The 71728-nt window shown below is 41.4% G+C and overlaps 2 protein-coding genes and 1 pseudogene across 8 annotated transcripts; 2 read left to right on the plus strand and 1 right to left on the minus strand.

Moving 5' to 3' along the window:
* Positions 1 to 7813: 7813 nt before the first annotated feature.
* Positions 7814 to 21751, plus strand: Mettl5 (methyltransferase 5, N6-adenosine). 2 transcript variants are annotated; one of them, XM_004651936.3, is made up of 7 exons: positions 7814 to 8139; positions 8645 to 8759; positions 10150 to 10331; positions 12906 to 12988; positions 19426 to 19477; positions 21234 to 21283; positions 21651 to 21751. In XM_004651936.3, the coding sequence occupies exons 1-7, from the start codon at positions 8031 to 8033 to the stop codon at positions 21726 to 21728; spliced, it is 669 nt and encodes a 222-aa protein (XP_004651993.2). In that variant the 5' UTR covers positions 7814 to 8030; the 3' UTR covers positions 21729 to 21751. The 2 variants fall into 2 exon arrangements, with proteins under 2 accessions (XP_004651993.2, XP_045003377.1); XM_045147442.1 differs by lacking the exon at positions 19426 to 19477.
* On the minus strand, positions 21458 to 35587 carry Ssb (small RNA binding exonuclease protection factor La). 6 transcript variants are annotated; one of them, XM_045147439.1, is made up of 13 exons: positions 35451 to 35587; positions 34915 to 35120; positions 33511 to 33585; positions 28991 to 29094; positions 28672 to 28846; positions 27302 to 27409; positions 27123 to 27223; positions 25583 to 25654; positions 24962 to 25001; positions 23647 to 23787; positions 22371 to 22557; positions 22172 to 22285; positions 21458 to 21843 (listed from the first exon to the last, which is right to left on the minus strand). In XM_045147439.1, the coding sequence occupies exons 3-13, from the start codon at positions 33574 to 33576 to the stop codon at positions 21755 to 21757; spliced, it is 1197 nt and encodes a 398-aa protein (XP_045003374.1). In that variant the 5' UTR covers positions 33577 to 33585; positions 34915 to 35120; positions 35451 to 35587; the 3' UTR covers positions 21458 to 21754. The 6 variants fall into 6 exon arrangements, with proteins under 6 accessions (XP_045003374.1, XP_045003373.1, XP_045003371.1 ...); XM_045147438.1 differs by having other exon boundaries at positions 34904 to 35120; XM_045147436.1 differs by having other exon boundaries at positions 34881 to 35120.
* Positions 35588 to 60338: 24751 nt separating this feature from the next.
* On the plus strand, positions 60339 to 61108 carry LOC101596372 (annotated as a pseudogene).
* The last annotated feature ends 10620 nt before the right edge of the window (positions 61109 to 71728 follow it).

Raw genomic sequence — 71728 nt, forward strand, 5'->3', positions numbered from 1 at the left:
AAGCTTCAGGATTTGGTGTTTACCCTGCTTTGTTTCAGGTCTTTTTTTTTTGTCCAATCTTTCCTTGGCAGACCTCCTATCCCTCCCTTTTGCAATGGAAATGTTTGTCCCATGTCATTATATATTAGAAGTATGGAAGTTTTGTTTTGATCTGATAGGGCTCACAGTTACTGAGAGACTGTCTTGAATCTCAGATAAGTTTGAGCATTTGAACAGTATTGGAACTGGGAACTTTTGAAGTTGGACTGAATACATTTTGCATCCTGAGAAAAAAATAGGGCCTACAGGGTGTCAGGGGCAGAATGTGGCGGTTTGAATGTAAATGTCCCCTGTAAGTGCAGATGTTTGAAAACTTGGTCTCCAGCTAGTGGCGCTGTTCAGGAAGGTTGTGGAACCTTTGGGAAGTGACCTTTTGCTGGAGGGACTAAGGCCTTGAAGTGTTCATAGCTCAGCCCTATGTGCTATTCTCTCTCTCTCTCTCTCTCTCTCTCTCTCTCGTGTGTGTGTGTGTGTGTGTGTGTGTGTGTGTCTGTCTGTCTGTCTGCCTCTTTCCTTCTAATTGAACTGTAATATCATGCTCACCTCCTGCTTTAACACCTCCACAGAAAAAGAACTCAAAGGAGGCAAAAAGAAAAGTTACAGCTCAAGGAAAGTGGAATAAAAGGTAAGGACAGGACGGTTTGCAAGAAGAGGCAAGGCTGGTAGACTGGGAAATGAACAAAGAACTGGGCACCACAAGCCTTTTTCCTGAGTCTGTCCTGCTCTGGGCACAGAAATGTGTCTAGGGTGACATAAACTTTTAAGTATGAAAACTATCGCTCACCTCCATAGGCCAGGACAAGAAGGAATAATTAACTTCTTTCCATTACTGTTGGTTTTGTAAAAATATTTGATTGATTTAAGAGAGGGAGAGAGGCAATGGGGATTCCAGGGCCTCAAGCCAGTGCCAAGAAACTCCAGATGCATGTGCCACCTTGTGCATCTGGCTTTATGTGGGTACTGAGGAATCAAACCTGAGTGCTTATGCTTTGCAGAAAAGCACCTTACCCACTGCGTCATATCTCCAGCCCTACTGTTGTTTTTTATTTAGTAGTCAGTTAAAGGGTGTTTTGTTTGGCCCCAAAGTCAGGATGGGCAGGGCGTGGCGATACATGCCTTTAATACCACCACTTGGGAGGCAGAGGTAGGAGGATTGCTGTGAGTTCAAGGACAGCCTGGAATAGAGAGAGACCCTACCTCAAAACAAACAAATAAAAAACCTCAGGATGGGTTTTGAGATCAGAGATAACTACTAGGTACTGGAGAGATGGCTCAGCAGTTAAAGGCACTTGTTTTTAAATCCTCTGCCAGGTTCAATTACTCAGAACCCACATTAAACCAGATGCACAAAGTGACCCATGAATCTGGAGTTTGTTTGCAGTGGCAAGAGGCCCTAGCACACCATACTCTTTGTTTCTCTCTCTCTCAAATTAACACCCACCCTCCCACCCCCACACACATATATTATTTTTTGGGGGGGAGCCAGTTTGAGGGAGGGTCTCACTCTAGTCCCGGCTGACCTGGAACTACTCTGGAGTCTCAGGGTGACTTTGAACTCATGGTGATCCTCCTACCTCTGCCTCCTGGGTACTGGAATTAAAGGGTGCCATCATGCTTGGCTATAAATTAATTTATTTTTATAAATTTATTTGGGAGAGAAAGAAAGAAAAAGAGAGAGAAATGAATGAATGTGGGTGCACATGGCCTCCTGCTACTACAAATAAACTCCAGATGCATAGGCCACTTTACGCATTTGGCTATCTGTGGGTACGGGAGAATTGAATTCAGGCTGTCAGGTTTTGCCAAGTGCCTTTAACCACCAAGTTATCTCTCTAGCCCTAAAAATATGTGGTGTTTTTTTTTTTTTTTTTTGAGAGAGAGAGAGAGAATGGGTGTGCCAGGGCCTTTAGCCAGTGTAAACAAACTCCAGATGCATGTGCCACCTGTGCATTTGGCTTACATGGGTACTGGGGAGTTGATCCTGTGTCTTTAGGCTTTGCAGGCAAGTGCCTTAACCACTAAAGCCATCTCTCCAGCCCAATATATATATATATATATATATATATTTTTTGTTTGTTTGTTTGTTTGTTTGTTTGTTTGTTTTGTTTTGCCTTCAATTTTGACCAGAATAGTCCATTAAGCTATGCTTACAGCACTGGTCTCATTCTAGCCCAGGCTGACCTGGAATTCACTACGGAGTCTCAGGGTGGCCTTGAACTCATGACGATCCTCCTACCCCTGCCTCCCGAGTGCTGGAATTAAAGGCATGCGCCACCACGCCCGGCTCTACAAAATATATATATATATTTTTTAATATTTTTTGTTCATTTATTTATTTGAAGGTGACAGAGAGAGGGAGAGAAAGAGACAAATAGAGAGGGAATGGGCACGCCAGGGCTTCCAGCCACTGCAAACGAACTCCAGATACGCACGCCCCCTTGTGCATCTGGCTAACGTGGGGAAACGAGCCTTGAACCAGGGTCCTTAGGCTTCACAGGCAAATGCTTAACCGCTAAGCCACCTCTCCAGCCCTACAAAATATATTTTTAAAAGACACAGGCTGGGCGTGAGGGTGCATACATACCTTTAATACCAGCACTTGGGAAGCATTGGTAGGAAGATCATTGTGAGTTTGAGGTCACCCTGAGACCACATAGTGAATTCCAGGTCAGCCTGAGCTAGAGCAAGACACTACTTTTTTTTTTGGGGGGGGGGGAACATACTTACTGGAATTTATTACCATGCTTTTATCTTTTAGCTGTGGGCCAGGAGAGCACAGATAACTATATTTACTACCACCAGTTTACCCTTGAACTTTTTAGCCAATTTAAAGCCCCAAGCTGCATTGTTGGCTCATTTTGACTGCTGTTTGCTAATTTATCTTATTTGTTTTTTAGATGTTTGCTGTTTTATTTAATTTTTTTTTCCAAGGTAGGGTTTCGCTCTAGCCCAGGCTGACCTGGAATACACTATGGAGTCTCAGGGTGGCCTTGAACTCACAACAATCCTCCTACTTCTGCCTCCCGAGTGCTGGAATTAAAGGTGTGTGCCACCATGCCCAGCTACAGCTAGGTATTTGAAAAATTTTTATTTTTTATTTTGGTTTTTCAAGGTAGGGTCTCACTTTAGCACAAGCCAACCTGAAATTCTCTATGTAGTTTCAGGGTGGCCTCGAATTCACAGTGATCCTCCTACCTGTACCTCCCGAGTGCTGGGATTAAAGGCATGCACCACCACGCCTGGCTAAAAAAATTTTTTAAATTTATTTATTAGTGAGTGAGAGAAAGAGACAGATAAATGGGTGTGGCAGGGCCTCTGGCCGCTGCAAATGAAATCCAGACACGTGTGCCATCTTGTGTGTCTGGCACAAGATGTGGGCACTGGGAAATAGAACCTGGGTCCTTTGGCTTTGCAGGAAAGCACCTTAACCACTAAGCAATCTCTCCAGCTGAAATCTAAGTATTTCTGTTACTGTTGATTTTATTTAATGTGGTCTGGCAGGAACATGAGTAGCATAGGCAAGAAATCTACTGAATATCCAATTTTCTGTATATACTGCAATGTTCATGCAACTGAAAATGGAGATCACATTTGAACTTTGTTGTTGTAGAGTTGAGGTCATATCTATCGATAACAAGTGGTGAAATTTGTAGATCTTGAACAAATTTATGAGTGTGTGGAGACAACTGCAGAATGCAGAAAGGCTGCATTTGTCAGCAGGCTTCGTTATGGACAAGCAGAGCAAATGTCCTTGCTTTCCTCCAGAGGAATGCAAACCACACAAACCAGCACGCTCCCTCACCCACCTTAACTCATAACCACTGATTAATAAGCGCTGGCAGGCATGCTACTTCTATAGTGAGACCTTTTCTTAGATTTTATTTGGTTTATAATTGGGTGGCCTGTGAGAATGAGAGTTGGAAGCCCTGCATGGTGGCTCATGTCTTTAATCCCTGCCAGCACTCAGGAGGCTAGTAGGGGACAATCGTCATGAGTTTGAGGCCAACTTGAGGCTAACTAGTGAGTTCCAGGTCAGCCTCTGCTAGAGCAAGACCTTACTTCAGAAAAACAAAAATGTGCTGGAGAGAGGCTGGTGAGGTGGTCTAGCACTTAAGGCACTTGCCTGCAAAGCCAAAGGGCCCAGGGTCAATTCCCCAAGACCCACCTAAGCCAGATGCACAAGGTGGTGCATGTGTCTGGAGTTTGTTTGCAGTGGCTAGAGGCCCTAGCATGCCCATTCTCTTTCTCTTTCTATCTGTCTCTCTCTCAAATAAATTAAAATTTTTTAAAGGACTGGAGATATGGCTTAGCCGTTAAGGCACTTGCCTAGGAAGCCTAAGAACCCATGTTGGATCTCTCCCCAGATCCCACATAAGATAGATGCGCATAGGTGAAGCAAGTGCAAGGTCATACAAGCCCACTTGGTGGCACAAGTGTCTGAAGTTTGATTTCAGTGGCTGAGGTCCTAGTGCCAATTTTCTCTCTAAGAAAATTAAAAAAAAAATACACAAAAATTTTTCTGATTTCCTTAAGAGACACTCCATGTTAATACCTGTTTGTAGTCTTCTATAAACTCTAGGCAAGCCTAATGGTTGTTTTAAGGAGTTTATAAACTGTTCAAATTCATTGACTCAGTTTACCCATTTAATCTTCCTGTCTAGTGAGAAATTCAGACACAGTTGACTTTAAGTGAACAGAAGAGAGGAACTATAGAGAGCCAAAGCCATATTCTGTTTGTCATTCTCTTTTTCCTTGTCAGAGCCAATTGGCCTTCTTGTTTCTGGATAAGGTCTAGAGGAGACATGGCTTAAATTTTATGTTTGGTCACCCTGAGCTACAGTGAGACCCTACCTCAGAAAACAAAAACAAACAAACAAAAAATTATGTTTGGGGTCTGAGATCAAGACGATAAGATTCAAATTCAACCCTCTTCTCTCTTTCTCTCTCTCTTTTAGTTTTTCAAGGTAGGGTCCCAGGGTGGCCTCAAACTCACAGTGATGCTCCTATCTCTGCCTCCTGAGTGTTGGATTTAAGGCTTATGCTACTACACCTGGCAGAGAGAGAGAGAGAGAGAGAGAGAGAAGAGAAGAGAAGAGAAGAGAAGAGAAGAGAAGAGAAGAGAAGAGAATCAATGGGCGCACCAGAGCCTCTAGTCACTGCAAAGGAACTCAACACATGTACCACCTGTGCATCTGGCTTTATGTGGGTTCTGTGGAATTGAACTTGGCTCATTAAGCTTTGCAGGCAAGCACCTTAACTGCTAAATCATTGCTCTAGCCCAAAACTTTATGTATTTGATATCATTTATAATAACTCTGAATTCTACTTTTTAAATTTTTTAAACTTTAACTGTTACCTTTTATTATTTTACAATATATTTCAAAACTGCCATTATAGTATTTTTTTTTTTTTGATTTTTTTTTTGAGGTAGGGTCTCACTCTAGCCCAGGCTGACCTGGAATTCACTATGTAGTCTCAGAGTGGCCTCGAACTCACAGCAATTCTCCTACCTCTCCCTCCTGAGTGCTGGGATTAAAGGTGTGCACCCCCCCCCCCCCCCCGGCCTGCCAGCCTGCCATTATAGTTGCCTTAACTGCTTTACAAGACCTGGAATAAAAGAACACTTAGAACACACAAACATCAAGCTGAAATGCCTACTTGTACTGAACCATTAATAGAAAAGGGTTAGCTTTTTACATAAGCAGATGTGAGATAATGCAAAATAGAACTAAAACTTGTTAAAACACGAAGTAAACTTTGCTTTAACATTTCTCTAAAAGAGAAGCAATGAAAATGAAAGGAAATTCTCCAGGGTCCAATTTTCACTTCACATTCTCCAAGTAGTAAAATAGGAGCTCTACGTGGTGATGATAATGAATTTCAGTTTCTTTCTATTAGGTTTTTAAAAAAGTAATTAATTAATTTCTTCTCCCTCCTCCCCGTCCAGGCAGGGTCTCACTCTAGCCCAGGCTGACCTGGAATTCACTATGTAGCCTCAGGGTGGCCTCCAGCTCTTGGCAATCCTCCTACCTCTGCCTCCCAAGTGCTAGGATTAAAGGCGTGCACCACCACACCCAGCTTAATTAATTAATTTTATTTTATTATTTTTTTAGGCTTCTTTATTTTTTGTTAACAACTTCCATGATTGTAAGCAATATCCTGTGGTAATGCAGTCCCTTCCCCCACTTTCCCCTTTGAAACTCCACTCTCCATCATATCCCTTCCCCTCTCAATCAGTCAGGGTTTTTTTGTTATTGTTTTTTGTTTTACAAGGTAGAGTCTCACTTTAGCCCAGGCTGACCTGGAATTCACTATGTAATCCCAGAGTGGCCTCCAACTCACCACAATCCTCCTACCTCTGCCTCCCGAGTGCTGGGATTAAAGGCGTGCACCACCACGCCCGACACTTTCTATTAGTTTTAAATCATGTTAACATTAAACCAGATTTCCAAAAAGAAAATCTTAGTTGCCAAATACTTCAGAACTTTTAAAAACATATATGTATATGTTTATATATATTATCATCAGTGAAATCCCTTTTATTTGGTTAGATATGAAAAACAAGGTAAGTGACCAATGCTGGATTTCTTTCTTTATAAGCAATATTTTGGATCTAAGAATAAAACTGAATATGACTGCAGCATTTTTAAAATAACCTCACAAAATAGAGTAAAAAGAAACCCCTATGGAGTAGACTTCAGCCCAGCAATTCACATTAGGTTCGACTCTACCAAAGTTGCACTATGGAATCATAGGCATTGAAATTCTGTTTTGTTTCTTCAAGTTTGACAGTTCTTTACTACAATTACTCTTTTCTAGCAGGACACAGTGTGTAATCACACAGTATGGCTGAGAGACCATTTCCATTGCTCATAGTATCATGGTGAACCAAACTCTCAAGAGTTGATCAAAACCAAAGTGAAGGCAGGTGTGGTGGGGTACACCTTTAATCCCAGCACTCTGGAGGCAGAGGTAGGAGGATCAATGTTGAGTTTGAGGCCACCCTGAGCCTACATAGTGAATTCAGATCACCCAGAACTAGAGAGACCCTACCTAGAAAAAAGAAACAAACAAAAAAAACTAAGGCCAATAAGCAAACGAAAACACTACCAAAATACCTTCATAAGGGATAAATGTGCAATAAAATGTAAATTGCAGCATATGGAATCATGTAATCTAAAAAATTTTCATGATAACTTATTGCAAATCGCATTTGACAGTTCACCACTACAATGGAAAACTGGTCCCATGTTGGTTGATATAATCCTTGAACCCCAAACTGAAGTTGAAGTCACCAATAAAATGATCTGGATAAAAAATTTACAGCTGTGCTCAGCCAGCTCTGGGTGCGAGCTGTTTTTATTATTAATTATTATTATTATTATTATTATTATTATTATTGTGTTTTAATTCTCTTTAGTGAGACAGAGTACGCCAGGGCCTCCCACACGTATGTATCATTTTGTGCATCTGAGTTTATGTGAGTACTGGGGAACTGAACCCCTGCGGGAAAACTTTGCAAAGCAAGCACCTTCAGCCGCTGAGCCACCTCCCTAGCCCCCTTCCTCAATCTGGTTCCCCATCCTGTGTCAATCGATATTCCAGGCACTGCTAGTGGCGACATGATGAGGCTGAGCTGGGGATCTCAGGAAGAGCTGGTTGGGCAAGTGGAGCGTGGATGGGTACCGAAGAAAAAAAAAAAAAAGCGTGTCCCGCGGAACCTCGGAGCTGAGTACAGGTTGCAGCTCGGCGCCTGGTGCAGAAGGCGCGCATGCACGCGGGCGTTTCCGGTGCAGCGGTGAGGGGCGCCTCCGGGGCTGTGGGGACGTAGCGCGAAGTGTAGGGGCAGCTTGGAATCCCCAGGTGGGATTCCAGCGCTCCGCCCCGGGCCTACGTGCCGTGCGTGGGAGGGAGTATATATATTGCTCGCCTTCCGTGCACCTCCCTGCGGGTCCTGTGCGGTGAAGCCCTGTGAGGCTGCAGGGGGAGAAATGAAGAAGTTAAGGCTGAAGGAATTAGAGAGTCGCCTGCAGCAAGTGGATGGATTCGAAAAGCCCAAGCTGCTTCTAGAACAGTATCCGACCAGGCCGCACATTGCAGGTAGGGCGGCTGGGCTCAGCCCTGCCCACTGCGCCAGGCAAAGAAACCGCCTCGAGGAATTCTGCCCTAAGACCAAGGGTCACGTCAGAGAGGCCTTTGACACCACGACAGACCCACTGTCCCCCCTAATGCACACATTTTGGTTTACTGTTTATGTTCTGTGTACCCAGTGACACTGTCAGGCAGCGCTTTTTCTGTTTTTTTTTTTTTCATATATTTATTTGAGAGAATGGGCGTGCCAGGCCCTGTAGCTACTGCAAATAAACTCCAGACACATGTGCCACCTTTTGCATCTGGCTTTATGTGGATCCTGGGGAATTGAATCCGGGTTGTTAGGCTCTGAAGTTACCTTCTCCATCTTCAGCACGCTCCCGTCCCCAGACTACACATATACACATGTACACACCCAGCAATAAATTATTCTCTAATCATTTGCATTGGATTTTCCTCATCAGCTTGCTTACTTATTCCCTAACGTTTTTCTTTCTGTATATATATATTTTAGCATGCATGCTCTATACAATCCATAACACATATGATGATATTGAAAACAAAGTGGTTGCTGATCTAGGATGTGGTTGCGGAGTACTTAGCATCGGAGCTGCAATGTTAGGAGCAGGGTAGGTGATCCAGTTCATACTACTTGGGTATGCAATGCCTTCAGTAAGTGTATACAGAATCAACAGGATTATATTCGGGGAACTATACTGGGGAGGATGGGGGGAGCAATAATCTGATATTAAGTATATTTTGAATAAGATCAAAAGGTTTACATAAATTAGGTGTGGAAGCACATGTTTTTAATCCCAGCACTGGAAAGGCAATAAGAGGCCACCGTGAGACTACATAGTGAAATTCCAGGTTAGCCTGGGCTAGAGTGAGACCCTACCTCGCCGGGGGTAGGGGGGTTGGTGGGAGTTGAGTGGGGTGTGGTGGGGCATGGCTTTAAAAAATTTTTTTATTTTTTTCTCATTTTTAAAAAAGTATTTACTTATTTATTTGAGAGCGACAGACATAGAGAGAAAGACAGATAGAGGGAGAGAGATGGAATGGGCGCGCCAGGGCTTCCAGCCTCTGCAAACAAACTCCAGACGCGTGCACCCCCTTGTGCATCTGGCTAACGTGGGACCTGGGGAACCGAGCCTTGAACCGGGGTCCTTAGGCTTCACAGGCAAGCGCTTAACCGCTAAGCCATCTCTCCAGCCCTTTTCTCAATTTTTATTAACATTTTCCATGGTTATAAAAAAATATCCCATGGTAATACCCTCCCTCCCTCCCCCCATTTTCCCCTTTGAAATTCCACTCTCCATCAAATCCCCTCCCTATCTCAATCATTCAGAGCATGGCTTTAATTCCAGCATTCTGGTAGCAGAGATAAGAAGATCACCCTGAGTTTAAGGCTACCCTGAGACTATATAGTGAACTCTAGGTTAGCCTAAGCTAGAGTGAGACCCTACCTCGGAAAAAAAAAAAAAAAAGTTTACACTAGAAAGAAATAGATGGGTGGGTGGTACAGGTTTTTTAAATGTCCCAGCACTAGGGAGGCCAAAATAGGAGGATCACTAGGAGTTAAAGACCAGCCTAGAGCCGAGCGTGGTAGCTCACACCTTTAGTCTCGGCACCGGGGAACCAGAGGTAGGAGGATCAGTGTGAGTTCTAGGCCACCCTGAGACTACGTAGTGAATTCCAGGTAAGCCTGGACTAGAGTGAAACCCTACCTTGGAGGGGAGTGGGGTAACCCAGCCTAGGACTACAGAGTGAGTTCCAGATCAGGCTGGCTTAGAGTGAGACCCTGTCTAGAAAAGAAATGAAAGAGAAAAAATGGTAATAGCAATAGTCTCATTTATGCAAACCCGAGTTTCCAATCCCTGCTAGGGTGGGAAATAATGCTATTGAAAAACAGCATTCACTTTGACCTTGTCAGTTAGGTTGAAAGATTCATGATAGAGTACCTATTTTTGTTTTGAACTGGGAAATATGTCGTCTCTTATGCATATTTTGTATTTATAGGTTGTGTATTGGATTTGACATAGATGAAGATGCATTGGAAATATTTAATAGAAATGTGGAAGAGTTTGAGTTAACAAATGTTGATATGGTTCAGTATGATGTGCACTCATTATCTAACAGAATGTCCAAGTCATTTGATACAGTCATCATGAATCCTCCCTTTGGAACCAAAAATAATAAAGGTTAGTAGTAAAAATGAGATATACTGGCATATTTGTAGAAAAGCAAAATTTTAAAATCATTTCAAGCTAGGTGTGGTGGCTCACGCCTTTAATTCCAGCTACAGAAAGGCTGAGATAGGAGAATCACCATGTATTAGAAGTCAGCCTGAGTCAGTATGGGCTAAAGTAAGGCCCTGCCTCAAAAAGCAAAAATAATTAAGTAAAAACAACACAAAATTATTTCAGCAGTGACTGGGTTGTGATTTTGTCATGGCTCACATATCACTTTTATAGTTACTTTCAATTTAATTTTGATTAAGGAATTGAATTTTTCAATCTTTGTTTTTACAAATTTGTAGTTACATCCAGCCACTGCAAACAAACTCCAGATGCATGCACCCCCTTGTGCATCTGGCTTACGTGGGTCCTGGGGAGTCAAACCTGGGTCCTATGGCTTTGCAGGCAAACACCTTAACTGCTAAGCCATCTCTCAAGCCCTTAACATGCTTTGTTGTCATTTATGATTTATAACCCAAATGATTTTCCCAGTCCTCATGCCTATAAAATCTTATTAAGGATTGTATTTATTTATTTTCTGAGGTAAAGTCTCACTGTAGTCCAGGTTGACCAGAAACTCACTCTGCCTAGGCTAGCTTTGAACTCATGGAGATTCTCCTACTTCAGCCTCATGAGTTCTGGAATAAAAGGTGTGTTTTGCCGGGTGTGGTGGCGCACGCCTTTAATTCCAGCACTCGGAAGGAGGCAGAGGTAGGAGGATTGCTGTGAGTTCAAGGCCACCCTGAGACTACATAGTGAATTCTAGGTTAGCCTGGGCTAGAGTGAGACCCTACCTCGAAAACAAACAAAAGGTGTGTTTTATTTTTATTTTTCATTTTTTCCAGGGTAGGGTCTTGCTATAACCAAAGCTGACCTGGAACTCACTATGTAATCTCAGGCTGTCCCTGAATTTACAGTGGTCCTATTACCTCTGCCTCCCAAGTACTGGGATTAAAGGCCACACTATTATATTTTTTAAGTATCTTTTTATTTGGGCAGGGGAGGAAGGTAGGATGGATGGGTGTGCTAGGGCTTCCTGATGCTGCAAACTTCAGATGCATTTACCACGTTGTGCATCTGGCTTAACAAGGGTGTACTGGGGAATTGAACCCAGACCTTAAGACTTTGCAAACAAGTGCCCTTAACCACTGAGCTATTGCTCCAGTCTGATTTTATTCCCTGGGGATTGAACCCAGAGCCTCACACATACTAGGTACATGTTCTCCCAGAGGCATATACCCTTTGCCCCTAAAACCTATTTGGAATTTTTTATGTGTGTTGGGGGTGGGTGTATGTGTACACTGATGCCTGTGCCCCATGTACGTAGGCCACTCTTTCACCTTTTCTTAAGACAGTCTGTCCCTGAACCTGGAGCTTGCCCTTTTTCGGTTAGACTGGCCGTCCAGTGAGCTCCATGATCCTTCTGTCTTCACCTCCTGTAGCACTGGGTTTACAAGAATGTACGGGGGTGCACGCCTTTAATCCCAGCAGTCATTCTGAGTCATAACCTAATGCCCTAAAATCCGTATTTAATGCTTTCACACACCGTAGGATTTCAAAATGTGCCCACAGTGACTATTAATTTTGTGTACTATGTGCAGGAAGAGTAGGAAGTTAGAGGAAGAAAAAAATCATGCAGTTTAAAAACTACCTCCCAGGGTTGGGGATTTGGCTTCGTGGACAGAGTAGTTACATGGCATGAGTGAGGCCTGTTTTCAGTCAGCATTACAGCATAAACCAGGTGTGGTGGTACACACCTGCAGTCCCCATACTAGCAAGGTGGAGGCAGGAGAATGGCAAGTACAAGGTCGTCCTTGGTTACAAAGTGAGTTTGAAGCCAGTTTGAGACCTTGTCTACAATCCTACCTCTCACCCCATCAAGACTAATACTGTACATGGTCTCTTTTCTCTTTGAATGTCCATTTAAAATGTTTACCTTGGTCCATTGTTTTGTTTTTGAGGTAGGGTCTCACTTTAGCCCAGACTGACCTGGAATTTACTATATAGTCTCAGGGTGGCCTTGAACTCATAGTGATCTTCCTACCTCTGCCTCCCAAATCCTTTGTCCATTTATTCTATTTTTACTATTTACTTATTTGAGAGAAAGAAAAAGAGAATGGGAGTGCATCAGGGCTTCCAGCCACTGCAAATGAATTCCACATGCATGTGCCACCTTGTGCATCTGGCTTATGTGGGTACTAGGGAATCCAACCGTGATCCTTTTGGTTTCATAGGCAAGTGCCTTAACCGCTAAGGCATCCCATCTCTCCAGCCTGCTTTGTCTTCTTTTTTTCCTAGTGGTGGGATTAAAGGTAGAGGTAGCTGGATTGCTGTGAGTTTGAGGCCACCCTGAGACTACATTGTGAATTCCAGTTCAGCCTGAGCTACAGTGAAACCCTACCTCGAAAAATCAAATAACACCAAAAAAGAAAATAACTGAAATGGTGATTTTGGAGTTTGTAATAAAATGTTTCTTAGTCCACTTGGGTAAAAACACATAATATAAATAGGTACTTTTTTTTTTTTAACTTCACACAGGGATGGATATGGTTTTTCTAAAGACAGCTTTGGATATGGCCAGAACAGCAGTATATTCTTTACACAAATCCTCAACTAGAGAAGTAAGTTGAAGTCATCTTAATACTGTCTTTTTATTTCTGTTTCTTTTCAAGGTAGGGTCTCACTCTAGGCCAGGCTGACCTGGAATTCGCTATGTAGTCTCAGGGTGGCCTTGAACTCACAGCAGTCCTCTTACCTCTGCCTCCAAAGTCCTGGGATTAAAGTGTGTATCATCATTTTTTTTAATTTGTGAGTTTCACTGGGTGTGGTGATGCACGCCTTTAATCCCAGCACTTCAGAGGCAGAGATAGGAGAATCACCGCAAATTCCAAGCCACCCTGAGAATAGTGTATTCCAAGTCAGCCTGGACTAGAGTGAGACCCTACCCTGAAGAAAAATAAAAAATTTAAAAACCTTGTGAGTTTCAAGGTTTGCTGTGAATGCTAAGTACCACAATGTCTATCTCTCCTCAGCTTTTTGATAGGTAGCACTCAGCTTTTCCTTTAATCTTTAGCATGTGATTAGCTTTTTTCTTCTTCTTTCAGGATGGGGGTCCCACTCTAGTATTATGCTGGGATTAAAGGCATACACCACACCCAGCAGATTAACTTTTTTTTTTTTTTTTTTAAGCCTGAGTGACTTACTTCTTTCACCAAAGATTTGTTCAGGCAGAACTGTTGACAAGAAAGGGACTATAATTCGAGTAGAGATGCGTGATCTACCTAGGGTTACAGTGTGTTCTCATTTGCCTGGGTAAGTCCTGGTTAATTAATGCTTTTTGTCTCAGTGCTGCTGTGTAGCCTCAAGTACTTAGACGAGTTAGGCATTAAAGCTGAAGCAAAACAGGCCTGAGTTCAGAAGCCATCTATTATATATATATGTATAATATAAAAAATATAAAATGTAGGGCTGGAGTGATGGCTTAGCAGTTAAGGCGTTTGTCTGCAGAGCTAAAGGACACAGGTTCGATTCCTCAGGATGTTAGCCAAATGCACAAGGGGGCACACACCATATGGAGTTTATTTGCAATGGCTGGAGGTCCTGGTGCGCCCATTGTCTCTCTCTCCCTCTTTCTCTGTCAAATAAATATACAATATAAATACAATATGAAAACTCAGGCTCTGAATTCAGCCCTGGTCACATTTTTTTTTTCTTTTCAAAAGTATTTTATTTAGCTGGGCGTGGTGGCACACCATTAATACCAGCACTTGGGAGACAGAGGTAGGAGGATCGTGGAGAATTTGAGTCCACCCCGAGACTACACAGTGAATTCCAGGTCAGCCTAGAGTGGGACCCTACCTCAAAAAACCAAAAAAAAAAAAAAAAAAAAGAGAGAGAGAGAGAATGGGCACACCAGGGCCTCCAGCCACTGCAAACAAACTCCAGAAACATGTGCCCTATTGTACATCTGGTTTATGCAGGTTCTGGGGAATTGTATTTAGGTCCTTTGGCTATGAATTCTATTAATAGTTTCAGTGTTTTTTTTGTTTTTTTTTTGAGGTAGGGTCTTGCTCAAGTTCAGGCTGACCTGGAATTCGCTGTCGTCTCAGGGTAGCCTCAAATTCAAGGCGATCCTCCTACCTTTGCCTCCCAAGTGCTGGGATTAAAGGCATGTGCCACCACACCTGGCAAGTCTGTTTTTCACTTAGTGCAAAAATATTTCCATTAGAGCCGGGCATGGTGGAGCATGCCTTAATCCCAGCACTCGGGAGGCATAGGTAGGAAGATCGGTGAGTTCGAGGCCATCCTGAAACTCCACAGTGAATTCCAGGTCAGCCTGGGCTAGCCCTATCTCGAAAACAAACAAACAAAATTTCCATTAGCACAGTGGCTAGTTTTAAGGGATTAATCTGAGGGCTAGTCCAGCACAGGAAGCATATGCTACACATGTATGAGGACTGTAATTTGGACCCCCAACACACATGTAATGTTAGGTAGGTGTGGTGGCCACCTGTAATTTCTACATTGTAGAGGTGGAGACAGGTTCCCTGGGGCAATCTGTTAGCTATGTAGCAGTCAGTAAGCTCTGGGTTCAAGTGAGAGATCCTGCCTCAATAGGATTGTGTAAAACACTCATCCTCTGGCTTCCATATGCATGTGCACCTACACATATACAAACACATGCATACACACCACACACATATGCAAAAATAAGAGATTAAACTGGTGGATACTATGCATACTAGTATGGAGGAATGTGCTTCTAAATATTAAGACATTGACTGTTCCATGCTGTAGACATACCTGTTATAAATTTAAGTTTTGCTTCAGTGGTACACTTTATACATTGTGTTTGAAGTTTACTGCAGGACCCCTAACTAGGCACTTTAGAAGTGCTTGGCTTGCTATTAAAAGTATTGATGTAGCAATTGCTTGATAAATATATTCACCAAATAAGGCTGGAGATGGGTGTGGTGGCACATACCTTTAATCTAAGCATTCAGGAGGCAGAGGTAGGAGGATCGCTGTGAGCTCAAAACCACCCCGAGACTACATAGCAAATTCTAGGTCAACCTGGGCTAGTGCGAGACCCTACCTTTAAAAACCAAAGAGCCAGGTGTGGCGCATGCCTTTAGTCCAAGCACTCAGGAGACAGAGGTAGAAGGATCACTGTGAGCTTGAGGCCATCTTGAGACTACATAGTGAATTCCAGGACAGTTTGGGATAGAGTGAGGCCCTACCTCAGGAAAAGAAAAAATTCCTGTGAGGGCTGAATACATGGCTCAGCAGTTAAAGGCTCTTGCTTAAAAAGCTAAAGCTTAGCCGGGTGTGGTGGTGCACGCCTTTAATCCCAGCACTCGGGAGGCAGAGGTAGGAGGATCGCCGTGAGTTCAAGGCCACCCTGAGACTACATAGTGAATTCCAGGTCAGCCTGAGCCAGAGTGAGACCCTACCTCGAAAAACCAAAAAAAAAAAGCTAAAAGCTAAAGCTTGATTCCCCATTGCTCACATAAAATCAGATGTACAAAGTGGCACAGGTATCTGGAGTTCGTTTGCAGTGGCTGGAGGCCCTGGCATGTCCATTCCCTATCTGTCTCTTGCTCTCTCATTCTGTCTCTGCTTGCAAAGTAAATTGTAAAAACATATTTATAAAAGAGTATCCTAATTATGCAGAGTTTTGAGGATCAAGAAGGGGGTCTCCCAAACTTATGAACCATAATTTTTGGGTCTTTAAATTGTCAAGAAAGGATAAATCATAAATTAGTGAGTGTAGGTTTTTTTAAAGAATTATATTTTTCTTTAATATGTTTATTAATTTTTTTTAAGAAAGAGGCCGAAAGGGAAAGAGCCATGGCCTCCAGCTACTGCAAACAAACTCCAGATGCATGCACCCCCTTGTGCATCTGGCTTACATGGATTCTGGAGAATTTGGATCCTTTAGCTTTGCAAATACCTTAACTGCTAAGCCATCTCTCCAGCCCCAATTATTGAGTTTATTTAGGGAGAAATTAAAATCTTGAGGTTTATTTAAGGGAAATTGGGGCTGGATATGCTGGCACATGCCTTTAATCCCAGCACTCAGGAAGCAGAGGTAGGAAGATTGCTGTTTGAGGCCACACTGAGACTACATAGTGAATTCCTGGTCAGCCTGAGTGAGACCCTACCTCAAAACAAACAAACAAATAAATAAATAAATAAAGGGGAAATTGAGATCTAGGAACAGGCTGGAGCAGAGTCACAACATGTGGACAGCATGATCTAGGCTCACATAAGGGAGATTTAGAAGCATATACTTGTGTGGGAGATATAGCATCTGCCTTGAGCCTTCACATGGAAGAAAGTTAAGAAATTAAGTGGCAATGGCTTAAGGATGAAGAGCAGAGGCAAAGTACCAAAGCAGAGACTGGGAAACTCAGATGAGAGATAAGTAGCAGAGAAAGTTACAGTGCTGGAGAGATGGCTCAGCCATTAAGGCATTTGCTTGCAAAACCTAATGGCCTGGGTTCAATTTCCCAGTGCTCATCTAAAGCCAGAAGCACCAAGAGGCACATGTGTATGGAGTTCGTCTGCAATGGCAAGAACCTTATTGCCCATTCTCATTCTACTTGTAAATACATTGGAAAAAAAATTTTAGTCATACCCACGTTTATCCCAAGTTTAGAAAAATCACACATGTAACCCCCAGAGTTCTAGAGGAAATACTCACATGGTAGATCTAGATACACATGGTTAACTCAGAGATTGGAGACAAATCATACATGTAATCAAAGTGAGAAGGTACCTCAAGGCATAATGCACACAGAAGGCAAACAGAAAACTACCTAGGCCAATAAACAGCACTCGGCTCTCCTACCCAGCCAGACTGGATAGATAAAAGCCAGACTTACATGTGGCCAGACAAAGATCAGCATGGACAAACCTTTATTTTCCATTAAAATGGATTTGGGGGGCTGGAGAGGTGGCTTAGCAGTTAATGCATTTGCCTGTGAAGCCAAAGGATCCAGGTTCTGTTCTCCAGGACCCATGTAAGCCAGATGTACAAGGGGCACATACATCTGGAGTTTGTTTGCAGTGGCTACAGGCATATGTCTGTGAAGTCTAAAGAAAGGTTCAATTCTCCAGAACCCATGTAAACCCATGGTGGCACGTATCTGCAGTTCGTTTGCAGTGGCTGGAGGCCTGGCATGCCCATTCTTAATGAGTAGAAGCTAAATTAAGGGCTGGAGAGATGGCTTAGTGGTTAAGGCACTTGCCTGCGAAGCGTAAGGACCCATGTTCAATCTCTCTCCAGATTCCACATAAGCCAGATGCACAAAGGTGAGGTGAGTGCAAAGTCACACATGCCCACTAGGTGGTACAAACATCTGGAGCTTGATAATAGTGGCTGAGGCCCTGGTGTGCCAATTCTCTTTAAAAAAAAATTAAATTGAAAAAATAGACTCTTGGGTTGGAGAGTGGTTAAGACACTTGCTTGCAAAGCCTAACAGCCTGGATTTGAGTCTTCAGTACATTTGCAGTGGATATAAACCCTAACATGCCCATGTTCTTTCTGACTGCAAAAAAGAATGTTTTTTTTGTTGTTGTTATTTTTTCAAGGTAAGGCCTCACTCTAGCCCAAGCTGACCTGGAATTCACTATATATTATCATCAGGTGTTGTCAAACTCACAGTGATCCACCTACCTCTACCACCCAAGTGCTAGGATTAAAGGCGTGCATCACCATGCCCAGCTCAATTTAGTTTTTTATTTTGAGGGAGTGAAAAAGAGGAAGTATGAGAAAATGGGTGCACCAGGGCTTATAGTCACTGCAAACTTCAGACATGTGTGCCACCTTGTGCATCCAGCTTACATCAGTATTGAAAAATTGAATCTAGGTTCTCAGGTTTCCAGGCTCTTCAGCCAATTTAATTTTATTATTATTTTATTTTTATGTGCCACTTTATGCATCTGGCTTACATAAGTTCTGAAGAATCAAACCTGGGTCTGTTGGCTTTGCAGGAAAATGCCTTAACCACTAAGCCATCTCTCCAGCCCATTATTTTGAGAGTGTAGTGTGTGCCAGGACCTTTTAGCTGGTGTGAACAAACTCCAGATGTGTGCTCCCCCCTGTGCACATGTGTGACAATGCATGATTGTGTCACTGTGCATTTGGCTACATGGGACCTGGAGGTTTGAACATTCATTCTTAGGCTCTGCAGGCAAGCACCTTAACTGCTAAGCCATCTCTCCAGCTCCAATTTAGTTTAGTTTTATAAACTAAAAATTCTTTGATTCTAGTATTTTAGAAATTTAGGCTGGGCATGTAGCTTAGTGGGTAGGGTGCCTACGTGGCATGTGGAAGCCTTTTGATCCTTACCACCACATACAGCAGGCTTGATGGTGCATATTTGTGACCTCAGCAGAAAGATCAGTTCAAGGTCGTCCTCAGCTACCTAGTGAGTTTGAGGCTAGCCTGACATACATAAGACGTTATATGAAAGAAGTAATATGTTGTGTAGCAGCAGTGTTCAAAACACTCCAGTAGGGCTGGAGAGAGAGTTCAAGGTTTGAGGTGCACCTCAGTTTACAAGTCATCTAACAGATAAGGATGTTGAAGTACAGAATGAATAAATTGCCCCGAGTTATACAGGTAGTAAACCTGGAACTTACAGGGTTCCTCCTACCTCAGCCTGTCAAGTGCTGGGCTAAAGGGGTGCATCACCATGCCCAGTCTTTTAATTTTCTGGACAGATGGCTCAGCAGTTAAGGAGCTTGCCTACAAATCCTAATGACCCTGGTCAGTTCCCTAGTACCCACATAAAGCCAGATACACAACATGGTGCCTGCATCAGGAGTTCACTTTCAGGGGCTGAGAACCCTGGCTGGCCCATTTTCTGTCTTCTCTTTCTGTTTGCAAATAAATACTCTACCTATCTCTCTCAAATAAATAACTTAAAAATTTGAGCCAGGCAGAGGTAGGTGGATTGATGTCAGTTCAAGCTCAGTCTGGGCTACAATGAAACTCTACCTTGAAAAAAAGTCATTTGAATATTAATTCATATGAAAATCTCTTGTTTAGCATATTCAAAAGAAAGCCATGGAATGGAAAATAAAGATAGAAATTATTGCAGGTAAGAATCAACCTTAATTATCTATAAGGGCAACAGGCTTTACCCTGAGAAAAGTTCTATACAATAGCTAAAAAATACTATGTAGATTGTTTTTTACTGTGGCAGTATGTGCCTGGTCAACATTTATCAAGATTTGTTCATTCATGTCCCAATTTATGCACATTATTGAAAAATTTAATAGCCACCAGTTAAGCTGGGTGTGGTGGTGCAAGCCTTTAATCCCAGCACTTAGGAAGCAGAGGTGGGAGGAGTGCTGTGAGTTCAAGGCCATCCTGAGACCACATAGTAAATTCCAGGTCAGCCTGGACTAGAGAGAGACCCTACCTTGAAAAAAAAAAAAAAAAAAAAAAGATTACATATCATCAGTAAGCATGGGCTTAGAGTTGTAAGAGCATGGGAAATGTCACAAGTCTGTATCTATTAGAGTCAAACATTGACTTAAAAGAAAAAAAATTACTTGAAAGAGAATGAGCATGCCAGGGCCTCCAGCTGCTGCAAACAAACTCCAGGTGTATGCACCCCCTTGTGGCTTATGTGGGTCCTGGGGGGGGATTGAACCTAGGTCCTTTGGCTTTGCAGGCAAGGGACTTAACCCACTAAGCCACCTCTCCAGTCCCCCCCCCCCTTTTTTGGTGAGAATATAAACACCCACACTGTACTCGTGTATAATTTTTTTTTTTTTTTTTTACTAAATTGGGTAATTTCACAAACATTACAACAGGAAAAACATAACTAGAAGCTAGACATAACCCAAATGATTTTGAAAAGCCTGAAATAAACAGCACAATGAGGGCTGGGGATATGGTCAAGTGCTTGCCTAGCATATACAAGGCTCTGGACACAAGGCTCGGGGTTCAATCAATCTCCAGTGCCATTAAGGGCAAGAGGGGAAGAAAAACAGTGCAATGAGGGGAAGTTTTATCTTTTTTTTTTTTTACATAAACTTACCAGGAATTGGCTCTGTGGTATTAAAACATTTACCTAGATATACTTACTGTTTATAAAGATCTGTTGGCTTTCCCATATTCAGTAGTCGTCCCCTATGCAGTTTAAGGTATAACAGAATGCAGTCTATCAAGCACTTTAGAAAAGTCCCAGTAGTATACCAAGCCAGAACCTTGGCACTCCACATCTGGGCTTCAGACCATGAGCTTTTAGTATCCTTAGAAACTTGTTAGAAAAACATAAATATAGGTTCCACTCAGACCTACTGAATTAGAAACATTTCAACAAGATCGCCAGATGATCGGATTGTACATTAGAATTTGAGAGCTGTGACCTATAGGGTTAGAATTTATGTTACAAGATATGAAAGATCAGTAGCTGATAGCAATCCTTCCAAAACTGATCAGTAGTTAAGAGTATTTACATTATTATTTACAAAAAAGAAATACAAAAAAGGGCTTTCATTTTAAGAGCTTACTGGAAAAATAATTAGGGACTTATTATTAAATAGGAATGGTAATTAGGGATTATGTCAGGTATAAATTACTGGGAAATTAAAAATAGAAAGGTCCTATCATTCTCATAAAATCCCTTTTTACTCACTTGCCATCTTTCTAAAAATTCCCTATAACCTCAAATTTTGGTATAAATGGTCAAAAAGAAATGTCATCCCCAATTTGTCAAGTCAGCACTTGGAAATTAAAGTGACAGATGTAAAATGTTAAGCATACTAGCATTTAACACTTTCTTAGATTAAAGGGTGATAAGTATCTCCAGATAACTTTATCTTGACATGGCTTTTGTTTTACAGAGCTTCGTTATGACCTGCCAGCATCATATAACTTTCATAAAAAGAAATCAGTAAGTCTCTGACTTTGTCCTGTGAACAGTTCAGTATTAGAAAGCTTTGCAACACATTTTCATTTCCACTCTTTGCAAGTTGTCTGGGTAAAAGAAAACCAACCTAAGAGATCCATACTTTATCTAGTTTTTGTGGGGGTGGAGGTGGGGGCAAAAAGGAGAAAATAAATTGTCTTTGCTATTTTTATACAGTATATATTTTATAAGTTTGTACTAATACATTCTCATATTACAAAGGCAATTAAGAGGAATAGTCTTCCTTTTCATATTCGAATCATCTGAACACAAACAGAACTATACATTTAAAAAAATTTTCAGTTGAATAACAACAAAAAGACAAGTAAAACAATTTTTTTCTTTTATACAGGTGGACATTGATGTGGACCTAATTCGGTTTTCTTTTCAAAAGCCTCCAAAGACAAAAAGCAGCTTAAAATCTAACTAAGATGAATAAAAAAATTATTTACTGAACTACTTGTCTCTAGAACCATTTTCTGTTTTCTGGTACTTTGATGCCGGCTCTCCTCTGTCTCTGTCATCTCTTCCTCTCTTCATTGGTCCTATACAACAATGAATCTGTGTTAAATTCAACATGTAATACTGAGCATGATTACTACTAATAATAAAAAAAAAAGACCCATAAAAATAAATTAGCAATAAACTTCCTTTACCAAGAAGAAAAGGAATTAACATAAACCTCCTGATCTCCAGTTTTCTTTCAAATATCCTTTCTCCCACATGTAAAGTAGCATAATTGAGGTAAAACCACAGTAGGTCCAAAAATGTCATTCATATGGAATTTGAAAAACATTTCCTATTCTCTCTAGCAAATAGTTTCTTCTAACAGATTTCTCATGAAATCACCAAAGGACTTGGAGAAAAACTTACCACGGTCAGAATCACTATCAAATCTTGTTCTCCTGCCCTGAAAGTGTACTTTTCCCTTAGCAGACCCAGGATGGGCACCTCTATTTCCCTTTCCTTTTCCTTTAAATCTGCGACCTATAGAGACAATTTGAGAACTTAATTTTTACATAAAAAATGAGGTAAAATAACCGAAGTATCAAGAAAAATAATAATAATTGACCTTTTGCCTTCCATTTGCTTAGGGATTCTTGTTGATCCTCTATGATTTTTTTTAATGCATCTCTCTCCACATGTCCTTCTAGTACTTTCCAACTCACTTTTTTGTTCCTTAATTGTAGGCTACCATTATTTGCCTTTTTGGCTTTCTCCAGTGCATCCTTGGCTTTTTCTTTAAAAAGAATTATTCCCTACACATGGAGCAAAGAAAACAAAAGTCAATCTTTTTTTTTGGGGGGGGGGTTCGAGGGTGGAGATAGGGTTTCACTGTAGCTCAGGCTGACCTGGAATTCACTATATAGTCTCAGGGTGGTCTCAAACGTAAGATTCTCCTACCTCTGCCTTCCTGAGTGCTGGGATTAAAGGTGTGTGCCACCAAGCCCCGCAAAAGTCACAAACTTACTTTGCGTTTGAACAGTTTCTTTACTCCAAATAACTTTGTCCCACATAGCAAATCTGTTATTAAAACATTAGCTGGGCTGGAGATGGCTCAGTGGTTAAGGCACTTGCCTCCAAAGCCCTAAGGAATGGGGTTCAGTTCCCTAGTACCCACACAAAAGCCAGCACAAGGTGGCACATGCATCTGGAGTTCATTTGCAGTGCCTGGAAGCCTTTGCACACCCATTCTCTATCAGCCTCTTTCTCATAAATAAATGACCAATTATTTTGATCAATAACTAAAAAATACTTCCAAGTAATTTTATCTTCTTAAGTAACTTTCTATAGACTTACTCCAGATGCAAGTGCCAACTTGTACATCTGGCCTACGTGGGTACTGGGGAATTGAACCTGGGTCCTTAGGCTTCATAGGCAAGTGCCTTAATTGCTAACCCATCTTTTCAGCCCCTATAGACTTTTTTTTTTGTTTTTGTTTTTCAAGGTAGGGTCTTGCTCTAGCCTAGTCTGACCTTGAACTCAGGGATCCTTCTACCTCTGCCTCCCAAGGGCTGGGATTAAAGATGTGTACCACCATGCTTGGCTTAGACTTTAGTTGTTTTTTGCAAAGTAGGGGCTCATTCTAGCCAAAGCTGGCTTTGAACTCAGTCCTCCTACCTCTGGCTCACAAGTGCTGGAATTAAGGTTTATGCTACCATGCTCAACTCTTTTTTTTTTTTGAGGTAGGGTCTTGCTCTAAGCCTAGGCTCACCTGGAATTCATTATGTAGTCTGGCCTCAATCTTAGTGATCCTCCTATCTCTGCTGGGATTGAAGGCATGTGCCACCATGCCCAACTCAACACTTTTAAACCAATTGCTAAGAAGAATATCAATAGTTCCAAACCTCTTTTGCTCCTCTAACAAAGTCAATCCATTTTATTTCACCATGATTTGAGAAAAGGATGTGTAAATCTTCTCTACAGGTCTGATCATCTAGATCGCCTGAAAACTTCAGTAAGCATCCAATCTTTCCTTCTAGAGATCTCTATGAAAATATACAAGACAATCAAAATGTTTAACAGCAACCACATATCAAAAATGGCTAATACCACTCTATACCTAAATAATGAAAAAGAAACAATTTCAATGTAAATTTTTTTGGTTTTCTAGGTAGGGTTCACTATAGTCCAGGCCAACCTGGAATTCACTATGTAGTCTCAGGCTGGCCTCAAGCTCATGGCAATCCTACCACCTCTGCCTCCACATCTGACTTGATTTGTTAATTATTTTACTTATTAGAGAGAAGACAGAAAGAGATAATAGGCATGACAGGGCTTGTAGACACTGGAAACAAACTCCAGGTACATGTGCCTGGAGTTCCTCTGCAATGATAGGAGGTCCTGGTCACCAGTTCTCTCTCTCCGTGTCTTGCTCTTAAAAAGTGTGTCCTTTCAAGGCTCAGGGTCTATTGCAGAAGAGGTGGCAGAAAGAATATAAGAGCCAAAGGAAGTGTAGGACTCCTTACAACGTGCTCCCCCCAGACACAAAATGGCCTGGATAGCCATGACCTTACAGTGCCTGACACTACCAACACAAGACCATCATAATAGGAGGAAAAGATCATGACATCAAAATTAAAGTGACTAATTGAGAAGGGGAGGGGATATGATGGAGAATGGAGTTTCAAAGGGGAAAATGGGGGGAGAGGGGGCATTACCATGGGATATTATTTACAATCATGGAGGTTGTTAATAAACTGAAAAGAAAAAAGAAGTGTGTGTGAGAGGGGGAGCTGGAGAGATGGTTTAGTAGTTAAAAGACATTTACTTGCAAAGTCTGGCAGTCTGGGGTTCAATTCCCTAGTACCCACAAAAAGCCAGAGTAGTGCATGTGTCTATGTGTCTGGCATTTGTTTGTAGTGAAAGGAGGCCCTGGCATGCCCATTCTCTCTCTCTCATTAAAAAGAAAAAAAAAGGGGGGGGGAGTGCAAGGGGGGGAGGGTATTACCATGGGATATTTTTATAATCATGGAAAATATTAATAAAAATTGTGAAAAGATAAAAAATAAATTAAAAAAAGTCCTCAGACATGGCTAGGCTATAGCTTAGTACTGTATTTAATATGGCCAACATGGACACACACACACACACACACACTCTCTCTCTCATACTGTTATTCTAATTTAAATTATTCCATGTATTAGATATCAAAATACTTACCATTTCAGCATGCCCTAACTTATGTCTTCCTTCTTGATCTCTAAAAATAAATGAAACTATGTGTTTATACTTAACTACATAAAAATTAAATTCTAATAACTTTGATCATGACCCCTAAACCACTTAATAATCAAAACCCATCCTGGATTTTGTGATCATCCAATGCCAGACTACCAAGCAATATGGCTTCCAGATTATCAAGGCAACCCAACATTTCACTACCAACTAAGACCCATTTCTGGGGAAAAGGGAGACATTTTCTTCAGTGGTGTAGCCACTGGCAAGGTGATGCTCTGGTGAATAATTTCCCATCATGCTAATACAAACAGAGTTAAAGTCAGCAAGTCACACAACACAACAAAAGATGCTATAAGAGAGGAAGCACCAGCCGGGAAGAAGAGGATCAGCAGGAGTGGGATGGACACAAGGGAAGGTAACGAACGAGGGTGTGTGAATGATAAAAATACATTATATCAATGTGTAAAATTGACTAAAACATTAATAACAGACCTGTTATTACTCATTTCAAAGTTATCATTAGCTCTTCTCAGAGCCACTAATTCTAACCTTGTCAAAGCTTTAAGAAATTCCAATATGTCACAATGAATTCAACAGACTTACTGCCTGGCTCTTAATTTAGCATCCACTTTATTTTGCTTTCTTTCTTCATTTTTTTTGGCAAAGTAATCGTCTCTAAAGAACAAGACACAAAGGCATCATGAGGACAGAAATAAGACTAGTAATTGTTTTGCAAACAACTGCCGTTAACTGGTGAGTCATCTTTCCAGCTACCTGAAAATAATTTGAATGATTCAAAACATAGCACTATTTCTCGCATCGTATGTGCATGTGTTTTGAGACTGGGCCTCACTGTTTAGTATAGACTGATCTCGAATTCACAATCCTCCTGCCCAAGCCTCTCAAGTGCTGGGAATGCAGGTGTGTGTCACCACATATAGTTGTTCCATGTTTCCTGTCAACACAATTACCTAAAAACTCAACTACATCAAGGAGTTACATTTTTCAAAAATTTTCTAGGAAAATGTACATGCCATAAAACTCATCTATTTAAGCTGGTTTTGGTGGTGTACACCTTTAATCCCAGCATTTAGGAGGCAGAGGTAGGATCACCATGAGTTCAAGGCCACCCTGAGACTACACAGTGAAATCCAGGATTCCAGGTCAGCCTGAGCTAGAGTGAGACCCTACCTCGAATAACAAAAACAACAAAAAAAAAAACCCACACCTATTTAAAATATACCTATAGTGTTTTAGTATATTCAGAGTTGTGACCAACTGCTACTGCTTATTATTAAACACTTTAAAAATACTAAAAAGAAACTAGTAGTCTTATGGTCTTCATTTCACATTCATGAACTAAAAAAAAAGTCAGGTCATATGAACAGTTTCATAGTTTTTTTTTTAATTTAATTTATTAGTTTTCTTTTCAGCAATGTTTCATAGTTTTTTATGGCACTAATTTCACAAAAAAAAAAAAAAAAAAAAAAACCTCACAAAAAACACTGATAGCCTTCAGACCCCAAAATAATAGCAATTATAAAACTCATGTTACAAAGTAGTTTTGAAGCCAGGAATGATGGTGCACCCCAGCATTCAGGAGACTGAAGGAAAAGGATCAAAGGTTAGTATGGGCTACATAAACTCTTGCCCCCCAAAATATTTTTTTCTGAAGATTTAACACAGTCCAATTCAACATAATTCACACCCAGAGACAATCAGATTTCAGTACTTAGCAGTTAGAGACTATATTGTGAAAGTAGGATACCATGGCCCTATGATTAATTTCATTATTAGGAAAATACTTCAGTTTGAACTGGTAGTCTCAAACTTGACTTATACAAAGCAAAAACAATAGTGACTTTTTTCAACCACACAAAAAGCCCACATTTCAGTATTCTAATACAAATTTTAGATGAGAAGTACTAAAACATCTTTCTCATTAGTTGCTAATAGTGAAAAAGTACTAATACTTTCATATTCTCAAAAGACTAGTACAGTTCCCACCAAACACTATCTCAAAATGAAATTACAATATTAAATTTTATTATAATAAAAACTAGCCTTACAGGGGATGCTATTCCATATGCCTTATGTCAATTCAATGTAATTAAGTGGCCAGAGAAACAATAAAAAAACTTACTTAAAAAGTATTAGTAGGTCTGTGCCTTTGTATTTCTGGCCACGGGTTTCTACAAACTTCTTGGCTGAGTGAATGCTATCAAACACAGCAAATATTGATCCCTATTAAAAAAAAAAAAGGGAAAAATTTAGAAGTTATATTTTTAGTACTATAAAGACTGTATCATCATATAATCATACCTTAAATGTTTTGTGCAATGTTCTTCTCATCTGAATATTTAATATTTGCCCTTTATCTTCCAGCCATTCTTTTATGTCATCAAGGGTTGCATCAGTAGGAAAGCCTTTCTGTGGAAAAGTGGAAAGACATGTAGAAATCACTCAAGTAAAAAACTTAAAATTCTTATTCAGTCTGCCTTGAAAATGAAGCCAGGACTTACTTAACTCTTTCCCTCCCTCTTGGTTGGTTAAGTCTTATTCTCCAGTACAATAAAGTGACTCACCTAAAATTTGCTCCAAAATAATCCCAAATAAATCATTTATGTTAAATTTTGAAATAAAAACATTTAGCCAGGTGTGGTGGTACATGCCTTTAATCCCAGCACTTGGGAGACAGAGGTAGGAGGATCACCAAGAGCTTGAGGCTACCTTGAGACTACATGGTAAATTCCAGGTCAGCCTGAGCTAGAGTAAGACCCTTCCTTGGAAAAAAAACTAAATAAATAAAAATTGTGGGATTTTTTTTTTTTTTTTTTGAGAATCACTGTGAATTCAAGGCCACCCTGAGACTACACATTGAATTACAGGTCAGCCAGAGCTAGAGTGATTCCCTACCTTGCAAAACCAACCAACCACCAACAACAAAAAACCCAAAACAAACAACAACAACAACAAAAATAAAAAACCTTTGAGGAGTGGTCATGGTACAGGAAGCCCACTATTCAATCTACTTCTATATGTTTGAAACTTTCTATAATAAAAATGTACTTATAGATTAACATGCCAAAGAAAATTACCATACAGTTAAACTGGTGATAAGAACAGCTACTATGCATTGTTGGAGGTTTAAAATATACCAAAGATTTTGTCAAATGATATGTGGGGTTTCTTCCTTAGGTCTCCTAGCCATTGAATCAGGTAGAAAATGTATACATTTATGGGGCTGGGGAGATGGTTCAGAAGTTAAAGGCATCTGTTAGCAAGCCTGCCCACCTGCCTGTTTAACTTCCCAGACCCATGCAGAGCTGGAGTAAAGTAGCACAGTCCCAATGTGCCTAGGCAAATGTGAGGAAGAGCCAAGAGAATCTGGAAGTTCTCGGCTCATGGGCCACAAAAACAGCAAGAGACCTTGTCTCAAGCAAGGTGGAAGGAGGATGAACACCCCAAAGTTGTCCTCAGCCCTCCCCACATGCATCAACATTGTGCGTGTCCATGTATACATACTTCATACACATACATAGTAAGAAAGAAAATACACACATTTATGAAGATAAAGCTTAGAAGGTATGAACACTGAAACAGTAAAGTGCTTTATTCCTGTTTCTATCCATTCCATAGATTTTCTTTCTAAATAAATGTTAAGATATGACATGCATGGAAGATCCACTTACAATATAAACAGATCTGTTTTTTACATCATTTTTATACTCATCAGTCACTTCAGGGAGGGGTTTGCTTGGAGACCGTCTGATTTTAGTTTTATCTGCACTGATTTCCATGAGTTTTGCCTTAGATTTGCTCAGTGCTTCCACTATTACTTTAAAATCTGTTGTTAGACGATTTAACCTAAAGAATAAATGCACATAAACACTGTAAGCAAAATTTACTAGTACCTATTAGCAAAAAACTAGGTTTGAGGGCTGGAAGTAACACATATACAAATTCCTGGGTTTGACTGCTAAACAAAAGAAAACAAAGGAGGTTTTTTACCTGTTGAATTTTATCATTATTTCCAAAGGTACCCAGCCTTCATCCAATTTAATTTGTTCCTTTAAAAATTTGTCCCGTGGCAAATTGAAGTCTCCAAAATAATACTGTGAAATAATTATAATATGTTTCAGATTTCAAAGCACTGTATAATATTGAGTTCAATTCTGGATTCTGTCTCAGGGTGGCCCTGAACTCATGGCAATCCTCCTACCTCTGACCCCTGAGTGCTGGGATTAAAGGCGTGCACTACTATGCCTGAATAATTCTGGATTCTTTTTAACTACCATTACATAATCAAGGTCTATTCCTTTTTGGTTTTTGAGGTAGTCTCACTCTAGCCCAAACTGGCCCAGAATTCACTATGTAGTCTCAGACTGGCCTTGAACTCACAGCAATTCTCCACCCTGAGTGCTGGGATTAAAGGCACATGCCCAGCGGTCTCTTGAAAAATGCCTATCATAGGGTTAGAGAGATGGCTTAGCAGTTAAGGTGTTTGCCTGCAAAACCTAAGGACCCAGGTTCAATTCCCCAGGACCCACAGAAGCCAGATGCACGTGGTGGTGCATGCGTATGGAGTCCATTTGCAGTGGCTAGAAGCTCTGATACACCTATTCTCTCTATCTGCCTTTCTATTTCTCTCTCTCAAATAAATAAATAAGCTGGGCATGGTGGCACATGCCTTTAATACCAGCACTCAGGAGGCAGAGGTAGGAGGATCACTATGAGTTTGAGGCCACCCTGAGACTACACAGCGAATCCAGGGCGGCTTATCTTAATTTACAAGAGGCAAGAAACATTTTTCCTAAATATAGTGTATAACACAAATAAGTGAATGTCTAAAACCAATGTGAAAGGAAAAGGCAAACCCATCCTTTAAAATTAAAGGAGAAGCCAGGTGTGGGGGCTCACACTTGTCATCTCAGGTTTGAGAGTCTGAAACAGGAAGTCTGCCCTAAATTTGTGGCCAGCCTGGGGTACAAAGCAAAATCCAATCCAGCTGAGCTAAACTAGGACCCTGTCTTGGAAAAAAAAAAAATCAAAACAAAACAATAAAAAGATATTTAAAAAGCTGTATGAAAGCTAGAAAGATCACTTAGTAGTTTAGGCACTTGCTCACAAAGCCTAAGGACGTAGGTTCATAGTCCCCAGGACCCACGTAAACCAGATGCACAAGGTGGCACATGCTTCAGGGCTTTGTTTGCAGCAGCTGGAGGCCCTGGCACGCCCATTCTCTCCCCCTCCCCCTCAAATAATTAAATAAAAAATTATTTTAAACAAAAAGCTATATGAAATTACTAGGTGTACTGGCACATGCCTTTAATCGCAGTACTCAGGGAACTGAGATAGGAGGATCATTGTGAGTTCAAGGCTACCCTGAGAGTCTACATAGTGAATTCCATGTCAGCCTAGGCTAGTGTAAGACCTTACTTTAAAAACCAAAAGAAAAGTTATATAAAATTCTACAGTAAAGAACAAGAACAGGAACAAGTAATGTATCTTGGTGGTAGAGCACTTGCCTAGCATGCATGCAGATTCCATCTTACTGCAAAATGAAAGAGAGAGTGGGTGAACAAGCATATCCAGGGCTGAGGGGATGGCTCAGTGGTTAAAGATGCATGCTTGCAGTCTGACAGCCCAGGTTCAATTCTCTAGTGCCCATGTAAAGCCAGATGCAGAAAGTGGCACATGCATTTGGAATTCATGTGCAGTGACAAGAGGGCCTGGTGTGCCCATATTTATTGGCATCTCTCCTTGCAAAAAATAAACATTTTAGGGCTGGAGAGATGGCTTAGCAGTTAAGCACTTGCCTGTGAAGCCTAAGGACCCCGGTTCGAGGCTCGATTCCCCAGGACCCACGTTAGCCAGATGCACAAGGGGTGCACGTGTCTGGAGTTCGTCTGCAGTGACTGGAGGCCCTGACGTGCCCATTCACTCTGTCTCTATCTGCCTCTTTATCTCTCTGTCACTTTCGAATAAATAAAAATAAGTAAAAAAAAAAAAAAAAACAAAAAAAAAACCTTTTAAAAGAAACACCTAAGGCTAGAGAGTGGCTCCACAGTTAAGGCATTTGCCTGCAGATCCTAACAAACCAAGTTTGATTTCCCAGTACCCACATAAAGTCAGATGCACAAAGTGGTGCATGCATATGGAGTCCTTTTGAGGAGCTGGAGGCCCTGGCAACCTATTTTTGCTATCTCTTTGTCTCTCTCTGCTTAGAAATAAATAATTTAAAAAATAAGTAAAAGAAGACCTAGCCCTGACCTGAGCACAGGGAAATGATCCTGCAGGCGGATATAAACTGGCAGTAAGTAATAAATACAGTCTAATTTTTAAATTTTCATAGCTTAAGCCAACCTAGCTGCTTTTAGGAATTTATCTTAAAAACACCACAAGACCCATTACTAAGATTTACATAAGGAATATTCACCATAGAATTCTTGTCATTAAAAAGACCCCGTGGGGCTGGAGAGAGGGCTTAGTGATTAAGACATTTGCCTGCAAAGCCAAAAGGCTCCAGTTTGATTCTCCAGGACCCATATAAGCCAGATGCTCAAGGAGGCACATATGTCTGGAGTTTGTTTGCAGTAGCTAAAGGCCCTGGTTGTGCCCATTTCTCTCGTTAAAAAACCATTGCATTAGGGGCCTGGGAGATGGCTCAGTGATTAAAGGCACTTATTTGTAAGATATTAGGCAATGAGACTGTGAAGTGGCACAGCACCTCAAGGTTGTCCTCTGATCTCCACACATGGCCTGAGGCACACATGTCCCCCACATGCAAATAAATGTATTTATTCATTTAGTTGCAAGGAGAGAGAGAATGGGTGCACCAGGGCCTCCTGCCACTGCAAACAAACTCAAGTTGCCTATGTTTGTACAACTGGCTTTATGTGGGTACTGAAGAATTGCACCTAGGCCATCAGGCTTTGCAAGCAAACACCTTTAACCACTGAGCAATCTCTCCAGCCCTCATATGCAAAAAGAGTAATTAATTTAAAAAATTATTGTGCGCATGGAGAAGAAATCTGAAAGGGATAGGATTTAAGAGGTAGCAGGATGTGGGAGGGACATTATCAACCTTTTCTATAAGTATCTTTGCACTGCTGTAATCATTAAATACAGAACAAAGAATACATCATTTTTCTTTACAATTATAAATATCAAAAAAATGTTAAAACAATACTAGCATCGTGGAACATGCCTCTCTAACCCAGCACTCAGGAGGCTGAGGTAGGTAGGAATAATGTTTGAGTTTGAGGCCAGTCTGGGGCTACAGAGTAAGTTCTAGAAAAAAAAGAACAAAAACTTAGCACAGGGTCTATGGATATAGCTCGTTGGTGAAGTACCTGCCTAGCATGCGTAAGGTACTGGATTTGATCCCAGTATTGGGGAAAAAGGAAAACAAAATTTTAGAGGGTAGAGGGGTATAACTCTTAAAAGAAAATAGTTCTGTAGGAGCTGCAGAAACAAAAAATAAAAAGGACATAATTGTTTCTCAGCATGAACATAATTTAGAAATAATTTCCCATGTAGCCAGTTCCTGATAATCAATGTATATTATACATAATGCCTAAATTTGACACACTAAAGGGACTTTGAAAATACATATTCTGTTAAAGTTATGATTAAAAAACCCTAATTGGACAGGATAAGTCTCTAGGACCTTCAAGAATTTTTAAAGTATTGAGAAGAAAATTGCTTTACGGAGGTTTTTTGAGGTAGGGACTGACTTTAGCCTAGGCTGACTTGGAACTAACTCTGTAGCTCTAGGCTGGCTTTGAACCCACAGCAATTCTCCTACCTCAGCCTCCCCACTGGGATTAAGACATGTGCCACCATGTCTGGCTAAAATGTGTAGCTTAGGCAGGCCTCAAACTCCTGACCTTCCTGCTTCTGCCTCTTCAGCAATTTCCTACCAATGTGTTCCACCACAACTGGTGCTTTATGCTATCTTATTATGCACCAGGCATTCTAAGTGTTTTCTATTTTGCATCTTATTAATTAAGAAATTATTAAGTGCTGGGGATTGTGGTCCACACTTTTATGACAACACTCACAAGACTGAAACAGGAGGATCTGATATTGAAGCCTGTTTGGGCTACATAAGTGAGACCCAGTGCTCAAAAATAAATAAATAAATAACTGGGTCTGGTGGCACCTACCTTTAATCCAAGGACTCAGGAAGCTGAGGTAGGAGGATTGCTGAGTTCAAGGCCACCCTGAGACTACATAGTGAATTCCAGGTCAGCCTAAGCTAGAGCAAAACCCTACCTCAAAAAAAGTTAATCAACACTAGTTTATAATATTACCTCTGAAATGTTTGTATTTCTCAAGTTTATAAACCTGACTCCAATATAAAAGTGTATTCTATTACATGCTAATCTAATTCTAGAGACAAATATAAGCCTAATGTTTGCATAGGTCCAAATAATGACATTAAATGCTTTCTGGTGGTTTGTCTTAAGACTCCAATTTTCCTTTTAAAGCGGCTTGCTTTTGCAGTTGAATAGTAAGAGTCATACCTCAATTTGATGACAGATTTTGGCCTCCAGAGCAGCCATTTTTTCATTACCTCCATTTTCAGCCATTGTGGCTATCTGTAAAATTTCCCAAATTGTCAGAAAGAGGTTCATTTTTAAAATAAAACTCAATACTACAAAGAGAATGATGTAAAATTAATATACCATTCTTAAAAGTCAAGAATTTTTAATTGTACAGGTTGTTTTTCTGAATTCTCATAGATCTCAACAAAGCAACAGCTTGGGTTAAGTGACAGACAACTGAAGCACTACCAACAATCTGTAAGCCTATTCAGCCAGGTATCTGCTTCCTTTTCTAGTACAGAGCACCTATTTATCTTCATTTAAGTTAGGAAAGTACGCTTGGAGAGGTGGAGGAAAACTGCCTTCCACCCCTTCCCAACCATTTCCAGCTCCAAACAGATAAACAGTATAGTCTGTCATATAGTCCTATTGTTCAGTGCTATTTGCTTGGTGTGGGTTGCATTCCTTTTAAAATTAGTCACAGCTGACTTCCTAAAAACTTGCTGGCAAAGGTAAAAAAAATTCAAACAGTAAATTTGTAGGGGTTACATATACACTCAGGAATATATGAAAATGGGAATTTGAGAGCATGGATGTACCAAAAACATTTTAGGGCTGAGCAGTTAAGGTACTTGCCTGCAAAGCCAAAGAACCCGGGTTCGATTCCCCAGGATCCAAGTAAACCAGATGCACAAGGCGGCGCATTTGTCTGGAGTTCGTTTGCAATGGCTGAAGGCCCTGGTGCGCCCATGTTTTCTCTCCCTCCCTCCCTCTTTCTCTCTCTCACAAATAAAAATAAAATAAAATATTTTTAAAAAGCACTTTAAATTAGGCAGGGGGTGGGTTGTCAAGCGTAGAGCGTGTCCATTCACTAAGTACCTTATTCGTTATAGCTAGTTTTATATTTCACAGCTTGAAACAACAGGGGAGGTGGTTATGATGATGGTTTGCTAGAAATCACAAACCCAATCTTCTGGCTTCAAATGACCTGTTTTCAGTGTTCTACTGAACGACCCAGTCGTTCATATTGTACAAAAGTAATAAGAACTCACCACGAGTATCTACACTATTTAAATCTAGTGATGACTTAACTGTTGGTACACGTCTGGGAGGGACTGTTCAAGACCCTGAAATTACTGGTGTATAACCTGGAGACTTACTGGAAGCTCTTGTAATGTGGATCTACATAGAACACAGTCCCTTATTAAATTTACTCAGTATTAGGCACTGGACTGTCCACCATCATTTACAACCACAAGTTACTACTACAGTGATTAAAAAAAAAAATAAAGCAAGCAAGCAATGACAAGGAGAAAGCTATTTAGTCCCTGCAAGACTATTTGGCCTACCCAATTATGGATCTTCGTTTTACCAGATACTTCCCGAGAATTTCACACAGAAGCAGCTTTGAAGGGAGGACTCTAAAAACCCAAGAGAGTGACGCTGGGAGGCGAGTACGACAGCGGCCCCAACTTCTCTGGCCTCCAGTCAGTTCCCCCACCGGCTCCACGGCACCCTTGGCGTCTACCCCGCACCGACCATCCCAGAAACTTAAAAGAAATGGTCCGAAACGTCTGCTTTCGGCGAGCCTGTAGAGGGTGGAGGCAATAAACCGAAAGAACGCAGTGGGGATGCGGGCAACCTCTGCCCAAAGCCGCCGCGTCCCCCGACAGCGGCCGGCCCGACCCCCGGCCACGTGCGAAGCCCCGGGCGCCCGCATTCCAGGCCGGGGCCCGCTCGGCAGCCTCGGCTCGGCGCCGCCCGGAGCCCCTCGGCCCGCACGCAGCCCAGCACGTCGCCTCGGGCTGCGGCCCACGCGGCGCTCCGCTCCGCCGGAACGGGAGGGAGGCCAGGGGCAGGAGCGGAGCGCGCCCCGCGCCCTCTGGGGCTCTCGTGTCCCCCACCCCCCAGGGGCTCACCTTGAAGGTCCAGCTCCCGCAGATGCGCCACGGGCTCCGCGACAACGACGGAAGCGCCTCTACTTCCGAGCGCCGCGGGCCAGCCTAACGCGCTCAAAGATGGGGGGCCGTCCCGGCAGCCCTTGCGGCTCGAGTGGGCGTGGCCCCGGCGAGCTGATGCCGACGTAGGCGCTCTGCGCACGCGCCCTGGCCTCGGGCTCCCACGGCCTGCAGTGTCCTACCCTCTCCCTGGGGAGGTCGGGTTAAATTGTTCCGGGGGACGTTGGCTGCTAGTCCGAGTTTGGATAAGATTGTAGTTTTTAAGTATTTTTGGACTGTGTAATGGTTTCACTCAAGTGTCCCCCATAACCTTAGGTGTTCTGAATGCTAGGTTCCCCAGCTGATGGAGATTTGGGAATTAACGCCTGGAGGCAGTGTATTGTTGGGGGCGGGCTATGGGCATTATAGCCAGTGTCCCCTTGCCGGTGTTTGGCACCCTCTCCTCTTGCTGTGGTCCACCCTCTGCTCATGCCATCGTTTTCCCCAGCCATGATGGAGCTTCCCCTGGAGTCTGTAACCCAAAATAGACCTCTTTTTCTCCATAAACTGCTCGTGGGTGATTTCTACCAGCAAGGCGAACCTGACTGCCACAGGTAGTATTTGAGTATTTGTGTCCCATCCTTTCCTTTCCATCATAGGAAGTGTTTTGACTTTTTTAAAAAAATATTTTAAGCCGGGCGTGGTGGTCCACGCCTTTAATCCGAGCATTTGGGAGGCAGAGGTAGGAGTATCGCTGTGAGTTCGAGGCCACCCTGAGACTACATGGTGACTTCCAATCAGCCTGGGCTACAGCGAGACCTTACCTAGAACACCCAACAACTATATACATATATTTAAAAAATATATTTCATTTATTTGCACGTGTAGGTAGATGCACACCAAACTCTCTTGCTGTTGCCATTGAAGTAGAACTCTAGAAGCTTGTTCCACATCGTAAAATGGCCTTACATGGGTGTTGGGAAATTGATCCCTGGCCAGAAGGCTTTGCCAGAAAGTACTACTATCCACTGAGCCATCTTTCCAGCCTCTGACTAACTTCAAATATTTTAATGTATTAAAATTACGCGGTCTTTTTTCCTTTTCCTTTTCCTTTTTCTTTTTTTTTAATTTTTTTAATTAGTTATTTATTTGAGAGCGACAGACACAGAGAGAAAGACAGATAGAGGGAGAGAGAGAGAGAATGGGCGCGCCAGGGCTTCCAGCCTCTGCAAACGAACTCCAGACGCGTGTGCCCCCTTGTGCATCTGGCTAACGTGGGACCTGGAGAACCGAGCCTCGAACCGGGGTTCTTAGGCTTCACAGGCAAGCGCTTAACCGCTAAGCCATCTCTCCAGCCCTTTTTTTGCTTTTTTGAGGTAGGGGCTCCATCTAATTCAGGCTGACATGAAATTAGTCTCAGTGTGGCCTCGAACTCATTTTGATCCTCCTACCTCTGTCTCCCAAATGTTGGGATTAAAGGTTCAGCTACATGTAGTTCTTAAAACCACACACAAGGGAGGGAGGGAATTACCATGGGATATTTTTTTATAATCATGGAAAATGCTAATAAAAATTTAAACACACACACACACACACACACACAAGTGAATTTGTGATATGTAACAGGCTGGCCAAAACTCCTGCCTCAGCCTCCCAAGTGCTGTGGGCTTAACAGATATCACCTGGCTTTTTGCTAGTTTCAAACTAGATCCTATTACCTCAGACTTTGCAGAGCTGGGAATACAAGTGGGCAAGGGAGCAAGAGAAGTTTTTTTTTTTTTCTCAATTTTTATTAACATTTTCCATGATTATAAAAAATATCCCATGGTAATACCCTCCCTCCCCGCCTTTCCCCTTTGAAATTCCATTTTCCATCATATCTTCTCCCCATCTCAATCATTCTACTTCCATTTATACAATACCAACCTATTAAGTACTCTCCTCCTTTCCTTTCTCTTCCTTTTTTTTTTTTAAAAATTATTTATTTATTTATTTGAGAGCGACAGACACAGAGAGAAAGACAGGTAGAGGGAGAGAGAGAGAATGGGCGCGCCAGGGCTTCCAGCCTCTGCAAACGAACTCCAGACGCGTGCGCCCCCTGGTGCATCTGGCTAACGTGGGACCTGGGGAACCGAGCCTTGAACCAGGGTCCTTAGGCTTCATAGGCAAGCGCTTAACCGCTAAGCCATCTCTCCAGCCCTCTTCCTTTTTAACTTACTGGCCTCTGCTACTGAGTTTTTTCCTAAGAGAAGTTTTTGAAAATTAAAATTTCAGTGGGGGTAGGGGGAAGATGGTAGTGGCATGCACCTTTAGTCCCAGCACTTAGGAGACTGAGGTGGGAGGATCACTGTGAGTTCAAGGCCAGCCTGAGACTACAGAGTGAATTCCAGGTCAGCTTGAGTTAGAGCAAAATCCTGTCTTACCTCCCCTCAAAAACCCTAATAATAATCATAAATAAAATAAAATAAAAGTTTCAGGCTGGGAATATGGCTCAGCAGTTAGAGGCATTTGCTTGCAAAGCCTGATGGCCAGGGTTTGATTCCCTAGTGCCCAAGTAGAGGCAGATGCACACAGTGGCACATGTGTCTGCAGTTTGTATGTAGTGGCAAGAGACTCTGGCAGACCATCCCCTCTCTCTATCTCTTCTTCTCTCTCAAATAAATAAATAAATATTAAAAATAAGAAAAAGGTTTCATGGAGTCCTAGAGTTAGCAATACAATAGAACATTATTTATTTATTTGAGAGAGACAGAGGACAAACTCACCAGAAATGTGCATTTTTGTTCATGTGGCTATGTGTGGCCACTGGGGAATTGAACCCAGGTCATCAGACTTTGCAAAAAAAGTACCCTTGACTGCTGAGTCATCTCTCCCTCCCAGTGCTACCGAATATTCTAAGAGGGAAGACACTGGAATTAGATGTATACATTTATTTGTTCTTTGCAAACTGGGTGACCTTGACAAATTATTCAATTCCTTGTTCTTGCATGATAAGACAAGGTCAACTAGTACAGAGACCATATTTTCTTTTTCTTTTGTGTTTTCAAGGTAGAGCTCGCTCTAGCTCAGTCTGACCTGGAATTCACTCTGTAGTCTCAGGCTGGCCTTGAACTCACAGCCATCCCCCTACCTCTGCCTTGCCAGTGGTGGGACTAAAGATGTGAGCCACCATGCCTGGCCTGAAACCTAATATTTTCTTTGGTAGATTGCACAACAATCTTTAAAAAATTTATTTGCAAGCAGAGACAGAGAGAGTGAGCGCACCAGAGCCTCCAGCCACTGCAAACAAAATCTAGACACATGTGCCACTTTGTGCATCTGGCCCTATGTGAGTACTGGGGAATTGAACCTGGTAATTAGGGTCTGCAGCAAATGCCTTAACCGCTGAGCCATCTCTCCAGGCCCCCTTTTTTGTTGCAAAACAATTTTAATGATTTAAAGCCATCTTCCCCTTGTGATAAGACAATCAATCTTATTTTCCCTGCAGTTTTCTTGGAAATTTAAAATTATACTAGTAAATAACATGTCAAATTAGCTCAGAGTCCTGGCATTCCTCAAACATATCAAAAGTTTCTTCTTTTTCTTTATTCATTTTTCTGAAGGTAGGGTCCCCCTCTAGCTCAGGCTGACTTGGAACTCACAGGTTTCCTGAATGCTGGAATTAAAAGGGTATGTGGGGGCTGGAGAGATGGCTTGGTGATTAAGGCACTTGCCTGCAAACCCTAAGGCCCCAGGTTCAATAAGCCAGATGCATAGGTTGGCACATGTGTCTGGAGTTCACTTGCAGTGGTTGGAGGTCCTGTTGCACCCGTTCCCTCTACCTGACCCCTCTCCCTAACAAATATAAACATATATGTGTGTGTGTGTGTTTATTTCTTTAAACGGTCATGTGTCACCATGCCTGGCTATTTATTTATTTATTTATGATCTTTCAAGATGGGGTCTCACTCTGGCCCAGGCTGACCTACAACTCACTCCATAGTCCCAGGCTGGCCTTGAACTCACATTGATTCTCTTGAGTGCTGAAAATAAAGGTGTGCGCCTACACACCCAGCCCCAGCCACTTATTTTTTTTTTAATGCAGCTATGGGTTGAATACTGACATTAACTATGGCCAAAGAGAAAAAATTAATAGTATTATGTTCAGTTTTTTTTTTTTAATATCAACAGCTTCCTTACAGATATCATGGGAGAGGAATCATGATAATTTCTCCCCTCCCCCATGTCCCCTTCACAAATCTACACTCCATCATATCCTCTCCCTCTCTCCATTAGTCTCTCTCTTATATTGATGTCATCATCTTTCCTCCTATTATGAGGGTCTTGTGAAGGTAATCCCAGCCACTGCACGATCAAGGATATCAAGGCCAATTTCTGTCTGGACAATTCCATTGTAAGCAGTCCTACCCTTCCTCGGGATCTTACATTATTTATTTATTTTGGTTTTTTGAGGTAGTGTCTCACTCCAGCCCGCTGACATGGAATTCACTATGTAATCTCAGGCTGGCCTGGAACTCACAGCGATCCTCCTACTTCCATGTGCCCCACAGCCAGCTTGTGCTCTTACATTCTTTCCACCACCTTTTCCGCAATGGACCCTAAGCCCTGGAAGGTGTGATACAGATGTGTCAGTGCTGAACACACCTCTGTCACTTCTTCTCAGCACTATGGTGCATTTTGGGTCATCCCAGTGGTCACTGCCATCTGAAAAGAGAAGCTTCTGTAACCAAAAGTGAGAGTAAACCGGGCATGGTAGGGCACGCCTTTAATCCCAGCATTCGGGAGGCAGAGGTAGGAGGATCACCTTAAAAAGCAAAAGAAAAAAAAAAAAGCAAGAGTAGCATTAATAAATGGGTATAAATGTTAAATAAAGTCCTTACAGGGCATTTTGGTGGGCATAATATATGCATTTAGCCAGACAAGAACAGGCATTACACTTCTAAGGCTCATGACCTCCTCCACCATGGGCTTTTGATTGAGTTTTAAGTATCAGGTATGTATGTCCTCCCATATAGCAGGTCTCCAGTCCAATTAGAGAGCAGTTGATTTCCCCTATAACAGACATACCACTATTGCACCCATTCATTCATTTGGCCTGGCTGGCCAAACTTGAGGACTCTAGTGTCTACTGTTTTCACTGATGATGACTTCTGGCTTGGGCATCTGTATTTGTTATAAGTCTATTGAAGTGGTTTATCTCATCTTGATTTAATTTTGGTAGGTCATATTAATCAAGAAAATCATCCATGTCTTTCAGATTTTGAAACTTAGAGGACAATTCCATTTTTTACATATTCCATTTTTTCTTTTGTTGTTTGTTTTTCAAGTTTTCATAGTTTCACTAGTAGGGTTTCACTCTAGCACAGGCTGCCCTGGAATTCACTATGTAGTTTCAGAATGGCCCTGAACTCATGGCAATCTTCTTACCTCTGCCTCCTAAGTGCTGGGATTAAAAGTGTGTGCCATTGCCGGGCGTGGTGGCGCACACCTTTAATCCCAGCACTCGGGAGGCAGAGGTAGGAGGATCACCAAGAGTTCGAGGCCACCCTGAGACTACATAGTAAATTCCAGGTCAGCCTGAGCCAGAGTGAGACCCTACCTCGAAAAAAAAAAAAAAAAAAAGGGTGTGCCATCATCCCTGGCAAATATATATTATTAATGTCCTTATGATTTTCTGAAATTCTTTGATATTTATTGTAGGTGCCTTTTAATCTCTAATTTTCTTAATTTGTGACTCCTCTCGTTTCTCTTTTTTTCTTTCTTGCTTGCTTTCTTTTTTGTTTTTGTTTTTCGAGGTAGGGTCTCACTCTAGTTCAGGCTGGAATTCACTATGTAGTTTCAGGGTGGCCTCGAATTCATGGGGATTCTCCCACCTCTGCCTCCCCAAGTATAAGGCATGCACCACTATTCTTGATTCTCTTTTCTCTTTCTTTTGTTCAGATTTGCCAAAGGTTTGTTAATCTTGTTTATCCTTTCAAAGAACCAACTCTTTGTTTCATTGATACTTTGTATTTTTATTGTTGTTTCTATTTCATTAATTTCTGCCCTAATCTTTTTTTTTTATTATCAACTTCCATGATTGTAAACAATATCCCATGGTAATGCCCTCCCTCCCCCCACCTTCCCCTTTGAAACTCCATCATATCCCTTCCCCCTCTCAATCAGTCTCTCTTTTATTTTGATGTCATGATCTTTTCCTCCTATTATGATGGTCTTGTGTAGGTAGTGTCAGGCACTATGAGGCCATGGATATCCAGGCCATTTTGTGTCTGGGGGAGCACGTTGTAAGGAGTGCTACCCTTCTTTTGGCTCTTACATTCTTTCCGCCAGCTCTTCCGCAATATACCCTAATCTTTATTATTTCTTCTCATCTACTGATTTTGGTTTGCCTTGTTTCTCTTTCTCTAAAGTGAAGTATTAACTTGTTTACTTGTGACCTTTCTAATTTCTTCAATGACCCATTCATCATTTAGTAGTGTACTGTTTAGTCTCTGTGATTTTGTATATGCTCTGTAGTTTTTCTTATTGCTGCTTTGTTGTTTAGTCCCACTGTGTTCAGATAGAGTACAAGGAATTATTTTAATTTTCCTGTGTTAGTTGAGATTTGCATTGTGTCCTAATATTTTAGAGAATGTTCCATGTGCTGCTAAGAAAAATGTGTTCCACAGCATTTGGATGAAATGTTCTCTAGATATCTGTTAGGTCCATTTGTTCTACAACATCATTTAATCCAAATGTCTCGCTGTTTATTTTCTTCTGGGATGACCTGTCTATTGATGAGAGTGGGGTATTGAAGTCATCCACCACAACTGTGGTGACCTTAAGTCTAATAGTGTTTAATGAAATTGGGAGCACTCATGTTAGGTGCATATATGTTAGAATTGTAATGTGTTCCTGTTGAATTTTTCATTTAATCAATATAAGGTGACATTCTTTAAAATATTTGTTGTTATTATTATTATTATTATTAACAAGATGTTTCATATGTATACATCATGTGTTGGTACGCACTTTTCCTCGTCCCTGCCCCCATTCCATTGGAGATGCTCCTCAGTGGGGTTGCATATATTTCCCATGGTTGGACCGTATTAGATCTGCCACCTGATCTTCTAGTTTAGAAATTCTGTTCTATCTTTCACCCATTCTATTTGTGAGACTGTTTTTCATTTCTTGTATTTCTGAATGTTTTTTCTTCAGTATTTCTATTTCCTTACTCATGTCTTGTATTGACCTCCCTATTTCATTAAGTTCATTTCCTGTGCCTTCTTTGATTCCTTTGAACATAATTATAATCACTCTTTTGAAATCTTTCTCAGATATTTCATCTAAATCAGTCTCAGTGGAGGTCATTTCTGATGGACTTATAATTTCTGTTTGGATTTATAAATTTGGTGGAACTATATTGTCTAGATTTTTATGTTTGTATTTTAATGTAGAGATTCTTGCATCTTGGGTTAATTTGATGCTTGGATTTTCTAATTATGTGCAGTATTCTTAAATATTATATATCTTCAGGTTAGGAGCTTAAGTTGTCAGGTTGGCTCTTAAATGACTCTCAGAGTAACAGCAAAAATGAACCTAGGTGTTGGGTTTGCCTGGTATGTGAGTATTTTAATAGGTTGGGTGGAGCAAAATACAGGCATATTCTAAAATTCAACTGAACAATGTAAACATTCAAACAAAACTAGCTGGTATATTTATGTAAAAATGGGTATTAAAACAACCAGATCATCTAGCAAAGTCAAACTCCCTTAGAATGTGAGTTGCCCAACACCCTTAATCCTGTCACCTTGGAGGCTGGGATTTCTGGTCTGTAAAGGGTTCCAGGTCAATCTGTGGCTGAGTGTGACCCTGTCCCATGAATGACAGAAGAAGAGACAGAAGCACTACAAATCAGGAAGCAACAAAGAACAACCCCAAAATATAGCTGATTTAAGAATGGCAAATCTGACCATCCATCAGATTTAACACATAACTTGCTCTGATATGGAAAGTGTGATTAGCACTTACAATGCAGAACTATGTACCAGGCATTTTTTGGCAGGTACTAACCTGGGGTAAGGAGGCCCTGTTACCTTTAGGGATGGCTTTGGTCTCATCTATGTGGCATGTCCACTTGGGTCCCTCTTTACTGCGCTGTGGGCTCACGTAGGCTGGATGGGTACATGGGCCACTGCTCCAGTCGCCTGTGCTGTGTTCTGTGTAGCTGCGCTCCCTTCCCCTGGTCTGCTGGTTGCAGGCACTAGTAGGGGAAGGGAAGGCTGTGGAGGGTGCCTGAAATTGTGCTGGAGCTGCATGGCTGGTCTCTGAGATCCTCTTTCTCATGAACTGCTTGGCTGGTACCTGCTGTCTTCTTCTTGCGGTTTCTTGAGTTTGCCAGGAGGAGGCTGGTGTGAGTGGCACATCCTTCACCTGCTTTCTCCTGTGGCGCAGGAGCCTCACGGCCACACGGGCCCACACCACCACTGCTGCGGTGGCTTCTGCCTGCTTCTGTGGTTTCTAGAAGTTCCTGGTCACTCCTACTTCTCTGCTGTGGTTGATAATTTTTTTTAATTAATTAATTTATTTATTTATTTGAGAGAGACAGACACAGAGAGAAAGACAGATAGAGGGAGAGAGAGAGAATGGGCACACCACAGCCTCCAGCCACTGCAAACGAACTCCAGACGCGTGCGCCCCCTTGTGCATCTGGCTAACGTGGGACCTGGGGAACCGAGCCTCGAACCGGCGTCCTTAGGCTTCACAGGCAAGCGCTTAACCGCTAAGCCATCTCTCCAGCCCTGATAATTTTTTTTTAAACCTTCACTTTTTGGTAATACAGTGTATTTTATTGCTTTTCTACTTATTTTCCCCTCAGCTGCTTTGTTGTGGCTCCTATGCCACCATGTTACCCAGAAGTCTACCAGGTGGTTTCAAATTCATATTAATTGGGAGCTGGGTGTGGTGGCACGTGTCTGTAATTCCAGCACTTGGGTAGCTGAGGTCGAGGATCACCATGAATTTGAAGTCAGCTTGGGCTACAGAGTAAGTTCCAGGTTAACTTGGGCTGGAGTGCCTCAAAAAAACAAGAAAAAATTTTTTTTTCGGATTAATTGGGTTCTCTTTTATTCTCTCAATAAATATTTTTCAAGTTCCTACTTTGTGCCAGGTACAGTTAAATTCTCAATTCTCCATTTAATCCAGTCAGTGAGAACACAAGCATTTAACAGAATCATCTGAATGCCAGGGTGCTGACATTCATCCATTGAGCAGACGTGGTTACTGATGTCCTGGGATGGGGCTTGACACTAAGACTAGGAAAAGACCCACCCTGCCTAGAGACAGAGCCACCTAGAGAAATGCCATCTTTATGCCCCACAGAGTGAAGGTAAAATAGTAGGTACCAACTGTTATCAGAAACCAAATCCCCATTAGTGTCCTGTTGGAACCTGGTCCTGTGGTCTCCCTTTTCTGTCGTCATCTCCAGAGGTCAAGTGCTATGTAGCTATTACCCTTTGGGGAAAATGGATTCTTGTGCTGCTGGAAAGTTTCATGGTTAAGTTCAAACACAGACTGGACGCTCCCTGGCGCTCCTAGCCATTTCACTTGAGCATAGGTCAGCATATTAAAACACCCTCATTCTCAGCAAACCTCTAGTAGTACCATCATTTTTGAGAACACACTGAATGTTTAAAATATGCATAGTTATAAACAAAAAAAAATTAAAAAAAAGATGGGCTGGAGAGATGGCTTAGTGGTTAAGTGCTTTCCTGTGAAGCCTAAGGACCCAGGTTCAAGGCTTGATTCCCCAGGACCCACGTTAGCCAGATGCACAAGGGGGCGCACACGTCTGGAGTTCGTCTGCAGTGGCTGGAGGCCCTGGCGCACCCATTCTCTCTCTATCTGCCTCTTTCTCTCTGTCTGTTGTTCTCAAATAAATAAAAAATAAATAAAATTTAAAAATATGCATAGTTGCCGGGAATAGTGGATCACATCTTTGATCCCAGCATTTGGGAGCAGAAGTAGAAAGATCACTATGAGTCTGAGGCTAGCCTGAGACTTCAGAGTGAGTTACAGGCCAGCCTAGGCTAGAATGAGATCCTACCACAAAATTTAAAAAAAAAAAATGTATTAATTGAATTGAGAGAGATAAATGAGAAGAAAGAATAGGCATGCCAGGACCTCCTGCCACTCCAAATGGACTCCAGATGCATAATCCACTTTGTGCATCTGGCTTTACATGGGTACTGGGGAATTGAACTCTGGCCATCAGGCTTTGAAAACAAGCACCTTTATCTACTGAGGCATCTCTCCAGCTAAGATTGTCAGAACTTTTTTTTGTTGTTGTTTTGTTTTTCGAGGTAGGGTCTCACTCTGGTCCAGGCTGACCTGGAATTAACTCTATCATCTCAGGGTGGCCTTGAACTCATGGCAATCCTCCTACCTCTGCCTCCCGAGTGCTGGGATTAAAGGCATGCGCCACCACGCCCGGCTTATAAGATTGTCAGAACTTTAAAAAAATTATTTTTAATTTTTATTTATTTGACAGAGAGAGAAAGAGAATGGGCATGTCTGGGACTTTAGTCCTGCAGATGAACTCCAGATGCATGTGCCATTTTGGGCATCTAGCTTACATGGGTCTTGGGAAATTGAACCTGGGTCTTTTGGCTTTGCAGGCAAGTGCCTTAACCACTAAGCCATTTCTCTAGCCCTAATCGTGAGAAATTTAATGTAACAGTACTTGTTTTATCTATGTTCCATGTCCATACAAACTTGAGATAATGCTGATGCTGGTCATTTTGAGTTGCTAGAGTTTGAGTGACCCTGGGGCTCTGATGGTACTAGGCAAGAGTTCTACCACCAAATTATACCCACAGTTCTAAATGAGCTTTTTTTCCAAATTAATGTTGGGTCATGATTTTCAGAGACATTTATCATACCAATAACTGGAGGCTAACTCCACAATGCACGACCCATTTTCAATAATAAGGAGGGTCTAATGGGAGGGGGTAGATCACAGATGAGCCTAAATAATGGTACCAAACTGCCTGTATTTACTGAAAAGAAAACTAATAAATTAAATTAAAAAAAAAAAAGTGGTCACAGATTTGTACAGTAAAATGTCATATTTACATACCATCTCAAAGTTGACAATTTTCTTTTTTTAAAAAAAACATTTTATTGGGGGTGGAGGGATGGCTTAGTGGTTAAGTTGTTTGCCTGCAAAGCCAAAGGACCCAGGTTTGATTCCCCAGGACCCACGTTAGCCAGATGCACAAGGGGGTGCATGCTTCTGGAGTTTGTTTTCAGGGGCTGTAAGCCCTGGTATGCCCATTCTCTGTCTGTCTGTCTGTCTCTCTCTCTGTCTCTCTCTGTGTCTCTTTCTCTCTCTCCCTCTTTCACTGTCAAATAAATAAAAATAAAATATTTTAAAAATATATTTTGGGGCTGGAGAGATGGCTTAGCAGTTAAGCGCTTGCCTGTGAAGCCTAAGGACCCCGGTTCGAGGCTCAATTCCCCAGGACCCACGTTAGCCAGATGCACAAGGGGGCGCAAGTGTCTGGAGTTCGTTTGCACTGGCTGGAGGCCCTGGCGCACCCATTCTCTCTCTCTCTGCCTCTTTCTCTCTCTGTCTGTCGCTCTCAAATAAATAAATAAAAATAAACAAAAAATATTTAAATATATATATATATATATATATTTATTTATTTATTTAAGTTTACTAGGGGGAGATAGAGGCAGAGAGAGAGAGAGAGAGAAAGAGAAGGAGGGAGAGAGAGGGAATGAATGGGCACACCAGGACCTCTAGCCACTACAAACAAACTCCAGACGCATGCACCCCCTTGTGCATCTGCCTTACATGGGTAATTGAATCTGGGTCCTTAGACTTTGCAGGCATATGGTTTAGTTGCTAAGTCATCTCTCCAGTCCCTAAACAGATAATTTTCTAATCAACCAATAAAACCTAATTTTAAAAAAGTTTTTAAAGCAGAGTGTGGTGGCTCCTGCCTTTAATCCTAGGACTCAGAAAACTGAAGTAGGAGGATCATGTGAGTTCAGGTCAGCCTGGGTTAGAGTCAGACTCCCCCATCACCGAAAAAATAAATAAATAAAACTTTTAAAAAGGGCTTCAGTGGAAGGGGGGATAAAAGAAGGTAATGGGAGGGGATTATGATCAAAATATACTATATACATGTATGAAACTTGTCAATAAAACATTAAAAAATCTTTCTGCAAGAATTCTAGAGGAAAGACTCTCGTATCCTTATTTTTGCAGTCAGGTTCGCATTGCTGGCAGAAATCACCTGACAAAGAACAGCTTTTGGGGGAAAAAAAAAAAGGTTTATTTTGGTTTATAGACTCAAGGGGAAGCTCCATGATGGGAGGGGGAAATGATGGCATGAGCAGAGAGTGGGCATCACCCCCTGGCCAATATCAGGTGGACAACAGCAACAGAAGAGTGTGCCAAACACTGGCAAAGGGACACTGGCTATAATACCCATAAGCCCACCCCAACAATACACTGTCTCCAGGAGGTGTTAATTCCCAATCTCCATAAACTGGGAGCCTAGCATTCAGAATGCATAAGTTTATGGGGGACACCTGAATCAAACCACCACATTCTGCCCCTGACTTCCATAAACTGATAACCATCCATGATGTAAAATGCAATGCATTCAGTCCAACTTTAAAAGTCTCCACATTTTTTTTTTATTATCAATCCTAAAGATATCCAAACATCCCCATAATCCAAGGTCTTTTAACTGAGCCATTATACCAAAAAAATCCACTCAAAACCCATAATGGCGCAGAATAAACATTCACACTACAAAAGATGCCATTGGGCATACCAAAGAAATATTCAACCAATACAGGATTTAAAACAACCAGGGCAAACATCAAACTCTGTAGCTCCAAGTCCAACAGCTCTAGTCAATGACAAATCTCCAAATCTGACAATTCTAACCAGCAACAAGTCTCTGGAGTTCCAATTCCGTTCCTCCAGCTAGGCTACTCACAGTCCTGGAAAACTTCATCAGGGCCGGCAGCCCTCCTTAGCAGCCATCTTATGGTCCTGGCATCTTCACTGGGTCTCCACTACAATCCGTGGTTCATCCTCATGGCTCCATTGGGTTTCCATGCAGGCAACCAGCAAACCTGCTTCACATTGCCCGTGGCCATTTCCAAAATACATGTTGTAAACTCAATGACCCTCTCTTTTCTGCATTTCTTCTTCTCCGCAATACCAGGTATGGTAACAATTTGTTAATCTAGGGGGGAATAAAGCAGACTTTGAAGAATAGGATACTCCTTGAGCATTTAGTCCCCTTCAAAAACTGCATTCTTTCTGTTGTCTCAATGCAGTTCAGCTGGCAAATCTCAATGGTTGTAATCTCTCATACAGTTGCAACTGAACAGGCAGCAGTTTTGGCCCAATGATTTCATTTTCCTGTGCCATATCCCTCTGTTCACAACAGTCCATTTCTATACAATGTAACCCTGCACAAATTCTCAGGACACGGGTATAACAGCAAGCCTCTCACACAAACTGCTCCTAGCCCAGTCCAGTCAAAGCTCTTTCGCACCCTCATAAGCCAAACCTCGCAGTCCTTAGTTCTTACTGCATTCAGCTCTGACCACAATTGTTCATCAAGTACTTACAGGACTGCAAGGTGTCTCTTAGGCCAAGGTTTTAAATCCTTCCACATTCCTCTTGAAAATCAGCTCCAAAATGCCAAAGCCACACAGTCATGTGTCTAGCAGCAAATTATACCGCTCCTCAGTACCAACATTACTGTTGCAGTCAGGCTCACATTGCTGGCAGAACTGACCAAGAACAGCTTTTGGGGAAAAAAGGGTTTATTTTGACTTACAGACTCGAGGGGAAGTTCCATGATGGCAGGAAAACAATGACATGAGCAGAGGGTGGACATCACCTCCTGGCCAATATCAAGTGGACAACAGGAACAGGAGAGTGTGCCAAACACTGGCAAGGGGACCTGGTTATAACACCCATAACCAGCCCCCAACAATGCACTGCCTCCATGAGGCATTAAGTCCCAAATTTCCATCAGCTGGGAACCTAGCATTGAGAACACTTAAGTTTTGGGGGGGCACTTCAATCAAACCACCACACTTATATTCTCAACTTGTTGCATGAAGAATAATCAAAGTCTATGCATCTTATAGTGCTAGAAATGGTCAATAATGAGATGTTTCTGGCTGCTAGATAACTAAAGATGGGATTAGCAGGCTAGAGTTATATCTTAATGATAGTGATAGGTTCCATCCACCCAAAACAGCAAGGGAGGGGAAATTTTTCCCCCTAGATTTTGTGGTTTGTGATATTTATCTTTCTTATAATTTACTTATTTATATACTTGAAACAGGTATTCATTTTTTATTGACAACTTCCATATTTGTAAACAATATCCCATGGTAATTCCTTCCCTCATCCCACTTTCCCCTTTGAAACTCCACTCTCCATCATATCCCCTCCCCCTCTCAATCAGTTTCTTTTTTATTTTGTTGTCATGATCTTTTCCTCCTATTATGATGGTCTTGTGTAGGTAGTGTCAGGCACGGTGAGGTCATGGATATCCAGGCCATTTTGTGTCTGAAGGAGCAAGTTGTAAGGAGTCCTACCCTTCCTTTGGATCTTACATTCTTTCTGCCACCTCTTCTGCATTAGACCCTGAGCCTTGGGAGGTGTGATATATATATATATTTATATATATATTCCACTGTCACTTCTTCTCTGCACCATAGTGTCTTCTGAGTCATCCCAAGGTCACTGCCATCTGAAAAGAGAAGCTTCTCTAATCAAAAGTGAAAGTAGCATTAATATATGGATATGAACATTAAGAGAAATGCTTACTGGGCAGTTTGGTGAACATAGAATATACATTTAGCCAGACAGCAGCAGATGTTACACCCCTAGGGCTCATGACTACCCCTGTTGTAGGTTTTTAGTTTCAGGGATGTATTTCCTCCCACAGAGCGGGCCTCCAGTCAAGTTAGAGGGTGGTTGGTTTCCCCCATAACAGATGTGCTACTATTGCACTTGTTGGCTCCTTTGACCTGGCTGGCCAAACATAAGGCTAGCAGTGTCCACTATTGAATATCTTCACTGGTGATTTCTCTCTCTACCATTGAACTGCATGTAGTGTGGCTTTTCCCAGCTTTCTGTCAGCTGGTCTACATGGAGTAGGTTTTCAGCTCAGTTCCAGCAGGATTTCTCAGTGACTTTGCAGCCCAAGTATGTGGAATCTTGAGCAATAGGGTCTTACCATCTATTCCTGGTGGGAAACCTAGGCCCTCGGCAATGGCCTGTGTGGTGGTTTGATTCAGGTGGCCCCATAAACTTAGGTGTTCTGAATGCTAGGTTCCCAACTGATGGATATTTGGGAATTAACGCCTCCTGGAGGGAGTGTATTGTTGGAGGCAGGCTTATGGGTGTTATAGCCAGTTTCCCTCCTGTTGCTATGGTCCACCTTATGTTTGCCAGGGGTTGATGTCCACTCTCTGCTCATGCCATCATTTTCCTCTGCCATTGTGGAGCTTCCCCTTGAACCTGTAAGCCAAAATAAATCTCTTTTTCCCAGAAGATGCTCTTGGTTGGGTGATTTCTACCATCAATGTGAACCAGACTGCAACAGCCTATAATGTTTTGGGGGCATCAGGGACCTTCTTGGCCAACAACTCACTGAAAGGTATCCCATCCCTGGCTCTGAAAATTTTCTAGTAATAATCTACAGCTCCTGATTGTTTCATTGTCCAAAAATATAGGTTTCCATATGATTTACTTCTATCCTCTTAGATCTTGATTAGCCCTCCCTCCACCTTTCCTTCCCCTGACCTCATTTAGGCCTTTTTGTTCCCATTAATCTGTTCTGCTACTTACATATATACAATACCATCCTATTAATTCTCCTTCCCTCTCTTTCTATTCCCTTTATAACTCCTTTCTAGGTTACTGGCCACTGCTACTGAGTTTTATTCCTACTCACATAGAAGTCCAATCATTTGTAGCTAGGATCTACATATGAGAGAGAACATGTGACATTTGGCTTTCTGGGCCTGGGTTACCTCCCTAAGTATAATCCTTTCCAGCTCCATTCATTTTCCTGAAAATTTCATAACTTCATTTTTCTTTACCGCTGAGTAAAACTCCATTGTATAAATGTGCCACATCTTCATTATCCACTCATCAGGTGAGAGACATCTAGGCTTGTTCCATTTCCTAGCTATTGTGAATAGGGCGGCAACAAACATGGTTGAGCAAGTGTCTCCAAGGTAGTGAGATAAGTCCTTAGAATATATGTCTAGGAGTGTTATAGCCAGGTCATATGGTAAATCTATTTTTAGCTGTCTCAGGAACCTCAACACTGATTTCCAGGATGGGGGCTGGACCAGATTACATTCCCACCAATAGTATAGAAGCGTTCCTCTTTTTCTGCATCCTCACCAGCATTTATGTTCATTTGTTTTCATGATGGTAGCCAATCTGTCAGGAGTGAGATGGAATCTCAACGTAGTTTTAATCTGCATTTCCCTGATGACTAGCAATGTAGAACATTTTTTTAGATGTTTATATGCCATCTGTATTTCTTCTTTTAAGAACTCTCTATTTAGGGCTGGAGAGATGGCTTAGCCACTAAGCACTTGCCTATGAAGCCTAAAGCCCCTGTTTTGAGGCTTGATTCCCCAGGACCCATATTAGCCAGATGCACAAAGAGGCGCACACGTCTGGAGTTTCTTTGCAGGGGCTGGAAGCCCTGACGCACCCATTCTCTCTCTCTCTCTCTACCTCTCTCTCTCTCTCTGTTGCTCTCAAATAAATAAATAAATAAATAAATAAATAAATAAATAAAATAAACAACAACAAAAGAACTCTCTATTTAGTTCCATAGCCCTTTTTAAATTTTTATTTATTTATTTATTTGAAAGTGGCAGAGAAAGAGAAAGATACATAGAGAGAGAGAGAGAGAATGGGTGTGCCAGGGCCTCCAGCCACTGCAAATGAACTCCAGATGCATGCACCCCCTTGTGCATCTGGCTAACGTGGGTCCTGGGGAATCAAGCCTTGAACAGGGGTCCTTAGGCTTCACAGTGAAGAGCTTAACCACTAAGCCATCTCTCCAGCTCCATAGCCTATTTTTTTTTAATTTTTTTTTGTCCATTTTTTATTTATTTATTTGAGAGTGACAGAGAGAGAGAGAGAGAGAGAGAGAGAGAGAGAGATTGAGAACGGGTGTGCCAGGGCCTCCAGCCACTGCAAACAAACTCCAGATGTGTGCGTCCCTTGTGCATCTGGCTAACGTGGGTCCTGGGGAACCGAGCCTCGAACCAGGGTCCTTCGGCTTCACAGGCAAGCGCTTAACCGCTAAGCCATCTCTCTGGCCCCATAGCCCATTTTTTAATTGGGTTGTTTGATTTCTTATTAGTTAACTTTTTGAGTTTTTTATTTTTTTTATTTATTTATTTTTTTTTTATATTTTTTGTTCATTTTTTATTTATTTGAGAGTGACAGACACAGAGAGAAAGACAGATAGAGGGAGAGAGAGAATGGGCACGCCAGGGCTTCCAGCCACTGTAAACGAACTCCAGACGCGTGTGCCCCTTTGTGCATCTGGCTAACATGGGACCTGGGGAACCGAGCCTTGAACCGGGGTCCTTAGGCTTCACAGGCAAGCGCTTAACCGCTAAGCCATCTCTCCAGCCCTGAGTTTTTTATTTTAAATATCCTAGATATTAATCATCTATCAGATGTATAGCAGGCAAATATTTTCTCCCATTCTGTAGGTTGCCTCTGTGATCTATTCAGTGTCCTTTGCTGTACAAAAGCTTTGTAATTTCATGAAGTCACAGTGGTTGATCTGTGGGTTTTTTTTTATTTTTAAAAATATTTTATTTATTTATTTACTTACTTATTGAGAGAGAGAGGAAGAGGCAGGAGAAAGAGAGAATGGGCATGCCAGGACCTCCAGCCAGCGCAAGCCAACTCCAGATGCAAGCACCCCCTTGTGCATCTGGCTTATGTGGGTCCTAGGGAATCGAACCAGAGTCCTTAGGCTTCATAGGCATATGCCTTAACCGCTAAGCCATTTTCCCAGTCTGATCTGTGGTTTTATTTCCTGAGCAATTGGGGTTATATTCAGAAAGTCTTTGCCAATACCAATATGCTTTATTTGTTTATCTTATTTCCCCCACCTTTTCCTCTAGCAGAGAAAGAGGTATTCATTTTGACACCTGTTTTTGTATTCATAATTCCGGATTTTTCTTTTTCCCTGAAAGAGCCCCCAACTCAAATTGCAGCTGTGACATGGCAAAATTCAGCAAGGCAAAGAATTTGGAAAGTGACTCACCCTCCCTAGGGTGGAATGTTAGTATATCTATGGTATGCAAATAAGTTCAAGAACCTCATTAAGAAAGGGTGGTAAGGAGGCTGGAGAGATGGCTTATTTGTTAAGGTGCTTGCTTGCAAAGCCCAAGGAGCTAGATTCGGCTCCCCAGAATCCACATAAGCCAGATGCATAAGGTTACACATGCACAGAAGGTTGTGCATGCGCATGAGACGGCATATGCATCTGGAGTTCTATTGCAGTGGCTAGAGACCTTGGTGCCAGTTCTCTCTCTCATTAAATAAATAAATAAATAAATAAATAAATAAATAAATAAATAAATAAATAAATAAATAAAATGGTTCCTTCCTTCTCCCTTGCGAGTCCGCCTGCCCACCTCTCCCCCACCTCCCCTCGCCGGCCCCCTCCCCACAAGACGAATAAAATGTGTCAGTAAGCCTGGGCTAGCTAGAGCGGGACTCTACTTCAATAAACAAACAAACATGGTTAAATGTGCTTCATGACAAAGCCTGGATGGCCTGGGTCCAACTCCCTAGTACCCACATAAAGCCAGATGCACAAAGGGAGCACTGCTGTGCCCATTCATTCTCTTTTGACAAACAAAGAAACAAACAACAACAACAAATATATATATAAAGACCAGTAAGATAGGAGAACCAGAAGAAATAGACGGACTGTTTTCAGTGTGGAAATGTTGGCCCACACTTTGGCAGCAAAGAATTGGAAAATTCTTTTAGAATCAGATTTACTTGAAGCTCCCCAGGACGCAGAGGTCAAGACAAGCGTGCGGGAGCCGTTCTAACCCACAGACTGGAATCATCCTTTGAGGACAGCGCCTCCTACTGGGAGAATGGCTCTCATACACACGCTGCAGAACTTTAGTCATTCAAACACAGAAATGAAGCAGTAAATTAATTCGAAAGAGGTAAAAGTAATTTTGAAAGCATAAGAGGTCCCCATGGGAAAGATATCTGATGGAGTATTGTAAAGATATCACTAGTAAGCCATTTATAAACTTCAGTGTGGTGGCTCTCTCCTTTAGTACAGTACTGGGGAGGCTAAAGTAGGAGGATTACTAATGAGATGGACAGGTCAACTGGATTACAGTTAAATTCAAAGTCCCTACGCTAGAGTGAGATCCTGCTTCAAAAACAAAACTCATTTGTAGACCTTATAAGTAATTCTCAAAAGGAAGAACTGAGGGGCATATATATATATGTTTTTTATTTTTCGAGGTAAGGTTTCACTCTAGCTCAGGCTGACCTGGAATTCACTATGTAGTGTCAGGGTGGCCCTGAATTTATGGCAATCCTCCTACCTCTGCCTCCCAAGTGCTGGGATTAAAGGGCCCTTCTGGCTAACGTGGGACCTGGGGAACCGAGCCTCGAACCGGGGTCCTTAGGCTTCACAGGCAAGCACTTAACCGCTAAGCCATCTCTCCAGCCCTCCACCCTGTTTTATTATGAAGACTTTCAAACGTACTTTAAAAATATAACACAGTAGTAAAGTAGTAAAAGGCCCTGAATATCTATAACCCAATTTTCACATTCTTCAGCAAATGAGTTCATGTCAACTACATGGTACTCACTTTCTCAGAGCTCTCAAAAGACTGCTCTAAAGCAAATGATAGGTATCTTGGTTTTATGCATAAAATTTATGACTATATCTTTAAGCATAAGGGTTCCTTTATTAAACCATATTTGCCAAACTCTAAAGCCTTAACAACAATTAGGCTGAGTCCCATGAGGTTCCCAAAACAATGCAGGCATTGCCAAAACACTTGATTACCCGCCAGAGCTAAAAGGTAACACCGTGTTGCTGAAGACATCACTGGCTGTGGTCACCAGACAATCAGAACACCATGCTGGAACCAAAAGGGAAACTAGTTCCCTCCTGGCTAGCCCTCATAGTGCTGGACAGCCCTATGGGAGCCACTGGAGGACAACAGTCACCAACAACATGAATAAGCAGGGGACCCTGCACACTATGGAATCAACCAGCCTGTCAAGAAGCACACGCTTGTGCAATAGCGCACGCAGCCTCTCTGGGTAACTGACTGTTCTCTGATTAGACATGAGGCCCACACAGTGGGACAAAATTCATATCTGGTACTGGAAACTAAGTCAGAATCCCATGGTCTGGAAAATCAGACTTCAGAAAGAAGCCTCCACTGATCTATGCAGAAGAAGAGTGGGCTTGTACACCAAAACCAAAAGTAAATTTACATACTCTCTTGAATTCAAGCTGCTCTCACTTTTTTTTTTTTTTTTGAGAATCTGCTTTATTTTACAGATAGCAGAGAAATCAGAGAACTAAAATCCATGGATAGGACAAGAAGATAGCTGACTGCCTACCTCAAGACTTGTTACCTCTACCACATCTGCCAGTGCCCTGGAGAGATTGTGAGGAAATGGTGGCATGAATACTGTTCTTACTTCTAGCCTGATGTTGCAGTCCGGTTCACATTGCTGGTAGAAATCATGCAACCAAGAGTAGCTTCTGGGAAAAAGAGGTTTATTTTGGCTTACTGGCTCAAGGGGAAGCTCCACGATGGCAGGGAAAAACGATGGCATGAGCAGAGGGTGGACATCACCCCCTGGCAAACATAAGATGGACCACAGCAACAGAAGGGTGTGCCGAACACTGGCATGGGGAAACTGGCTATAAAGCCCATAAGCCTGCCCCCAACAATACACTCCCTCCAGGAGGCATTAATTCCCAAATCTCCATCAGCTAGGAACCTAGCATTCAGAACACCTAAGTTTATGGGGGACACCTGAATCAAACCACCACACCTGACAACCAGTTACAAGGAAATGGTGACAGGTACATTGATCAATCAAAACCTATTAAAGGGGCTGGATAGCTGGATCAGCAGTTAAAGCACTTGCCTGCAAAGCCCAAGGACCAGAGTTCAGTTCCCCAATACCTACATAATGTCCGGCATACAAGGTGGCACTTGCATCTGGAGATTGTTTGAAGTGGCTAGAGGCTCTCTGTCACATAAATAATAATTTTTTTTTTTCTGAGGTAGGGTCTCACTCTAGCTCAGGGTGACCTGGAATTCACTGGGTAGTCTCAGGGTGGCCTCAAAGTCATGGTGATCCTCCTACCTCTGCCTCCCGAGCACTGGGATTAAAAGCGTGCACCACCATCCCGGCCAGATAAAATATTTTTTTAAAAGCTATCAAAGCAGAAATCCAGAGGCTAAAGGAGAACTGAACACTAGATCAGACTGCCAACAGGCCTGCCATGGCTCAGGGAACTTTGTAGAAGAGGGGCTGAAAGACTGTAAGAGCCACAGAGTTGGTGGAAATACCCTGCATCATGCTCTCTCCACAGCCTACAGGGATCAATTGCCCCCCAGTGAATGCCATAACCCCACTGAGGAGGGCCCTCAGAGTAATGGGAGCTGGGGCAAGGGGATAAAAGAGTATAACCTGCACAAAACGAAATAAATTAAATTAAAAAAAATTAGGGGCTAGAGAGATGGCTTAGCGGTTAAGCGCTTGCCTGTGAAGCCTAAGGACCCCGGTTCGAGGCTCGGTTCCCCAGGTCCCACGTTAGCCAGATGCACAAGGGGGCGCACGCATCTGGAGTTCGTTTGCAGAGGCTGGAAGCCCTGGCGCGCCCACTCTCTCTCTCTCCCTCTATCTGTCTTTCTCTCTGTGTCTGTCGCTCTCAAATAAATAAATAAATAAATAAATAAATAAATAAATAAATAAATAAATAAATAAATAAATAAAAATTAGGCTGGGCATTGTGACACACGCGTGTAATCTTAGCACTTGAGAGGCTGAGGAAGAAGGAAAGCAAGTTTAAGGTCAGCCTGGGTTACATAAAATTTAACAGAAATTATCTTATTTTATTATCTATTTAACTAATTATTATTATTTTTTTTTTTGAGGTAGGGTCTGACTCTAGCCCAGGCTGACCTGGAATTCATTATGTAGTTTCAGCCTTGAGTTTATGGTAATCCTCCTACCTTTGCCTCCAAAGTTCTGGGATTAATGTCATCATCAAATATCCAGCCATGCCGGGCATGGTGGTGCACGCCTTTAATCCCAGCACTCGGGAGGTAGAGGTAGGAGGATCACTGTGAGTTCGAGGCCACCCTGAGACTCCATAGTGAATTCCAGGTCAGCCTGGGCTAGAGTGAGACTCTACCTTGAAAAACAAAAAAACCAACAAAGAATCCAGCCAGTTTTCACATTTCCCTTTTCTTATAAATATCTTTTCAGTTGCTTTATTTAGATAAACTTTCATTTCCCACTGACACCAACCTCCTCCCAAAGTCAAGAAACCTGAAGGGGAAGAGAGCAGGAGCCAATTGAGCAGCTGCCGAAGAGAACACAGACAGGACCAGCTGAGCAGCTCCGGTACAACTAGAGGCGTTCCGCACAGCCTCCCATCCCCCACCCACCAGTGCTGAGAACCTCTGGAGAACCAGAGAACTCATTCACCCCCCCACCCAATGACATCCAGCACAGCCACTCAGAACACCAGGTCCAGTGATCCAAGCAGCCTAACTGAGTCCACAGTGCAACAGAGGAAGATTGAGGTGGGCATTTAGCATTTCAGACCAGAAAGCTCAGCCTCCTAGTTGACAGGAGTGAGGGTGTGGGAGCAACACACACCCTTAGGGACTTTTGCTTTATTAGATTATCTGTTTGTTTTAATCCCCACTCTTGCATAAATCCTCTGTGCTGGTTTTGATTGAATTGTATACTGCTCAGTTGAATTTTAAAATTTGCCCATAACTTGCTCCACCCAGCCCACTAGAATACTTGCATAGCAAACTCAACACCTAGGGTCACTTCTGCTATTTCTCTTGGAGTATAAGAGCTACACTTGGCAACTCAAACTGCTACCCTGAAGATATATAAAGTCAGATTTGCACAGCTAAGAACACTGCAGATAATTAGAAAACCCAAGCATCAAATTAATTCAAGATGCAAAAATCTCTACATTATAATACAAGAAACACAGTTCCACCAAAATTATAAATCCATCAAAAATGACCTCCAATGAGACTGTTTTAGATAAAATGCCTGACAAAGATTTAAAAAAAAAAAAGATTATATCTATGCTGAAAAAAACCAAAACAAAACAAAACAAAAAAACCAAAGAGGAAACCAAAGGAATCAAAGAAGAAAACAAACTCTTGAAGGAATCCCAAGAGAACAGAGGAAATCAACTTTATGAAATGAGTAGGACAATATAAAACATGAATAAGGAAATAGAAATAATGAAAAAATACCAATCAGAAATACTAGAAATGAAAAAACAGAGCAAGTCAAATAGAAAACTCTGTAGAAAGTCTCACCAGTAGAATGAGTCAAGGAGAGGACAGAATATCTAAACTAGAAGATCAGCTGGCAGATCTAATCCAGTCCAACAAAGAGAAAGACAAACGAATAGGAAGGCATGAATGGGAATTTCAAGACCTTTGGGGCACTATGAAGAGATCAAACATAAGAATTCTTGGCATAGTAGAAGGAGAAGAAATTCACTCCAAAGGCATAGTTAGTATTTTCAACAAAATCATAGAAGAAAATTTCCCCCAAATTGGGAAAGTGATTCCAATGCCGATTCAGGAAGCCTTTAGAATTCCAAACAGAAAAAATCAGGAGAAAACCTCTCACTGCCATATTGTAATTAAACTACAAAGCACACAAACCAAAGAAAATATATTGAAAGCAGTTAGAGAGAGAAAGCAAGTCACATATAAAGACAAGCCCACCAGGATCACAGCAGATTTCTCAATACAAATTTTAAAGCCAGGAGAGCTTGGAATAATGTATTCCAAGTTATGAAAATAACAACTGTCAACGGAGATTACTTTATCGAGCAAAGCTATCCATCCAAATACATGGAGAGAAGAGGACATTCCACAACAAACCTAGGCTAAAGGAATATATGAACACTAAACCAGCTCTACAGAAAATACTTTAAAGAATCCTCCATATTGAAAAGAAAGAAAAGCACACACATAAGGAAACAGGAAAAAATAACCCAATTTCAAATAATAGTTAACACAAAAGTAAGGGGAAAACCACAAAACAAGAAAAATGGAAAGAATAAATACACACCTTTCAATAATAACTCTTAATATCAGTGACCTCAATGCCCCAACCAAAAGACACAGGTTTTCAGACTGGGTTGAAAAGCAGGATCCTTCTATTTGTTGCCTCCAAGAAACTCACCTTTCCATAAAAGATGGACACTGTCTTAGGTGAAAGGATGGAAAACCGTATTTCAAGCAAGTAGGCCTAGAAAACAGGGGTTGCTATCCTAGTATCAGACAGGGTAGTCTTCAAACCAACATTAGTGAGGAAAGATAAAGAAGGTCACTTTATATTGACTGAAGGAACACTCCAACAGGAGGACATTAAAATCCTAAATGTATATGCACGTAACATGGACTCCCAATTTCATCAAACAAACACTATTAGATTTAAGGTCACAAATAACACCAAATACAACTGTAGTGGGTGACTTCAATACTGGGCCAGTGCAGCCCAAGATGGCCCACTTCAAGGGTCAGGTGTCAGATGAGGGGAAAGTCTGCGTAGCTGATAATTCCATCACCCCCCCGCCGGGGAATTTACTCAAGTTTTCAATGATGTCCGGCTATTAATGATAATCTTCTCAGGGAAGGGGCAGCACATAAGTTTGCCCAGTATAACATGGATCAGTTCACACCTGTGAAGATAGAAGGATATGAAGATCAGGTTTTAATTGCAGAACATGATGACCTGGATAATAGGAGATTATTAGACCCAAGAACCAAAAATTTCTTTTAAGTTTGATCACTTATGGAAAGAAGCAAGTGACCTCTAGTCAGAAGATGTAGACGAGGTATTGAAATCTTGGAGAGAATCCCGTGACATGCGTTAAGAGCCTATGTGAAAGATCATTACTGCAACGGGTTCTGCATTGTTTATGCTAAAACTGTAGATGGGCAGCAGACCATTACTGCAGCTCTTGAAAGCCACCAGTTTTAGTCCAAGAATTTCTGGTTCATTATTATGAAGATGGCAATGTTCCGTTGGTTAGTCATAAAGATGTACGAGATTCAGTAACTGTCTCTAATGGACTCCAAACTGCCAAGGAGTTTATTAAAGTCATAGAGAGTGCAGAAAATGAATACCAGCCAGCCATTAGTGAAAACTATCAAATGATGTCAGACATCACATTAAGGCCTTGTGCCAGCAGCTTCTAGCTAACTGCACCCAAATCGACTGGAACAAGATACTCAGCTACAAGATTGGGAAAAAAGTGCAGAAAGCTTAAAGGCTGACTGTAGGAGTCTTCAGTGTGTGAAAGGTTTCAACATAGCGTGCTCATACAATAAATAAGTGATTTATAAATATTTTGCTAATTAACTAAGTTAACAGATTTTCTAGCCTCATGGAATACTGTTGAACCTATAGCATTGTCTTGATATTTGTTGTGGTCTCTGCCTTGTAATTTTCTGTTATCATTATATCTACTTGTAAATCTTTTCATTGTTAACTCTGCTACATTTAATATTGGAGAGATTCATCCTGTTAGAAAATTTTCCTAGCCATGAAGTCCTGTTACCAATTTATACAGATAATCTGCTCGGTACTTTTTTTAACCCTTGTGATTCAAAGTACTTCCGGTACTTCAGTGGGTTGTTTTTTTTTTTTTAACTGATCCACTGACTGCTAAAAAAGCTATGCTACAAAGTGTAGCTAGCTGAATGGAAGACACATTCATTCTTCATCCTCTGACTGCTTTGATCAAATATACTATATATGTTGTAGCCTCTCATAACCATAGTTTCCAAAAATCTGGACTGTGGCTTTTCAGGTCCATTTTAAGAGACACAGGAAGTTTCCTGGAAACTGTAATAGTCAGGTGCTCTGGAGGAACTTGTTTTTCTGTATTTTATTTTTTTTAAGTTTTTATTTATTTTAGAGAGAGAGAGAATGGGCACACCAGGGCCTTCAGCCACTGCAAAGGAACTCCAGATGCATGCATCACCTTGTGCACCTGGCTTACGTGGGACCTGGGGAATTGAACCTGGGTCCTTTGGCTTTGCAGGCAAACACCTTAACTGTTAAGCCATCCCTCCAGCCCTGGAGGAAGTTGCTTTAAAATCCAAAGACTTGAGTCACATTCCGTGCACATGAACACACTTGCTTTATCTCCTTCCCTCGTTACCTCCGTCCCGTCCAGTACCACTGTGTTCTAGCTATGCACATCTGCATTTTAGAAGAGCTTTTCCCATTTGTGTTTCTGCCTAATATTCAAGAACTGCTGACATACTGTTGATAGAATATGAAAGTTGAAAAAATTCAGGTTTTGAAGGAATAATAGGTTTCTTGTGCTTTAATGCTTTCTTGCAGGACTGTTCTTCAGGCAGATGAATCAAACAACTATGTTCATCACAAAAACTGAAAATGAACCAAAGTGAAAAGGAAAACTTCCAGGAAGTATCCAGGACTGTAGCCTGTCATTGAAGAGAATAAGTAGGATGTAAAACTCATTCCAAATTACTCTTCCTCTGACAGTCCTGCCTGCATGAACTCAGATGTAACTATGATATAGCAATCATTCCTAGGTAAATTGGCAGGTGTGCGTGTGATCTCCAAATGCCCAGGTAACACAGATATGGTATGAGAGCTGGTAATGGTAGATTTGTTCACATTGTCTACACTTCTATGATCAGGCCTCAGAGGAAGGGTAGTTTTTTTAAAAAACAAGTAGAGTCTTTCTCCTTGTTTCCAAATATATGTCAAAACAGAAGGGTGTTTTCCTTCAGCTTTGTTTTTGCTCAGTAATCCAGGCAAGCAAGAGTTTTTGTTTATAGATATATATATATATATATGGTCATTCATACTGTCTATCCATACCATACTATCTTCTATGTCAGGTAGTCCATAGAAATATTCCTATTTTTTTCTTAAAAAAATAATAAGCCATGCATGGTGGCACATGCCTTTAATCCCAGCACTTGGGAGGCAGTAGGAGGATCGCCATGAGTTCAAGGCCACCCTGAGACTGCCTAGTGAGTTACAGGCTAGAGTGAGACCCTACCTCAAAAAAACAACATAAATAAATAAAAAATGAACAAAGAAGCATATGGATTAAATGAGGTCACAGAACAAATGTACCTAACAGATATCTACAGAACATTTCACCCAAATGATGCAGAATACACGTTCTTTTCAGCAGCACATGGAACATTCTCTAAAATAGACCATATATTAGGACACGAACCAAGACTTAACCAATATAGGAAAATTGAAATAATTCCTTGCACTCTATCTGATCACAATGGCATTAAACTACAAATCAACAGCAAGAAAAGCTATAGAGCATACACAAAATCATAGAAACTAAACAATACACTACTAAGTGATGAATGGAGAGAAAGAAAAAATCAAGAAGGAAATAAAAAAATTCATAGAATCAAATGATAATGAGAACACAACATACTAAAACATTTGAGATGCAATGAAGGCAGTCCTAAGAGGGAAATTTATAGCTTTAAGTGCCTATATTAAAAAATTAGAAAGGGCCAGGCATGGTGGTGCATGCCTTTAATCCCAGCACTTGGGAGGCAGAGGTAGGTGGATCGCCATGAGATCAAGGCCACCCTGAGACTACATAGTGAATTCCAGTTCAGCCTTGGCTAGAGTGAGACCCTACCTTGGAAAACCAAAAAATAAAAAATAAAATAAAATTAGAAAGGTTGCAAATAAACAATTTAATGCTTCACCTTAAGGCCTTGGCAAGAGAAGAACAAGGCAAACCAAAGATCAGTAAACAAGAATAAATAATGAAAATTAGGGCAGTCAGGCATTGTGGCACACACCTTTAATTCCAGCACTCTAGAGGCAGACATGGGAGAATCAGCTTGTGTTTAAGGTCACCCTGAGACCACATACTGAAGTTCAGGTCAGCCTGGGCTAGAGCAAGACCCTACCTAGAAAAAAAAAAGAAAAAGATTATGGTGGAAATTAATGAAATAGAAACAAACAAACAGTCAATGAAACAAAGAGTTGGTTCTTTGAAAGGATAAACATGATTGATAAACCCTTACCAAATCTGACTAAAAGGAAAAGAAGAGACACAAATTAATAAAATTAGAGATGAAAAAGTCACCATTACAACAGATACCAGAGAAATTTAAAAAATCATAAGGAAATACTATAAGAATATATACTCTACTAAATATGAAAGAAATGGATGATTTCCTTGATTTATATGACCTACCTAAATTAAATCAAAATGAGGTTAACCACTCAAATAGACCTACAAGAAGTATGGAGATCCAAGCAGTTATAAAAAAATTTCCGAACTAGAAAAAGTCCAGGCCCAGATGGATTCACTGGTGAATTTTACCAGACCTTCATGGAAGAACTAGTACCACTGCTTCTCAAACTTTTCCATGAAATAGAAAAGGAAGGAATTCAATCAAACTCCTTCTATGAAGCCAGCATCATCCTGATACCAAAACCAGACAAAGATAGAACAAAAAAGGAAAATTACAGACCAATCTCCCTGATGAACATAAATGCAAAAATTCTCAAAAAATATTCACAAACAGAATACAAGAATATATGAGAAAGATCATTCATCCCATCCAAGTAGGCTTTAACCCAGAGATGCAGGGATGGTTCAACATATGCAAATCAATAAAGGTAATACACTATATAAATGGACTGAAGGACAAAAATCACATGATCATCTGAATAGATGCAGAAAAAGCATTCAAAAAAATCCTACATTTCTTTATGGTAAAACTCCTATAGAAACTGGGAATAGAAGGAACATATCTCAACACAATGAAGGCTATTTATGACAAACCTATGGCCAACATAATACTAAATGGGGAAAATCTTGAAGCTTTTACATTAAAACCAGGAACAAGACAAGGGTGTCCACTAGTCCCAACTTTTATTGAAGATAGTACTGGAAGTCTTAGGTATAGCAATAAGGCAAGAGACACACATAAAAGGGATACAAATTTGAAAGGAAGAGATCAAATTATCATTATTTGCAGATGATATGATTCTATACATAAAGGACCCTAAAGACTCTACCAGAAAACTGTTAGAACTGATAAACACTTTTAGCAATGTACCAGAATACAAAATAAATATACAGAAATGAGTAGGCTTCCTGTTTTTTTTTTTTTTTTTTTTTGGTTTTTTGAGGTAGGGTCTCACTGTAGCTCAGGCTGACCTGGAATTCAGGTGGCCTCGAACTCACGGTGATCCTCCTACCTCTGCCTCCCAAGTTCTGGGATTAAAGGCGTGCACCACCATGCCCGGCCCAGTTTCCTATGTTGTAACAATAAACATGGGGAGTATGAAATCAGGGAATCACTCCCATTCACAATTACCTCAAAATAAATAAACAAAAAAACTACCTTGAACTAAACCCAACCAAAGAAGTGAAGGATCTCTACAATGAAAACTTTTCAAACACTCAAGACAGAAGTTGCAGAAGAAACTAGGAAATGGAACAACATCTCATGTTCTTGGATTGGAAGAATCAATATTGTGAAAATGTCAATCTTACCAAAAGCAATCTACACATTCAATGCAATCCCCATCAAAATTCTAATGGCATTCCTCACAGAAATAGAGAAAACAATCCTAAAATTTATTTGGAAGCACAAAAAACCCTTGAATATCCAAAACACTTTTGAGCAACAAAAATAAGGGTGGCAATATCATTATATCTGATTTTAACCTCTATTACAGAGCCAAAATGACAAAACCAGCATGGTACTGGCACAAAAATGGACATGTAGATCAATGGACCAGAACAGAGGACCCAGATGTAAGTCTGGGCAGCTATAGCCAGCTGATCTTTGACAAAAATGCCAAAAATATTCATTGGAGAAAAGACAGCCTCTTTAAGAAATGGTGTTGGGAAAACTGGATATCTATATGCAGAAGAATGAAAATAGATCCTTATCTCCCCTGTGCACAAGAATCAAGTTCAAATGGATCAAAGGCCTTAATATCAGACCTGAAATTCTAAAACAGCTAGAGGAAAAAGTAGGAGGAAACTTTCAACATCTTGGCATAGGCAACAACCATAAAACCCCACTTGCTCAGGAAATAAGACCACTAATCAAGTACTAGGACCTCATGAAATTACAAAGGTTTTGTACAGCAAAGGCCACTGAGAATAAAGAAGCAACCTACAGAATGAGAGAAAAATCTTTGCCAGCTATACATCTGACGGAGACTTACTATCCAGGATATACAGAGAACTTAAAAAAAAAACCCTAAATAATAAGAAGTCAAACAGCCCAATTAAAAAATGGGCTATGGGGGCTGGCGGGATGGCTTTATGGTTAAGGAATTTGCCTGCAAAGCCAAAGGACTCAGGTTCAATTTCCCCAGGACCCACATTAGCCAGATGCACCAGGGGGCACACATGTCTGGAGTTCATTTGCAGTGGCTGGAGACTCTGCATTCTCTCCTACGCTCTTTTTCTGTCAAATAAATGAATAAATAAAAATAATTTTCTTTTAAAATGTGCTATAGAATTATTTACTTCTATATTTAGGGACTTCTCAAAAAGGAAGAAATACAGATGGCATATAGACATCTAAAAAATGTTCTAAGGAAGAGAAAGGAAGGGAGGAGGATACTTAATAGGTTGATATTGTATATATGTAAGTACAATGATTGTAATGGGGAGGTAATATGATGGAGAATGGAATTTCAAAGGGGAAAGTGTGGGGTGGGAGGGAATTACCATGGGATTTTTTTTATAATCATGGAAAATGCTAATAAAAATTTTTTAAAAATTAAAAAATAAAATAAAATAAAAAATGTTCTACATCCTTAGCCATCAGGGAAATGCAAATTAAAACTGCTTTGAGATTCCATCTCACTCTTGTCTGAATGGCTACCATCAAGAAAACAAATGACAATAAATGCTGGTGAGGATGCAGAAAAAGAGGAAGCCTTCTGCACTGTTAGTGGGAATGTAAATTGGTACAACCATTGTGGAAATCAGTGTGGAGGTTCCTGAGACAGCTAAAAATAGATTTACCATATGACCCAGTTACACCACTCCTGGGCGTATGTCCTAAGGACTCTTCTTACTACCTTAGAGATACTTGCACATCCATGTTTATTGCCACTATTCACAATAGCTAGGAAATGAAACCAGCCCAGATGTCCCTCAACTGATAACTGGATAATGAAGATGTAGTATATTGATACAGCAGAGTTCTATTCAGCAGTAAAGAAAAATGAAATTATGGAATTTGCAGGGAAATGGATGGACCTGGAAAGGCTTATTCTTAATGAAGTAACTCAGGCTCAGAAAGCCAAGAGCTGCATGTGCTCTTTCAAATGTGGATCCTAGCTAATGTTTTTACTTGTATGTGAGTTAGAATAAAACTTGGTAGCAGAGGCCAGTAAGCTAGAAAAGTGCTATAGGGGAGGAAGGAGAGGGGCAGACTTAGGGGATGGTATTGTATATTGAACTTGTTTTGCTAGAAGTGTTATTCATGTAATAAATGTCAATGTGGGAGAGAAAAAAAATATCAAAAGAAATAAGATAGCCATGGTGGGAGCTGGAAGCTGTGAGATTCGCATGAGTAGTGATTCTTACACTTCTTGCAAATGTCAGATAAGTAGTACTTACTCAGGGTGTGTGCCCTACCTGCCATGACCACATCCTTATAAAGACCCTGTGAAGTGGGCTCAGATCAAGCTGACAGGCCAGGGCTGCTGCCCACAATTTCCTTATGCATGATGACCTGGACAGCTGACCCTGGACTCTTGACCCACACTCAGACTTCCTACAACCCATTCTCGCTCCCAGTAGGACCTGTGGCAGAAGGGATACCTAGTCACCCAAGCCTTTTTCCTAGTCCTGTGTGGTCTCTTTGGAGATGTGGGGGCAGATGGGGAGTTTGGAGATCAGCCCATATTGAAAAGACAGGGAAAAGTCCCATAGTGGCAGGGTCCTAAGGTTGGCCTCACAGGAGGGAATCTTTCCCTATTGTAGAGAAGACAACACTGGGCACAGAGACACAAGAGGACAGTTGCAATGAAAGGTGAGGACACTCACAGAGTTGGTCTTAATTTTTTTCTGTCACCTTTACTTAAATTGATATGCAAACACATGTAATTGGTATTCATGGAAATGCTGTTGCTTTAAATGGAAAGCTATGTATAAAATATAGAGCCTGTTCAAATGTGGAAAGTGAGGTGTGTTTTGAAGCTACAAGCTTCTTGTGCTTGTCTAAATTGTCATCTAGTGGCCAGTATCAGAATTGCATGTGTTGTGTCATAACAGATCCTGCCCCTAAGGCAACAAATTGGGTTTGTTCCTGTGTTGACAGATAATATAGTGATGCTTAGCACCACTTAGGGCATTTTAAAGCTATTTCCTTGTGAAAAATAAATGGAATGCTTTAAAAAAAAAAAGGCTCAAGGGGCTGGAGAGATGGCTGCAAAACCTAGCAACCAGAATTCAATTTCTCAATACCCACATAAAGCCAGATGCACAAAGTGGTGCATGCATCTAGAGTCCATTTGCAGTGTCTGGAGGTCCTGGGGTGCCATTCTCTCTCTCTTCTACCTCTCTCTGTTTGCAAAGAAAAGAAAGGAATAAAATAATTTTTTTTAAAAGGGCTGAAGAGATGGCTTAGTGGCTAAGGTGCTTGCCTGCCAAGCCAAGGGACCCAGGTTCTACTCCCCAGGACCCATGTAATCTAGATGCACAAGGGGTGCACACATCTGAAGTTTGTTTGCAGTGGCTGGAGGCCCTGGCATGCCCATTCTCTCTCTCTCTCTCCCTGCCTATTTCTGTATCTCTCTCTCTCTCAAATAAGTAACTAAATAAAAATATTAAAAAAAGAAAAGAACAAGGAAAGAAAGAAAAGAAAAGAAAGAAGGCTTGATTTCATCAATAAGTAATTGAAAGAAAACTAAGAGATACTATGTAGTAGAAGAAAATATAATGGCTGGAGAGATGGCTCAGTGGTTCAGGTGCTTGCCTGCAAAACGTAAGGACCCAGTTCATTTACAGTGGCTGGATGCCCTGGTGTGCCCTCCCTCCCTCTTTCTACTTCTCTCTCCCTCTCTCAAATAAATAAATAAAATATATTTAAAAAGAAAAAATACAAGACACAGACCCTGTCTCAAAAGAAAAAGGAAACAAAAAAGAAATGGAAGAACCAGCTGGAGATATTGCCCAGTGGTTAAGACACTTGCTTGCAAAGCCTAAGGACTCAAGTTTACTTACCTAGTACCTACACAAAGCCAGATGCACAAAGTGATGCCTGCATCTGGAGTTTGTTTGCAGCAGCTAGAGGCTCTGGCACAACCATTTTTTTCCTATCTGTCTGTCTCTCATCTCTTTCTCTCTGCTTGCAAATACATCAATATATTAAAAAGTTAAAAAAAAAAAAAAAGAGCCAGGTGCGGTGGTGCATGCCTTTAATCCCAGAACCCAGGAGGGAGAGGTAGGAGAATCGCCATGAGTTTGAGGCCAGCCTGAGACTACACAGTGAATTCTAGGTCAGCCTGGACTAGAGTGAGACCCTACCTCAAAAAACAAAAAACCAAAAAAATTTTTTAAAAAATGTAAGAGCCGGGCTGGAGAGATGGCTTAGCGGTTAAACGCTTGCCTGTGAAGTCTAAGGACCCCGGTTTGAGGCTCGGTTCCCCAGGTCCCACGTTAGCCAGATGCACAAGGGGGCGCATGCGTCTGGAGTTCGTTTGCAGAGGCTGGAAGCCGTGGCGCGCCCATTCTCTCTCTCTCCCTCTATCTGTCTTTCTCTCTATGTCTGTCGCTCTCAAATAAATAAATAAAAAATGAACAAAAAAATGTAAGAGCCATATCAGCCAGGATTTATGTTGCAAGCCCGTAATCCCATTTATGATGCCCAAGGTTCAGTCCCTAGTTAAAAAAAGGAAAAAGCTATCACTTAACCTTTTGGTTAAGATAAAGTATGTATGTATGTATGTACATATGTATGTATGTATATATCCTATATTAATAGTGCAATCAATATGTGAAAATCACTTGAAACTTCATTTATTATTTTAAAAAAATTTTGAGGGCTGGAGAAACCTGCAAAGCCAAAGGACCAAGGTTCAATTCCCCAGGACCCATGTAAACCAAATGCACAAAGTGGCACATATGTCTGTAGTTCATTTGCAGCATGCCCATTCCCTGTCTCTCTCTATCTGTCTCTTCCTCTTTCTCTCTCTGTCTCTCAAATAAATAAATAATTTCTTCTTGAAAACTTCCATAATAATATACAATAAACCATGATAATTCCCTCCCCATTTACAACTCCACTCTCCATCATATCCCCTTCCCCTCTCAATCAGTCTGTCTTTTATTTTGGTGTCATCATCTTTTCTTCCTATTATGATGGTCTTGTGTAGGTAGTGTCAGGCACTGTGAGGTCTTGGAAATCCAGGCCATTTTGTGTCTGGAAGAGCATGTTGTAAGGAGTCCTACCCTTCCTGTGGCTCTTACATTCTTCCCACCACCTCTTCTGCAATGGATCCTGAGCCTTGGAAGGTGTGATAGGGATATTTCAGTGGTGAGCACTCCTCTGTCACTTCTCAGCACTATCCTTTTTAGTCAACTCAGAGGTTACTGCCATCAGAAAAGAAAAGGTTCTCTAACCAACAGTGAGAGTAGCATTAATATATGGGTATAAACATTAACAGAAGTGTTTACAGGGCAGTTTGGTGAGCATAATATATGCATTTAGCCAGACACTAGTAGGGGTTACATCCCAAGGGTTCATGACTTTCATAGTCATAGGATTTTCAGTATCAGGGATGTATTCCCTCCCATGGAGCAGGCCTCCACTCCAACTAGAGAGTGGTTGGAACCCCAAAATAGACATGCCACTATTGCATCCATTGGCTCATTTGGCCATTCTGGCCAAATTTAAGGCTAGCAGTGTCCACTGGTATTTACCTCCACTGATGATTTCTCTCTCTCCCGTTGAACTGCATGCAGCATAGCTTTTTTCAGCTTTCTGTCAGCTGGTCTACATGGAGGAGTTTTCAGCTCAACTCCAGCAGGATTTCTCAGTGACCTTGCTGCCTAGGCATGTGGAGTCTCCAGCAGTAGGGTCTTACCATCTATTCCTGGTGGGAAACCAAGAGCCTCGGCAATGGCCTGTAATGTTTTGGGGATAACAGGGATCTCCCTGGCCAACAACTCACTGCAAGGTATCTCATCCCTGGCGCTTAAATTTTTCCAGTAACAATCTATGGCTTATGGGTGTACCATTGTCCAAAAAGGTGGGTTAGAAGGCTGGAAAGATGGCTCAGTGGTTAAAAGTGCTTCATTTGAAAGCCTGATGGGCTGGCTTCAATTTTCCAGTTACCCACATAAAGCCAGTGGAACAAAGTGGAACATGTATATGGACTCCATTTGCAGTGGCTGGAGGCCCTGGCATACTCTCTCTCTCAACTTGAAAATAAATTAAAAAATATTTTTAAATTAAAAAAGTAGGTTACCATATGGCTTATTCATACCCTTGCAGATTTTGAAAATTTTCTAGTAACAATCTACAGCTTCTGGATGTGTCATTGTCCAAAAAAGTACATTTCCATATGACATATTCATACCCTCTTAGATTTTGATTAACCCTCCCCTGCCCTTCCTTTACTCAGTCTCTTTCTCTGAGCTCTCTTAGGCCTTTCCACCTCCAGTAATCTGTTCTTCTACTTACATACATTCAATACCATCGTCTTAAAGTCCTCCCCTCTACTCCCTTCCTTATAGCCTCTTTCTAGCTTACTGGCCTTTGATACCAAGTTTGATTCCAACTCACACACAAGTCCAAACATTTGTAGCTAGGATCCACATATGAGAGAGAACATGTGGTGTTTAGCTTTTTGGGCCTGGGTTACCTTAGTAAGT

Source organism: Jaculus jaculus, chromosome 4, assembly GCF_020740685.1.
Source record: "Jaculus jaculus isolate mJacJac1 chromosome 4, mJacJac1.mat.Y.cur, whole genome shotgun sequence".
NCBI classification, from domain to species: domain Eukaryota; kingdom Metazoa; phylum Chordata; class Mammalia; order Rodentia; family Dipodidae; genus Jaculus; species Jaculus jaculus.

Excerpts from the sequence above, each read along its gene's own strand:
- Mettl5 (XM_004651936.3), top strand. The coding sequence starts at position 8,031 with ATGAAGAAGTTAAGGCTGAAGGAATTAGAGAGTCGCCTGCAGCAAGTG. Across the intron at positions 12,989-19,425 it reads ACAAATCCTCAACTAGAGAA|CATATTCAAAAGAAAGCCAT; the intron begins GTAAGTTGAAGT and ends TCTCTTGTTTAG. Across the intron at positions 21,284-21,650 it reads ACTTTCATAAAAAGAAATCA|GTGGACATTGATGTGGACCT; the intron begins GTAAGTCTCTGA and ends TCTTTTATACAG.
- Ssb (XM_045147439.1), bottom strand. The coding sequence starts at position 33,576 with ATGGCTGAAAATGGAGGTAATGAAAAAATGGCTGCTCTGGAGGCCAAA. Across the intron at positions 27,224-27,301 it reads CATTGCACAAAACATTTAAG|GGATCAATATTTGCTGTGTT; the intron begins GTATGATTATAT and ends TTTTTTTAATAG. Across the intron at positions 25,002-25,582 it reads GCTAAATTAAGAGCCAGGCA|AGATCAAGAAGGAAGACATA; the intron begins GTAAGTCTGTTG and ends ATTTATTTTTAG.